Raw genomic sequence first — 60,948 nt, 5'->3', positions numbered from 1 at the left:
GACCATTTTTTTTCTTGTTTGTATTTGGAACCATTAGTTCCGGGACCGTTAGTTCCGGGGCCATATGTTCCGGGACCATTGACTCCGGGATCAATTGTTCCGGGACCATTTGTTCCGTTTCCCCTTCGCCTCCTATTCCTGGGCGATCTTTGACGTGCCGTAGGTCAGATCCTCATAATCTGTCAAGCAAGGAGCGCCATATATCTCTGGAATAGTCTATTGTAGAGTCACTGAACAGGTTCAGTTCAGTGATGCTAATCTATTGCAAGCATAACAACGGGCCACCGCCATATTTCTCTCTGCTCGTGTAGTCAAGTACGTGCCACTGCGAGTCTAGCAAAGTTACTCTTCGGTGCACGTGCTCGCACGCATACGGTGTACCGTCTAGGGCATCATGCTTTAGCGAACGCACTGAAACCAAACTACGCGTTTTTCTTCTCTATAAAAATAACGTAGAACAAAAAGAAGCGGCGAGGACCGCTCGAGTGATGGAGGACTCTGTACCACTGTTTCACCCGGGAGATTGACAGATTTGGGATTTCGGTGTGTTCCTGGAATCTTTCCGGAATGTCACCGCCACTGTCCGAAAAGAAAGAACGAGGCACGCGGCTCCGTTCTGCGTGTCACGCGGCGTCGGAGCTCCTATTGTTAACCGAATAACGCACGTTTCGCCATCTTTTTCAGTCGCATCTCATCCCCATGACGAGCTACGCAGGCGGCAGCTGAGGCCATGCCTGGAACGTGGTCGACTAGGATGCTGCTCGTCGTCTTTCAATCCATGCATCTGTGTAAGTTCACCGACTGGTTTATCTTATAGTCAGGTGGCGAGTTAAGAATGCGGCAGGAGCTCCTCTCACGCCCTCATTACCGCCGGCCAGTGTTCATCCGCGGGGCGTAAGTACTCCCCTACCGAGGCGCGCACGTCACGCTGACATCTGTGGGGATCGGTGCATATACTGCTCAATCGCAGGAATCGAGACAAGCTAGACGCAGAAAAATAACAAAAGCACGTATTTCTTAAGTGCATATTTGAGATCTCCTGGGGACCTTGCATGCTCTGGGGTTTTCGTAAACTCGCCGTTTTAGCAGTCACGTTTTTAGCTTTTTTTCCCTTTGTGTGACTACTCTGGGTCCATCCCTGATGTGATACCAAGATTTCATATGACACCGCGCTGCTAACTTGCTTGCGTTTTTTTAAGAGAACAAGAGAGGAAGCACACTGTCGTTGTCATATTGCTTAATTCTCTCGGAAACTAACCAAAATCAACGTGTCTCAAAAAAAAAAAAATCCTTTTTACACGACAGAGTGTCGTTCCTTGACAATTTTTATAGCAGCGTCGTGAGACAGCACTTGCGTTTTAATGGCATTTTTGGTTGCGAGAAATTCCAGCTCCTAGCTTTATCTTCGGAAGTTGTCTTTGTTGAGCGAGAGTTCATGCGGCCGAGGTGCGTCCCAAAGAGCTTGCGCTTGTGGCGTAGAAGTGTGATTGTCGATTGCTAGGTAAGTAACACTAAAGTCATTACTAAAGTCACTGGATCCTGGGAAAGTAGCGCCCAGCTTCTCGTATGGTCGCCACTTTGGTCCGTGATTGGCGACGTGCGCGACCGAAAGCGTCGCTGTGGTCGGCCTTTCACGATTGGCCCAAAAGCTGACTATGACGTCGGAAAGGGTATACCATCGACGCAAATAAGAAGAATGAAGGAACTTTAATTTAGACGGTGTTGGCAGTGTTCCTTTGAGAGCGCAATGATTTCAGGCTTCCACCATGCTATTTACAAACACCATCGAACTTGTTGTTCGCAAGGTAATGACGTCACAAGGGGGAACCATAGGAGGGCGCCACCAAAACATCTCGCCGCTAATATGAGCAATTTCTCCGTGACCTTTCCGTTCTTGGTGAGCCGATCTAAATTCGCTGGTGACGGGTAGCTTTAAGGAGACATTTCTTGTATACTGAGATTTTTCGATCCACACACCGGCGAAACAAGCGTACATATTCGTACTACCACCAAATGCTGTGTCGGTGCTTGGAGGCACTGAAAAATAAGTTTACTGTGTTAAAATACGCAAGAAAAGCAATATAATTTTAAGAGATTCGTGGAGATGGGCATGATTGCTAAGTTGATTGTATACCCTGCCAAAGACGCTTATATTGGCGGGGTACGCTTCCAGTACGATGATGATTCATGGGGATCTTGGCACGACTTGTTTAGAACGGCCGTCGGGAAGCTTCGAAGATTTGAATGGACCAAGATGGCGAATTCCATGGCAACGCAGAACGATGAGCCAATCGCCTTGCGAGGTTTCGGTCGTCTGTATGTTAGTATATGTTTGTGTCGGGATAGCAGGTAGGGAAGGCAACGACGCTACTTTCCCATGATCCAATGACTTTAAACAACACGAGAATGAACTGAGAAGCAAAGATTAAGACGAAATAAGCGTGTTTGCGCTTGGGACAGGTCGGGTATCCAGCAATGATGACTTCATGTGCAGGCCTCGTGTTCTCGGAGGTACATTGCCTCGCCGGACACCTCGTTGTACCTGCTCACGCGCACGACCATCCGAGCAGACGAACATGCATGCCGTGTGGCCATAAACCTCGAGAAAGTCATTAGAGGGTCTGAAGAATGCGAATTTCAGTTTCATCGTGCCAAGGAGGCTCGTCGTAGACGATGTATACAAATGATGCAGGCCCACGAACGGCATCGAGAGCGGACGCTGAAAATGACGTCAATATCCTCAAACTCCTACACAGGGCAGACATGACAACGGCGTCACAATTAAAGTGAATTAATTATACGTACGCAGGCGTCAACCTGGCTGTCGCTGTGACACGCGTCACGCTGTAGCGTTAAATGTTCTCGGATTTTTTTTTCTTCCCTCTCATTGACCAACCGTTTCACCCTAAGCCTGACCGCAGGCGACGCTACGATTCGATGTCGTGATGATGATGATAATGAGTTTGCTGTCACAATCTCAACCAATCACGCGCGGAAGAGTGCACAGGATCGCGGCGTGATTGGTTCACTCGGTACAGCAAACCCACTAAAGACTGAACTCCATGGGAAGAATATGCTGCGAAAAATCGACGAATTTTGCGCCTGGCGCCTTTTGCTGTGCGCGTGGAATCACCACAGTGGCTGCTGTGTCGCGCGCAAAGCGAGCGTGCCGTCGGGCGGCGTTCGTCAGTTATTCGTGGCATAATGCGCTCCATGGAGTTCAGCCTTTAGACGATGGACGTCGTGACGATGCACTTCTGGTCCTGATTGATTGGCACCCTCAAGTCGTAGCGTCGGCTCCGTCGGACTGAAGGGAAACAATTACACGGCAATAAATCTCGAAAACGTCATACCAAAAAGAAGCCATTAATTTTTTTAATGTGTTTTTTTGTGTTGTCTCTTTGTGCAGGTCGTGGGAACTCTTCGGATTGGTCATACGATGGGAAACAAGGTAAGGTAATATAGAACCACCGAGGGTCGAGAACAGTTCGGGGGGGGGGGGGGGGGGTGAGGAGGAGAGTGCCAGATGGCTGCAGATTCAGCGGTGGATTGTAACCACTAACCAGACTTGTGCCCGTTACTTGAAAAATGTAATGGATTACCATTGGAAATAACCGAACCTCAAATGAAATGGATTACCGTTACAAATTATTTTCGCTGAAAAGTAACGGATTACTTATCAGCGAAAGTAAAAGTAAAAGTAAGCTCGCGCTACCGAACCCGGAAATCTTCGGTTCAATCCCCACCCCTGCCCGTTTCGATCTGGATGAGCATCGTACGCGGTGTGTGGTCGTGTATCACTACTGCGTCGTGGTGCACGTTAAAGACCGCAGGCTAGCGGTTGTACTGCACTGGCTGAATTGCTTATCTACAGCTGAGAGACAAGTCGCCCGTTGAGACAGACTAAGTTCTACAGTGTATAAATACGCACACACCCCAATTATTCTTTGTTAGACGCTGGCGCGAGCATGGGCTTTGATCTCGCAGATCGTTTGTACGCGTTCTCGAGCAAACGAAAGCATAGATTATGGTTCCTGTAACGCGTCTTTGACTGGTGTGTTTATCGCGACCAAAAATGTCTCTCGATTTCCGCCTAATGACGTCACAGAAGTGTCACACTGTCGCCGACCGCGATCCTGACGGTATCAGACCAGCGGTGGTGGGTGGGTGGCTGACGCCTGTTCAGCTGCAGGTCGCTCTCTAGCTCGACAGTATAGCAACTAGAAGTTGGGACGCCGCGACGACACATCTCGTATGGGAATCTTATATATGACCCCAGATTCTGGGACATATATGGCCATATCAAACATTATATAATTATATACGGCCTATATACAGCCTTATCTGGTTTATATACAGCCTTATATGGCGAATACAAGCCCTTATCTGGAATATAGACAGCCTAATCTGGCGTATATATAGCCTTATCTGGCATACATAACGCCTTATCTGAGGTATATACTTCGTTATCTGGCGTATATACAGCTTTTTCTGGCTGCCGGTTTTCAATATAAAAAAAAAACAAGTAAAAAAAGTGCCTTGTTAGCAAACTGAGTTAGTCATTGTTCGCAAGATAAATAGTAGCACAAATAATCTCAAACTTTAGCACTGGCAAACTTAAAGTTATAATTATTTGTGCTAACTTTGACGACGATTTTAATGTGGCTTAATTATTTCGAATTGTTAACATTACGTCCGAACAGACCATTTGCTAAATCCCCCAAGCGCCTCGTCCCGTACTCTACTCGAGGAATCATGGGAACGGTATTTTTTCAGCTCCCTAGTGATCGGAAAGTTCGACCAATTCCATGGTTATACACAGTTTTGAGTGTCATTCGGAGTCACCCTGAACAAGCGTTGTATAGAACACAAGTATACCTGTCATATCACTTTTAAAATTTCTCGTCAATGTCCGTACTGTGCTGCTGTCCACCCTTCAATCTGGCTGAGCTGCAGTAATCTCTTACATTATTATCATTCTCCTACAGCTACAAAGACGCTGATATTAAGTTAGAAACGCTAAAAATACTATAAACAGCTCCTCTAACTCCAAGCTAGTTCCCCGCTTTTGTTGTTGTGAGTTCCCGGCTTTTAAAGGGACGATGCAACGATTTTTGTATTTTGCGCAAATACCGCTTAGAACGGATCCCTGACGTTAATGACCTGTGAAATGCCCGTTCGTTTTTCACCACACGCAATCGAAGTCGCAGAAAAAAATTAAGAAAAACGAACAGAGTTCACCCCCTCAACTCGCAGCCAGAACAAGCGGTCAAGTGATCTGGAGCCGATTATATGCCGCCAATGTTGATCATAGCCATGCGCTGGGGTTGGCAGGGCACAGCACACGCGCTGCGTTTCAGACATTGTTATGGTTCGGCTTTTGTCGTCATTGCAGCGATTGGAGACAGGACACTACCTGAACGCTTCTCGAGCTATAAATTATCACGAGCCGAAATCGAGTGCCCACGCAATGCTCGGGTCCAATCTATGAACCGCATTCAAATATCGTCACTGGGCGGTACTGCTACCGCCCAGCTACGTCATCAGGTTTTGCGAAGAGATTGAATGAAAACGCCCGGTTTTGTCCTCGAAATTACAGTGCAACAAAGAAGTTTTTTGGGCAGTGGCGTTGCGTGCGAGCATCCTTGTGTCCCACTAGTGCCAGTAAGCTCGTGTAGAGTGAAAACATTCCAATTGAATATCGTTGCACCGCCCCTTTAAGCAAATCCTGCTTAAACAACAATCACGAGAATGATAATATTGTAAGAGATTTCCGCGGCTCAAAAAGGTTGAAAGGTGGATCGCATGCACAGTATCATAAACGCTGACACTGACGAGAAATTTTAAAAGTGATATGACAGGTTCTTGGGCTCTCTGGGACGCTTGTTCAGGGTGACTCCGAAACTACACTCAAAATCGGAACGTCACTATCTATGCCACCTCCTCTTGGCTCCTTCCTTATGCATGCGGCAAGAAACGGCGAGAACCCCCCCCCCCCCCCCCCCCCATCTTCCCTCGCGGACCGGTTGCTCGGACGCTGCCGGTCGACAAGCCGTTGAGGGCGAAAACTGGTTTTGGACGGCAGCCCGCGGCAGCCGACGGCTTGCGGGAAGCCTCCGCGACGCTAGTGTGCCAGGCCTTAGCTCATGCCGCATTTCCAGCACAACGTAAGGAATAGGGCAGGCTCCGTGATAGTTTCCAAGCAATTTCGCGTTCGCTTCTTTGTCGGCTCCTCCAGTTTGCTTTGACCAGAGCCTATAGACCTCTTTTGCAAAAACCTACATTAGCACTTAACTTACGCACCCTCGTCCCGGTGGATTTTCGGATTGCCCGCTGACACAGGGTATGCCACTGCCAAGGGTATGGAAAAGGCTTTGGAACGGACGTCGTGCTCGAGTTAAGGCCCATACGCACATTCGCGTTTGAGCGCGGTGCGTTCCGTAGCGGCAAGCGGACGCGTTGCGTTGCGAAGACCGCTTGCGCCAAACTAGTACGCACCTGTGCGTTGACACGCAGTCACCCGCAGTCAAGAGCCAATAAGAACGCGCTATCGTCGCTAGTGGCTCACCAATAGTAAGCGAAATCCAAGGCAACATGGCGGCGCACGGCGACAGCGTCGAAGTGTTCGATCTTGGGAGAATCTCGCCGGCTTCCCCGACGTTTTGTCAAGCTTGAAGCATCGCAGCCTTGAAAAATACAGTCCCCACCGCTCCCCAAAACGAAAAAGCAAGCACTGCGACCGGCGAACCGGATACGTCTCGCCGAGTCGGCCGGGTGGGGCGAGCGAACACGTCACCCCCTCTCCTCTTTCGGCTTCTGATTGGTCGAACGCACCCGAACGCACCGCAACGCTTCGGAAAGTTGAGCGAGTCTCTAGTCGCTTGCGTCGCGCTACCGAGCGTTGCGGGAAGGCGCGAGTCGCTCCGCAAGCGACCGCGCCTGGCCGCAAGGACTCCGCAAGGCACTCAAACGCGTTCAAACACGAATGTGCGTATGGCCCTTAAGGTCAGAGACTCGGAGTGCTTTTTTTTTTTCCGGGTTACGATTTCCAAAAACTACGGTTGTATGGTGATCGACGTGTTCAAAAATAATTTTAAGAAGAATAAGAACAATCCCGGAAAATGTGCAATGAGCACAGGAAGCTTGTCGTGTTTCCAATCAGGAATTGAGGAGTTCGAAGGTTGAAGCAGGCTTTTACTCAGCAGCATCACAGATCGTTCCGCCTGGTTCAATCTCCCGCGCTTATGTCTCCCCCGCGTGCCTCGTGTCTCCCGTACGTTGTCGATCGCCCAATAGTTCGCTTTGCGCCATCCGTGAATGAAGCGATACACGACACTTTCCTTTCTTGTGAAATGCGTTTTTTGCTTACAAGTTGAGGCGCTGCGGTGGTCTCCCTGCTCGGCCACTGTGTGTTCGGAAAGCTTCTCCTGAACCGCCTGCTTCTGCATTGCTGGGGATGTTTCCTTTAGTCTGTCTGTAGGTGCGTTCTTGTGCGACGCAAACTTCCAAAAGCTGTCTGCACTATGTAAGATCTCGGATTATGTGCAGGTCCCACAACGGTTCCTTGTTGCTGAGCCCCTGTCTGATGTAAACTATTGCCCCTGGCTGCAAGGATGATCTCTCTCTCACTCGGTGTCGAACATTGTAGTACGCTGCTTCCTTTTCTCGGAGAGCTTTGTTCCGTTGTCGGTACCTGAGTCTGTATCTCAATTTTGGCCCAAGTCTGTCAGGTATGGTCGGAGCATTCGTTTTTTAATCTTCGGCCCATAAGAAGTTCCGCAGTTGAGTAACCGTCGGGACCCTGCGTAGCTCTGTGTGCTAGAAGACCTTCGGCAACGTTGTCGGATTTTTTGAGGTTGTTCTTGGCTGTTTCAACAGCTCTCTCCGCCTCGCCATTGCTTTGTGCATGATGTGGGCCAGATGTCACTTGCTCTACTCCCCAGCCACTCAGAAATCGCTTAAATTCAAGTGAACTGTACTGCGGGCCGTTGTCCGACCGAATCAGATCCGGGACACCGTAACGAACAAACAGGTAATCGAGAAAATGGGTTTTATGCTTCATTAGGGTCCACTGACGTTCTTCGAGTTCCAAAACTTGGAGTAATAGTCAACAGCTATGATGTAACTCCTTCTTTCAAGGTGGAACAGGTCAGTGTCAACTACTTTCCATGGACGTTCCGGTAGAGGAGTCTGCAACAACCCTTCGGTTGGTACTTGGCGGTGTCTCACAGAGGTAGGGCATCTGCTCACAAATACCTCAATATGCTGACTGATTGCGGGTCACCATGCAGACTTTCTCGCCCTTGATCGACACCTGACGGCCCCCTGGTGTCCTTTGTGAAGGCGTTTCAACACTTCCTGGCGTAGTTGGGGGGAAAGACGAGTCTCGTTCCTCTGAGTAGGAGTCCCTTTACTACTGACAGTTCGTTCCGTACTTCTGGCGTTAATGTCTCCGCTTTTGGCCATTTTGTTGCACAGTAGTGCATGACGAGTGAAATCGTTGCGTCCTTTTGCAATTCGGTTTTGGTCCTGTTCGGCATCTCTGTCGAGGCTGGCAGCTACTGGATTGTCAAAAGTTCATACTCTTTGGCGACTGAAACAAGGTTCTCACCAGAACACTCTCTGCAGCGCCGTTTGAGGCAGGGTGATACGGTGGAATAGTTATTTCATGAACTCCAGTTCTTGCCAGGAATTCTTTGAATTCCACACTGACGAACGCCGGGCCGTTATCACTGACGACCCCATCAGGTAGGCCGTGTGCGGCAAAGATTGATCTCAAGCGCTCCAGTGTGGCTTTAGCCGATGGTGAGGGCACCCGGTGCACTTCCGCCCACTTGGAGAATGCATCAACTAGCACCAAGAAATAGATGCCCTGAAACGGCCCCCCAAAGTCAACATGTAGACGTGACCATGCATTTTCCGGGAATGGCCATGGTGTGTGTTGCACCAACCTCGCTGCCCGCCGGTGAACTTGGCATATCGTACAACCATTTACTTTGTTTTCAATAGCCTCGCCTATGCCTGGCTACCAAACATGGCTCCGAGCGACCATTTTTCATTTTCTCAATATCCGGATGTGTCTCGTGTAGCACGTTCAAACCGCTGGCCTTAGTGATGTTGGTACTACTATTCGGCAACCCCACAATACACAACCGTCCTGCACTGAACATTCCTCTAGATGACATGAGAACGTCCTCCAATCAGCAGATTCCGGCAGACGCTTCCCAGACCACAAAGCCTCTCGTACTGTCGACACTATGGGATCCTTATTTGTATCCTGTGCTACCGCTGCTGCCGACAACAACGGCGGAAACGCCTTTTTCAGCATGAACATTTCCCCAGCCACGTGGTCCTTGAACGAGGATCCAGGCAGTGGCAGCCGACTCTGCCCATCGGCATCTCCTAGATTGACCCTTGTTCGATATACCATTCGATAGCAGTAAGCGCTCAACGTTAACGCCCATCGAAGCACTCGAGGAGAGCACTGTTGTGGGATTCCCCGATCATGTCCTAGAAGACCCAGCAATGGCTTGTGTCTGTGCAGATGTCAAATTGTCGACCCCACACGAATTGGTTGAACTTTGTCACTCCGTATATTACGGCCACTGGCCAGGGCTTCTTTATCTAGTCGGCTGTAGTTTTTTTCAGCTGCGGTTAGACGCCTGGATGCAAAAGCAATAGGCCTTTCTTCCCCGGAACTTGTTCTGTGCGCCAATACCGCACCAATACCATATGATGACGCATCGCAGCATAGTACCACCGACTGGCTCGGGTCATAATACACTAGCACTAATGCAGACGTCAACATCGCTTTGCTTGTATTGAACGCCGCTAGTTCCTCAGCACCCCAACTCCAGGCCTCCCCTTTTTTCAGCTGTTTATGGAGGGGATGCAACACCGATGACACGTTTGGCCTAAACTTCCGGTAAAAGTTTAGTAATCCAAGGTAACTCTGTAGTTCTTTGACATTCGAGGGTTGTGGCGCCTCAATTACCGCTTCGATTTTTTTTTTTTTTTTTTTTTGGTGCGGGGTGAATTTCTTTAGCGTCAATGATGTGTCCCAAATATTCCACACTTCTTTTGAAAAGTGAACACTTTGCCAGTTTGAGTTTCAACCCGGCCTCACTTAACTTCTCTAAGACCTCCAGCTTCTGGCAGTGGTCATTTTCTGTTGCCCCTGTGACCAAGATGTCGTCAAAATAGACAATGATGCCGTTACAATCTCGTAAAAGATTTTACATCTCTCTTTGAAATACGGCGGGAGCCGACGCTACTGCGAAAGGCAGCCTGTTTTATTGAAACAGTCCTTTCTGCGCGTTAATTGTGACAAACTTCTTAACTGCCGGCTCCAGTTCAATCTGCTGGTACGCATCGCGGAGATCTAGCTAAAAGAACGTTGTTCCCCCCGCAAGCTTCGCCCACATCTCTTCCAGTCTCGGTACCGGATACACTTCTATAATAGCCACTTGGTTGACTGTGAGTTTAAAGTCGCCACAAATTCGTATCCTACCATCCTTCTTTAGTACAGGTACGATAGGCGCCGCCCACTCTGACGTTCGTACGGGGGTCAAAATCCCGTCGCGCTGTAAGCGTTGCAACTCTTGCGCTACCAGGTCCTGCAACGCAAAAGGTACAACTTCGAGGTCGGAAAACTCTGGGTCTCGTTCCCTCCGGTACGCTGATAGCCGCTTTCATTCCTTTCAACGTCCCTAACCCTTCAGAAAACACTGACTGAAATCTGCTTGCCAACTCTTCAGTGCTGCTCACCTGATGCACATTGACGAGCTGATCTAGAAACATGTTGAAAGCCCTTGCCTAGTTCCGTCCCAGAAGAGCCCGGGAACCACCTCGTACAACAAACAAAGGTAGTGTCTCAGCTTTCCCGCCAAACTCCGCCGTGACCGTTGCCTTTCCGACTACGGCAGCCAGCTGACCGAAGTAGCCCCGCAGTTTAACAGTTGATGGTTCGATGATTTGGAAACCATCTTTCGAACGCAGTCTCATCCATAACCGAAAACACAGCTCCGGTGTCCAGCTCCATTTGTACAGTTTTTCCTTGTATATCGTCACTGCTGCAAAAATTGGCGGGTCCTTGAACTGTGGTGCTCTTTTCGGCCGTTTCCTAGTAGCGCTATTTTTTCGCTTGGGTTTAACGGCCAGAGGTCCCCCACGACGCTCGAATCTGACTCTTCACTGTCTTGAGCTTCCATGACGTGCACCGAACGGTTGGCAAGTGTCTGAGTCGAGTTCAGCGTCTGCTTCATGTTTCCTTCGCGATGTTTGTCGTTGCTGTTGACTCTGCTTTTGTGACTTGTCTCGTTCTGGCACAGTCCTGATATATGACCTCGTTGCTGGCATTTGAAACAAACACTATTTACAAACTTGCACGTTGATTCCCGGTGCTTGCCGCCGGAACGGAAACAGCTGCGTCGCTCTTCCGCTGACTGCGCCGATGTCGACGGTGCTGTCACGCGGTTCACCGCTGTCTCGGCTGTCCCGCTCGCTCGGCCGATGATCTGTTCAGAACCTCTTGCGGCGGCTTCCATGCTTGTGATTAACTCCACCGCCCGATCCAACGTCAAGTTTGGCTCTTCCAGTAGCCTCCTCCGCATCACGTCATTCCTGATGCCGTGCACGATGCGGTCCCGAAGGTTTTTCGCCAACTCCGCCCCGAATTCGCACCGGTCGGCCAATTGGCGCGGGTCGGCGACAAACTCCTTCACGGTTTCCCCGATGTCTTGTGTGCGGCAGTAGAAATCATACCGTTGTACAATCACCGACGGTCGCGGGGAGTAATGCTCTGTCAGCAACTCACGACTTCTGGCGAGAGGGGCCTCCGAAGGTCACATGGGTGCCAGCAGCCTGCGCAGCAGTGAGTACGTTGGGCTGCCACAGCTGCTCAGAAACACGGCTTGTTGCTTGCCTGCGACGATGTTGTTCGCGATAAACTACTGATACACAATCTCGACATACTCTTCCTATTCCTGACCACCTTCTCCCGTGAACGGCTCTAACTTTGGCATGATGTTCGCGGTAGATTTCGCCGGAACCCGGTCAAATACTTGTTATAATTACATGGTTCGTAGCCTTAATCTCGTCGCCAGTTGTTAGGATAACAAATTATGGTTTATAGCTCGCCGGAACAGCAGCACTTGCCAAGCCCTTCGTAGCCCCGTTGTCCTTCTCTTCTTCTGGCTCTACACCAGCTAGTCCCTTTACGTGCGGCTACCCCCCTGTCACCTGAAGCTCCCTTGTTACAACTGTCACACCCTTCACCATCTGTTTGGAGGAGCACGGCACCTAAGCCATACGATGACGCATCCGCTGCTATTGTCAGAGGCTTCCGAGGATCGTAGTAGCAGAGAACGGGAGTTGTCGCAAGCCTCCCTTAATCTCCTCAAACGCTCTCCGTTGAGGTCCATGCCAACACCGACTTGTTTCGTTGAGAAGCAGCTCTCTAAGTGGTTTTGTCTTTCGGGCTATTCTTGGAAGAAACTTTGCCAACTGGTATTCATGTTACAAAGCGCAAAAACACGGACACAAGAGAGAAAGACAAACAGGCGCCACTCACAACTATATTTGAAAAGCACTTTTCAAATATAGTTGTGAGTGGCGCCTGTTTGTCTCTTGCTCTCTTGTGTCCGTGTTTTTGCGCCTTGTAACATGAGTACCAACGTTTACCAACTAGCCCAACTACAAGTTCTTCTACAGTTTACCAACTGATTTACCATACGCAGGAATGATCTGAGCTCAGTCATGTTCTCTGGAGGTGGCATCTTCCTGATGGCTTCCGTCTTCTCAGGATTAGCGGTAATATCATCACTGTTCAAGATGTGCCCAAGAAACTTGACACTTGTCTTCCGAAATTCGCACTTGCGTGGATTGAGAGTCATTCCAGCTTTTTTGAGACGCTGAACACTGTGACGAGCTTAGCGTCGTGATCCGCTTTGTTTTTCCCAAACACGACTATGTTATCTTGGTGGCAAGCTTGTCCAGGAAGTTCCTTCAGGATACGAAGCATTTCTCTCTGCAAGAACTCTGCAGCGCTGTTGTAATGCCACAGGGTAGCTGCAGGAATTGAAAGCTCCCAAACGGTGTGATAAATGCAGTCAGAACTTGGGATTCCTCAGCAAGTGGTTTCTGCTTGCTGTTCAGTAAGCACTCAGCTTACTGAACAGTTAGGCGTCTCCTACCTTTTCCAAGTTTTCTTCAACTGTTGGCATGATGACTCTTCCCCGGATTACCTTCTGGTTTAGTTGTGTATAGTCCACGCAGATTCTGATTTCGTCATCCTTTTTCTTGGCGGTGACCATAAGAGCACACCAAGGCGTTGCATGTTCAACTTACTTGATGGCTCCTAGCTTCTTTATTTTCTGGAGTTCATGCTCCAGTTTAGGCAATAGAGGAGCAGGTTCTCGTCGAGGAACAGCTACTGCATAAGGTGTAGCGTTTGGCTGAAGTGTCACATTGTATATTCTCTTCATGACCCCGAGTCCTGTGAATAATGTACTGAACTCAGGTATCGCCTCTGGAGACTTGACTTTGTTTGCTGGGTCCTGTGTTTGCCTCTCCACTGACTCCAGGTGTGCCAGTACACTAAGAGCCCGTAGGACTGGCCGTCCCAGCAAGGCTGTTCGGAGGTTTTCTGCAACAAAAACCAGCTGGCGAGCAGACTTGTTCTGCCATGAAATAGTTGCGTCGAACATCCCTGTTGTCTTGATAGTTGTTCTGCCAGGTCCAAGAAGTATCTTCTCTGATTTTTTGTATTGCTCCATGTGGTAGCTGTCATATAGTGAAACAGGAATGACGCTCACATTCGCTTCTGTGTCGACCTTGAAATGAACGGGGCGTCTATCCACAGTTGCTGTGATGAACCACGGCTCTGGATTGTCTGCCTTGCGGACTTCCTCGAGAAAGACTTATTCTGTGCTTGCCGTTTCCTTCTTTGAGGTGTACTGTTGACGTGCAGACAAACAAACAGTCGCATAATGACCCGTCTTTCCACAATTACTGCACCGTTTTCCCGACGCTGGACACTGTCTCTTAGAGTGCCGTTGTGGGCTGCCGCACCACTTGCATACGTTCTGCACTGCCGGTTGTCCAACTGGTGGCTTGCCCGTTTTCCGCAGTGTTTTCCCATGGCTCTGACGTCCCCTTTGGCGTCGAAGCTCGTCGACCGTGACACTCTGCTCTGTTTTGTCACGCAGCTCTTTCTGCTTTTGTTTGACAATCTCGGAATTCCGTGCTTTCTTTGTGGCGCAGCCGAGTATAGTGAGCTTGAAATCCAACTGCAACTTCTCGCCGAGTCCCAGGTCGTAGGTTCGAAACATTTCAGCACGATTGTGGCTGCAATATTATTGAGCTTCACACGTTCTGAAAGGATCCTTATTTATAAAGTCAGTCGATAGCGACCATGAATCGCGAGCGCTTTGTATCAGGCTCATCGTCCTGTTTATGCTCAAGGCTACTTCGTCTACTGCAAAAGGACGATTCCAACCCGGTGCAGGTTCTCCGATTATCACTTCAAGATGTGCTATTGCTCCATGGCATGTGGAGGGTGTGAAAATGTCCACGTGCCATTACTCAAGATGCAGCTATAAAATGCCGAGAGCTTACCTGCATGGACTACATTAAACTGCTCATATAAATCTTCGTTGTGGAAACTCAGTCAACGCACCCCACCGTCGTCGTCCTCGTTCTTTCGAGGAGGCATGGTGATGACATGTAATTAGTCAGCTCGATTCAACCGTGCATCGGCGAAACAATGCCGGCCTAATCAGCAAGGCTAAGTCCGCCTAAATATTTTCAATAAACCATCACCTCTCTCTCTCTCGGTTCAACCAGCAAACTTCAGGCCAAGCCATTGCAGCCTGCCATAGCCAAGACTAGCCAAGTACCCCCCCCCCCCCCCCCCCCATAACCACACTACAGAGAAGAAATTGGGGTGCGTGTATGTTTACATAGCCTAAAACGTAGTCCGCCTCAACGGTCGACTTCTCTCCCAGCTGTAGATGAGCAATTTAGCCGGTGCAGTACAACTGCTAGCCTGGGGTCTTTAACGTGCACCACGCAGTAGTGATACATGATCGCACGCGCGGTACGATGCTCATCCAAATCGAAACGGGCAGGTGTGGGGACAGGATCCCTGGGTTCTGCAGCGCGAACTTTCGCTCCACGTGCTCCAAGCTGGTGTGCGTTAGCCCACTTAAAGCCCCTCTATCCTCTGAAAAGTGGCGCCGTTCATTGTTGTTTTGGAAATGCTCAAGACACGTGTCGTGCGCCAGGTCTGAGAACATGGCGTCTGAAATCTAGCTCAATTCTGTATCAATGCTGCGCTGTGCCGCCATCATCTTCCCAGGGGCTGAACGATGCACGTGCCTCTTGCATCGACGTCTCTTGCGCTACTTTTAAAAACATGAAGGGGCTTTAGAGGACCCTTGAAACAAATATTGCGCTGAGATCAATAATCTTAAATTAGGACTTTACTAATCGCATATCGTTTAGTGGACCAAAAGAAAGAGGTTAGAAAGTCAAAAGCCAGCTTTTCGGTACGAACATTTGAAGCTATAAAGGATTTCTTCTTTCCTTCGAAAGCTCTGCGCCTTTTCACTATGATACGTCCGCGGTACCCAAAGCGCTTCAGCGGTGCCAAAATGACGCCACCGAACGTATGCGCCCGTCAACAATCAATCCGTCGACGAACACTTGGATTCGCGTTCGTGGTCAGTGAGTGCCTTGACGGAACTTATCGTCACTTGCGAATGACAAGTTCTATGGTGTGCTTAAAAAGCACGGTGAAAGCTTGAAGTCATCGCACCGGTGCCCAAGAATGTCACGACGACGTGATTTCACAATTTGCTTTTGAGTTAAGGTAGTGCCACTAAATAAGCTAGGCTTCAGAGTAACAACACTTGACCATATTGTGGCTTTATCTGAAATCAAGCTTTATCTGAAATCATAGGAAACTATTTTCCGTCCTCCACAAATGTTTAAACAGTTCGCGACAAAGCAAAGCAATATTACATAAACTTCCTAACACCGAATATAATGCTGAGGAAGTCGCACTTTTGAATAATGACGACCGGCAGCTGCGTTTGCTCTGCACAAGCCCTAAAATAGCGGCGACCATCAGTGTTCGGGAACGGGGTGCCGATACTCTAAGCGCAGCTCATTAGTGGCTCTAAGTTGAGGATTAAAGCTAAGGAGGAAGAAGTAGAAAAACCGTTTCATGGCCCCTTTGAACCCACTCGGCCACCAATCCCCCCTACCCACAGTACAGTGTACCAGAATACAGGGTAATGTTGGGACCAACGTTACTAATCGGCTCAGTTGACGAGCTCCACATTAGTCTCGCTTCAAAAAGCCGGCCTCCTCCGTTCATAGAGCGTGGTGGCGCTGTCGTCGCAGCCCACCCGATCTGCAAGACCGGGCAAGCTCTAGGCAAGCTCGGGCTGGTCGGGGCGCTGGCTTTTCATTGCGAAATCAGGCTGTCGGCGGCACGTCGGCGGCCCTTAAGAAATTGACTCTGCTATTAGATTCTGCTGCAGCTACCTGGTTGTAAATATGCACGCTTACGATTTCGATTTTTAGACGGTATATAATGCAGCAGATAGGAACGTAGGTGCCTCTAGCTTGGGGTCGGGCTTCCGAGTGCAATTTCCTGCTCGTGTAATCTTAAAATAAAGTACCGGATTTAGGTCATAGTTGATGTCTCTCGTATTCGTCCCTGACCAGCATCCACAAACAGGAGCTCGCACGCGCTGTCGGCGCCATACCCCCATATCGATAAACGCTCCCACATATTTGTCTCAGCACAACTAGCAAGCTACGTTTTATACCTTTTGTTTTTCGCCACAACAAATCTTGGGCAAGGCAAAAATTGTAGATGAATACTGTGCAACGTTTATTTCTTGTTCCATTAAAACAAAACTGCAACCAGAATGCCAAAAAAGCATCGATGCTTTTTTGACAACGGAATAGTTAAGCATTTGGTATAAGATGTGAATGCGAAAGCATGAATGTCGTTCTTACGCTCTCTTAGTTTGCCTGCGGTGTACTGGCGTGGATGGCCACGTTTCGCTACTGCCGAAGTTGCGGCCGCCGACGACACAGATGCCTCAGGCGCCACTGCACCCGACGCCATCTTCATACGCGCGCCAAACGCACCCCGCAACTCGACTTGGTCGTCTGCGTCGCCGCCCGCCGTTGACCCTGGCACGTTTCTAGGCCCTATTTTACAGAGAAAGGAACCAACGTTTTCTAATTTTACATGAACAAACCGACCTGTGAAATACACCTTTGACGAAAAGTTTAGATTTCTACGTGCAGGCGTCGATTTTTACGATCCTTTTTAGATCCAGTCAGGTGACTTCGGACACCCTATATATGGCGCAGAAAGTACGGGCACAGGAGCATTGCACGGAGCAATGGCGGCTGATGAGACGTCAGTGCAAGCCACGTATAAGGAAACCGATCACCGCGAATTTGAATCGGCTCACCAAGAGTGGAGAGATCAAGAAGAAACTGCTCATTCCACGAACCAAAATGGCGACCATATGCGGAGGTTGTCGCTACTTTCCCATATATCAGTTGTTGTTTTTTGTCGGGATGACAGCCACATTTTATGGTGGGGAAATGAACCTAGGAACCGTGGGTGTTCTGCAGCGCGAACTTCCGTTTCGCGCCTGCTTTAACACACTCGGTCACTAGTTCGCCTGTTTTTTTTTTCTTCTATATTTCACGGTTTCTTCGAGTATCTAGAGACCACAAAACATCGAGTTGAACAAAATCGGCTACCTGTCTCGCTTACTTTTGAAACAGGTGTCGGTTCCTGGTCCAAACTGAGCGTGGGTCCATCTGAAAACAAATGCGCCAGCTACAGCCAGTCGCCGATCCACATCAAAGTGAGGAGCACGATATGTGCCGACTCTCTGGGACCGATGCGGTACATCAACTACGACGAACCGCTGTACAGCCCCGACATCGTCAACAACGGCCATACCGGTAAGCGACATTGAAAGGGATCAGTTGGTGGCGCATGACGCAATAATTTTCCACCTCACTTCTTCCTAAAACTTAAAGGGACAGAAACAGAAATATTGCATGAAACCAATGTATAAGCTTAGTGTTCGTTCGAGAGCCCCCCATTGCTGTCGTGAATAACGAATATTTGAATGAATTGACTCTTTTTTTTTTGTTTATGTTGTTTAATTAAAGAGGCACTAAAGTCGATTTTGAGACTGTTATTTTGTGGTGAGAACTTAATCTAGACGTTTTAAGCATCCCAAAAAAACCCGAAATCAGAATGGTGCGTAGCTTATTCCCTCGTTAAAAGCGTCTTCAAAAATCGCGACACGCCCTTTTTGGAATGAAGTTTCTTTCGAGTGAAGTGGTCGACGAAGGGCGCTTGTCGGCGAGTTGCAAGCGATGGCTTCCCCCGCGGATAAAAACAGAAGTCTTATCCGAATGCGTACCTATCAGACTCCCTTCGAAACGAGTTATAATAAAATCGTTCGGAATCTGCGCGTACTAGGGTGCCTCAATGTCCTTCTGTTTAGGGTGATGCCACCCTTTGTAGTAGCAGATGCCGACAGCACGCGCTCACGGGCAAAATACAAAGAAATCGACGAAAACAAAATGTCGCCATAGCACAGTCAGCGCCACAAGCGCGTGCAGGGACACGCTCTTTCACGCGCTTCTGAACAAAAAATAAAAATAAACGTGTGTGACAAAATGGCGAGATGCCACCACCCTAAGCAAAGCGCGCATGAAGGCACCCTAGCGCGTACTATAGGGCTTTCATTGGTCCACACAGTGTAGTCCGCGAAAAAGAAAAGAGTCCACATGTTTTTCTCTTGCCCTGAGATGAGACTTGGGTAAGTTACTTTTTAAAAGTATTTAGTTATATTTACAGTTACTTTCCTAACATTAAATTTAAGTTACAGTTACAGCTACCTAAAAACAAAAGTAACGCGTTACAGTTACAGTTACTTCGGCAGAGTAAATTAGTTACTTTCAAGATACTCATATGTGTAAGAAACTATTAAGACATAGATGACAGAACAAATGGAGCAACATTTACATTAATTTGGGAATTTTTGAAAACTCTAAACTTTTCAAGATATATTTAATAACGCCGTGTTATTATTTACTCCATGTTGTATCGAAGCAGCAACTGATTTTCGAAGTTCTTGTCGCTTAGCTTTCCGCCTTTGATGTTAAAAACGTCCCGCCCCTTGCCTAAAGGGCGTTCAACAGGTGCGCTAGAAGGAAGTGGGGCATTAAGGCATAAAAAAATATTCTTAATGCTGGGGAAGGTCGTTGAGGCTGAATAACGCTGTTGATGAGGTGGCAGTCTTCTATCTCTGTTCTTCGCTGGTCAACTCAGTTCTAGGACGCGGTCGCAAGGAGGAGTCGTCGTCGTCATCATCATCATCGCATGTTGGCTCCCGTGTAACTTCCTCGGAAGGGTAGAGTGCGCTACATTCCTCTTCAAGAAGCAGCAGAGAACGCTATTTTAGCGCGTCATCCATCCATGAAATTTTAAATTTTGGAGGCCCCGCTGTACCCAGAAGGAGATCGTCAGACCTGAGGACGTTTAACAAACGTTTAACGAGCGGGTCGCAGTACAAGTGCATTAGCTGTTACGTCCACGTTATTCGCCATATGATGCCTGCCTTAATAAAAAAAGATTGTAGGAATATTGTGGCGAATTAAGGCCCTTTAGGACTCATATGTAATGAAAATGTGTGCATTACTTGTCTTGATAATCGTGAATGAGCCTGCCTGGCAGACGTAACTTTCTACAAAAAGGCGCTAACAAAGAGTTCGTACGTTTTCCAAAGAATGAGAAACGAATGTCGTTGTCACTGCGATCTTCACTGTGTCTGCAAGCGAGCTGCAAAACTTGAGCGTAGGCAGTAAATGTAGCTGCCGCATCAGCGCGCCACCAATGTCGGCACCAAAGCGCTCATGAACATGTACTGTTCAACGGATATCCCGAGCGCCTTGGCAACTCCTGTCGTGGTCTAAGGAATAATAAAAAAAAAAAAAAACACATTAAAAATATCGCAAAAACGTGAGAGAGCTGTTGGGCATACTTGGCAATACTCCTCGATGAACTTCTAATCGTCTTTTTCTAGACTCGGCAGTGCGAGGGCGTCGCAGACACACTCCATCTTGTCCTTCTGGGCCTCGTCAACAAACTTCATTGAATCCTAGAGGTAATTCCAGCGAGTAGTGTTAGGAACCGGGAAGTATCTTCCTAGTTTCTTCTTGATGACTTAGGGTGGACTGGCCCTGATTATTCCAAATAAGTTTCAGTTTTCAATACACGGCCGTTGCCATCTAACGGTACGTGCTGATCGTGCATCCTTTATTTACGTTCACAGTCGCCACTAAGTTCAAAGTATGTGCGGCCCATCTCCTGTGCTTGGGCAGGTGCAGCACTTCGCCTGAGGAGTTGTTTATGACAGGGCGAACATTCAAGAGGCTGGTGAGGCCTTCGAAAGTCGGGGTGCCTGCTTCCTCATCCTCGTGTGCCATCTCTCCAAAGTGGCTAATTATAAGAAAAATGAAACTATTCAAAATAGCGACATCGAAAATTTACCAGAGTCAATTAATAAGAAATCTAGAAGTTTCATTGACGTAACCTACGATTTCGCTGCTTACGATATCAAGGGCAAACCCAACGCTATATTTCTACCGCGTTTTGATGATAATGTACAGGGGAAATATGATATGTCGAGATTAGTGTAAATTAGCCCGTGATGTCACCGCCGCAGCGTCGTGTGCGATATGAAGACGCGGCGCGCTGCTTCTATACGAATAAGCTGCGTGTAGGAATGCTTTCACACTCCTACATGTAAGCAGTCTTGAGTGTCTCTGCCGAATTTTTTCTCCCCAACTTTAGATTTTACTTAACTGGACCTCCCCTCACCTAGAAAGATGACCTCACTTAGAATATGTGCCGATATTTTTTTGTTCTTGTCTTTTTGGAGTTCTGTGTAGAGCGATCATTACACGGTCCCTTTATACACCAACGCGGAACTCGGACGTCACGCCGCTCCAATGTTGCTGCTGTCAACTTGACACATGCGCGGACGCTTAACTTCACGCGAAACTGCCTTCTGCGCACGCGCAGTACCCACAGTGTGGGAAAACGGCGACTTGTTTCTAAACCCCTTGCTGGCCTATAAGCAGCTATGGCCATGCTAGCTTTTGGGCTCTTTAAGTGGGCACGTTCCTCGGACGGTTACTGAACCCTGAGTGGATGTTCGCTTTACAACGCGCATGTTTTGTTCCCATCGACGTCCACAGTGCAGGTGTCCGCACCGCACGACCGGTACCACGGCATACGGCTGCCCCACCCTGCCTCTACGTTCCGGTTCCTGCAGTTTCATTTCCACTGGGGAAACAGTTCGGCCAGGGGATCCGAGCACGTCGTGGACGACAACAGCTACTCCATGGAGGTAAGCACTTCCGGCACCGCCTGGAATGATCCAAGCCCGGGAGCAGCATCCTCTGCCACCTGGCATCATCCCCCACATGCTCACTCGAAAAATCACCACGATTTTATTTTATCTCTACAATACCCTTACATCATTGCTGGACGCGGCGGTGCAGGTATTAGTATGTGGGCGACTTGACCTTTCTGCGGTGCCGCAGCTGTCCTGGGCTGAACTAAATACTAAATAGGATATCGGGTATCAAATATCCCACTCGGATGACGCCAACTCGGCCATAGACATTTTGCGAAGTGTGCAGCGCCGTCCGCGGTACCGAAAGAATGTTGGGAACTCTAGGTACACAAACGGTCCTAGCAGACGACAGAGGCGATCACGGAGGCGACGTCGAGCGGGCCAGGACAGGGGAGCAATTCCGGTACCCTCGCGCTCTCTTCAGTGTCACGCGGTTACGCCGACGCCGCTCAAGCCGGAAACGGGCGCCAAAGAGCTGCCCTCTAAAAAAATGGAAGTTGTATTTATACGACTTCGCAACGTTCAGCTAAACGACACAGTAGATGAGGCTCCACATCTTGCCAAACAGTATGAACAAGCGCACTGGAGTCTTTAATGCCATGTTCTCTGGTAACCTTCAAAAACAAATTGCCAGACCGTACTCGAAGTTGTGTGTACGTGGAACCCAGAAAATCATTCTGGATAATGATTACATATTTGGTTATTGACATTAAGTTTCGTGCATGCAGTGATAAAGGACCCTTGTAATCACATGTGTCGCACCAGATTCTCAGGCATTCTTTTCATATTTTGGGCCGCTTTCACGAGACGTTATTATGAATACGGGTGTGTACGATATAAGCAGAGCAACTCTTAACATCTTACGTGTTCATGTAATTGATTTGCCCTATCTGACTTCGACATGTTCAGTGAGGTCTTACTGCCAATACATTGGGTCAGACTTTTCCACCAGTTGGAGATCTGAAACACAGAGAAGGTAATTTCAGTACAAACTTTAACAGTCACGTAATATTGTCGAAAAACAAAATCAATCAAACGTAAACTTTGCGCTCTCTTCTAATCTTTCAAATGAATACAAAAAATGAATAAACACACACTTTATGAACACTTTCATAAAAACTATTTTTTATTCGGTCCATAACTTTTTAAAAAGGAAACTTCCGTTGAGATTTTTTAGCCCTGAGACCAAGTTCATTGCTATGGCCCCATGTTTAAGCCGAAGCCAAAACCGAAACTAAGCGGGCAGAGAGACGCGCTATCGCAGTCAGCTCTGCTTGCGGAGCAGGCGGAGGGATCGAGAACACGCTACATGGTATTTTTCTCATATCGCGAGCTACAACTGCCTCTGGTATTTTTTTCGCAGATGCACCTGGTACACATGAACACAAAATACACGTCCGTTGAACAGGCCTCGAAGCACGGTGATGGCCTGGCAGTTGTTGCTGTCCTTTTTAAGGTAAATAAACCGCATCTTAATTCCTGCGGGAGAATATTTTGTGCTTGTTGGTTCCGTGTTCTGCTTTCCGTGTTCCTACCACCCCTTACCTGGAACGCGTTTCCTACAGGCGCGCTTTGACCCCTTGATTTCCGCCTGATGACGTCAGAGAAGTGTCACGTTGCCGCTGGCCGCGATCCTAGCGGTGTCACAGCAGCGGTGGCTGATATGGCAGACGCCTGTTCTGCTGCCGGCCGTTCTCCAGCCCGACAGACACGGAGAGTTCCAACAGCCAGCTAGTTGGGACCCCGTGACGACAGCGACACTCGCGTTCGCTCGTCCTTTTCGCCGGGACCTGTAGCACCCGACCGCCAGGATCGCGACATCCGACAATGTGACACGCCGACTCGTTTGACGTCATACGTTGCTACTTCAGGAACACTTTGGATGTATGGGCGGGATGGGACGCGTTCCAGGCCCCGTACTGCTTGCCGCCCGTGGTGAGGGAGATGAAGGGTCGGCAAAGCGTCGTGCTGTTTCCGTTTCCGATAAGAGCATCGGAGAATGAATGGCTAAGCAAGATGCGTAAGCGCAGTAAACCACGAGCTGAGTTCTTTTCCTTTTTTTTTTAAGATAGCATTTTATGCTTGAGATACAGAAGCTATACTCCTAGCATTGCTAACTCGCGAACTCAACGTAGCACCTGCAGAATCATAAGAATATGGGACCACGTGCTCTGGCCATAAGCGTGTACAAAGATAGTAGAGTTTTTAGTAGATATTTCCGACGACTTCGACAACGGCATTCGGAACTCTGCCGCCGCTTATTGCGAGTGCATTGTACCGTCATCGGGTATTCTGTTATCGCAACTATGTACTAAAACTTTCCGATGTAATGCACGCGTAAGCTCGTTTCAGCGGTTATGGATGATCGCAGACATAACTATCGTTCGTATCTTGTTTCCTTTTATTCTGTTCGCTTCACTTCATCATTGTGGTCGCGCAACACCTCTTATGGTCACTGAGAGAATGAGAACGGCAGGGCGTGTCTTTTCAACGCCCTGCCTCCAGCCCGCGTTTTACGCCTTCGGCCGTGCTTAGACTGAGCCATAGCCTCCTACTGACAAAGCCCGGCAGATCGCCATGAGAAGCGGCCGCCGAAATGGAAACGGTGGAGCAGCAGACAATGGATGCAAGGAGAGCCACGGGACTTGCGCTCCACTGCGGCGAGACGCCGAAACACACTTCTCCCTAGTGAACAAGTGTGTTTAGGGTCCTCGCCGCTGCAAAAGTTGTGCGCTGAAGTCCAGGTACCCCTGGGTGCCTCTATTTGCCGGCTGCTCCGCTGATAGGGTGGAGACACCCGCCATTGCTCTCACCAGCGTCATATTGCGTCTATCTTTCCAGAACTTTCGCTAAACACAACGTTTTTGCACCACAACTTTGTCAGACACACTTTATAGGACCCACACCCCATGTGGAGCTAATACTGACCTCAGGCGCCATATTGTGGCGCTCCATTGGCTCTATTTTTGTCTCTACCCTGTCAGCGGAAGCGGCCGGCAGATGGAGGCACCCTAGGTACCCCTAAGGGGCTTTAGGTTCCCCGAAAAATGGCTCTTTGATGCTCTATGCTAACAGATCCCCGCGCTCCAAATGTGCGACCGCGCACTCTCCGTCGTCGAACTGCCAGGCTTTGCAAGTATAGAGGAGGCTATGACTGAGCGCGCGCGCTGGGGGCCCACGAGACGTCCGAGCATTGTCGAGGGTACGAAGCTCACGCTGCAGGCGGGACAACCGAAGCTCCTCCCGGCCGTTCTCGCGGTGTCCTCTCCAGCGCAGGCATGGTGCGAATTCGTCGATACTCATTTCAATGGCTCGTCATACCGGTGAGACAAACTTGAGTTCAGTTAAGGCGACTCGAATCTGGCGTGGGGGAAAAACGTTTATACATATTTTACGAGGGACACAACTTCTACGATTTTTTGAGTAATTGAGGATATTCGCCTTATGTTTTCTGTAATAACTGAATTATAGCGCGATTCTTACACCGGTAAAAGCGGTTCTTGCTACGTCTATGCCAGGGCTAGGCTGTATCGCAATATAAATGTATCGCCATAGTATCTTAGACATACTTTCGAGTATCTGTATCTCTGTATCGAGATACATTTGAAAAATGCATTTGTATCTCATTAGTGAAATACAGTTACAAAGAATCGCTTGTATCGTGATACTTTCTCAGACTTAGGTATCTCGTTACGTTTGTTGCCGTTTTCAAAGTAAATTTAAAAGATATTAAAGACATGTGTTTGGTGCAAGTTTCTTTTTTTTTTTCAGAATTTATAACATGAACTCGCCCTATATTGTAATCCATCACAATCACCAACATAAAAAAACAAACAAACCACATCTGTGGTTTAAAGAAGGTTAATTGCAAGAATAACAGAATAAGCTCCCCTTACAAGGCCCACCACTCTTTCCAATTTAGCATACCGAACGCTGTAGAGGAGTTCAGTGGAGAAAAGGTATACGGCTCTGTTGTCGAATCTCCTCATACTATTGGGTACTCACAAGCATAGAAGACGACAGTTTGAGATGCGCCCTCAAGGCAAAACAAGGTTCATCTAGTGCAAACGCCTATTGTCAAGTATGGCACGCAGTCTTTACTGCTCAGCAACTATGTGGCTCACCGGGCGTGGCATGTTGTTTTAGCGACATTAGTCCGAAGTAAGGGAAAGTGCGTAAAATGACACAGAAAGAGGAGCACAAGCATAAATTGCCATTTGTGTTCGCCACAAACTACGCCCTCCCCACGTAGCACCGTCCGGGAATAAATATATTTCCATAAGTATCTTTGTTCCGGAATACTTTTCCGACGTTTTTTCAGAAGTATCTCGGGGATATCCAGTTGCATAAAAGACATGTATCTTAGTGTCTGTATTTTAGGCCATAAAATACATGTATCTCAGAATTTGTATTCCCGAATACGTTTTGGAATATCTCTGCCCAGCTCTGGTCTATGCTCACCGGCTGGTCTTCATGCTGAATAACTGAGAGCGCAAGAAGTAAAACAAACAAAAAACTGGCAGTTCCCTGTTGTGTCCTGTAAATGAAGTGCGGTGACAACCTAGACGCCGCACTCTGTCGCGCACATGTAGCTACACCGCCCCGATTAAGTTTAGCGGGCTTACGTCCCGCTGCATTTACTGGACGGTGTTAATATGTCACCATGACGTCACGTCCCATTTTAACATCATGTAACATTCTTACATCACTTGACGCTGACGTCACGTGACGTTGTGACAACACGTCACATTTCGACCTCACGTGACGTTCTGATATGACGTAAAACTCTGACGTCACGGGCCGCCATGACGTCACGTTACGCCATGACGTCACGAAAATCATGATGTTACGAAAAAATGATTTTATTTGACACTGACATGCATCACATGACATGCTGACATCACGTGACATAATGAAGTCACGTGACATCGTGGCATTCCGGGACGTAGTCACTAAACACCGTGACGTCTCGTGTCGATAAATTTCCTCTGAATTTAGAGAGAAAATGTTTGTGTTAAATTTGGCGGAAATATTTTCAAGTTTAGTGGTCCACGTCTTACACACACACTCACTCCAAGATCCGCTCAAAACCTCGCCAATAACCGCTATTCCCATAGAAGGGAAGGAAGAAATTGGTACTGCGGAAATATCGTACACTTACTCAGCCTTACCTCCACTATGGATAGAGCTCCTGTATAAATCATAGTAGGCGTGTGGTTTAATTTTCTTGCCTCCTACAGGTAGGACAAGTGGACAACCTTTACTTTGATGTGATCGTGGACGCTGTGAGACAAGTTCAGACCGGAGAGAACGTGCACATGAATGTGACAAAACCGGTCGTTCTGTCTCACCTGCTGCCGAAGAACGGAGTGGATCACTTCCAGTATTTCGGATCGCTCACAACACCGCCTTGCTCGGAAGCCGTCACCTGGATAGTCTTGAGGAAAGCTGTCACCATGAGTGAACGTCAGGTAAGACCATGTCCCTGCGAGGAACTTCTATTCGAGGATAAACCGAATTCTAGCTGGAATGAAGCTTGAATTGCGCCTTATCTAGGCTACATGGTAGAGCGCTCCGCTCGTTTTGAAGAGGTCCCGGTCAGCGGCCATCAGTCACCTGAGAGTGCGAGTGGCCTGTTGCGCTCGATTTCAGATGGAAGTCAATTAACTCTTGCGTAGATGCTCGAGGATTCTCCCAAAATCATTATATCCACAGGTCTCCTGTCCGCTTGTTATCAATTAAAAGTTTTATTATTGTGGGATCTTTGATAATTACAACACAGAAAAGATGACAAGTAAACCTCGTCCTTCGGCAATTTGCCGTAAATAAAATTAATGTAGGGAGGAACTGTGCAGGCTTTCCTTCGGAAGCAAAACAAAATGGTGTTTTCTTGTCCCATTTTTGGTTTCTAGTCTCAAGGTTTGTTTTTCCACTATGATCGTTCCGTTTCAATGATATAACGGAAACGTTAAAAAAAAAAAAGTTCCTCTGGATTAGGAGCAACCGTTTGTGCATTTTAGGCAGAACACTGTCTCAGATTATTCTGAATACTTTGTATTTTATACACAGCGGCGTTTCAAATAATTAATAATTCTATGCTTAAAAAAAAACCAAAAATCTTTCTGGTTGCTTCAACTGGAGCAGATCGGCGCTTCAGTAAAACAGGGTAACCGGAACGGTATGTAGGGGGAGCGACGATCGACGGCACCGGGGTGTTTCAGATAAAGAAAGTTAAACTGAAGCGAAGAAAACTGGCCTGTCATATATAATCCCCGATCCACATAAAAAAGAGTGTCTTGTTCCAGAAAGAATATTTGGAAAATTAATTTAAATTTGAACTATGTGGAACCGTAGTAAGATTTGAGGGAACGGTGAAAAGATGTGCGCTGAGAGCGTTATTGTGCTCTTGAAGGTAGGCGGTCTCTGAACTCGGTCGAGAAGCGACGACAAGATGTTTCTTACGGTACTGTGAGGGCCAATGAGCGCGTTTTCATCATCCTAGATCCGCAGGTCACCGTAATGAAAAAGAGCTGCTCCTGTTAAGCCGTTGAACCCACCGCGACACCGTTAGCCCGAGCGAGTCATCGCCGGTTTTCTCGTTTTTTTTTTCTTAGTATTTAAGGAATATTGTCATCAAAACAATTATAATGGTGGAAGGCACTCGGTTATGGTACAAACCGCAGTGCTGACATTTGATGCCTGCTTGTTGCTTAACGGTGTCGCGCAGCGTGCAGTGCTCAAGGAAACGAAACAGCGAAGCGAGTGGCCTCGCGCATGTACAGTTACTTTAGCGTTGCCTAGAGTAATTAAGAGGCGGGGTCATATGGTTTCTCTATGCTAGACTAACTGTATTGGCTAGCTATATGCGCTAGAGCAGCTGCATATGCTCAAACGGAGCACTTGCAGTTACTCTAGCGAAGCCAAGCGCTTCGCTGGTCCTTTTCGTTCCGCTGAGCACTACGTACAGGGCAGGGCAAGCCAGTGTTGTGCTGAACACATAGCAAAAGTATTTAAAATGATATTCTAAATACCCGTTTAAGATTGTATTTAGAATATAGTATTCAAGCTATTTTTACCACAAACTGTCTTCAGAGAGTACAAATACTACAAAAAAAAAATGAAAGACGTTTACAACTCCCTGTAATGACGAATTTGAGTGCAACTCTTGAGGAGGGGATGGTACGGAGAGGAAGGTATGCCCCTCCCCCTCCTCCCTCTTCCTCCTCCCTTTCTTCTCCCCCTCCTCCTTCCTCGTGACGTCACTCGTGACCCTAGCGACCCTCGAGACGTCACCTGTGAAGGCCTCGGGAAGGTCGTCACCTTCGCTGTGAAGGTCGTGACCTTCACGAGTGATTAGAATGGCAATCTGGGCTAGTTGGTTCATGATAACTTTCAGGGCGCCGAAAATACACAAGGACAAGATACAAGAAAGGAGACGTGAACAAGGCGCACTCGCAACTAGCGTTTATGAAAAAACCACTCTCTTATATACTCATGGAAAACAACACAGTCATACTACACAGTCATACTACACAGTCATACTACACAGTCATACTACACAGTCATACTACACAGTCATACTACACAGTCATACTACACAGTCATACTACACAGTCATACTACGTCCGGTGTAGCCCCCTTCGTAGAAAAGTGTGCTCTTTTGCCGATAGTGACACAGACGTGTCACTAATGCAGTCCTTGCCCTTTTCTTTTATTTCGAAGGCCTCGTGCAGCTCCCTCGATATCCGATCGGCGTATCTGGCCAAAAACCTCGTGTCACTAAATGACGGTGTGCAGGAGCAACGGCTGCAGTGCGTGGCAAGGTGTCCCGACGGGACACCTTGCCACGCACTGCAGCCGTTGCTCCTGCACACCGTCATTTGACGGTGTGACGTCAATGACGTCACACCGTCACACTGTCATGCCACGCACTGCAGCCGTTGCTCCTGCAGCCGTTGCTCCTGCACACCGTCGAAGGTCACTCGTGAAGACGTGCCACGTCTTCACGAGTGACCTTCGTGACGTCACTCGTGACCGTATACTGACCCTCGCGACGTAACTCGTGACGTCATTTTTGAAAACGTCCCATAATGCAACGCGCGGTTAGGAGTGACGTCACTCGTGACCCTAGTGATCCTCGTGACGTCACGTGTGACGTCATTATGGGAAACGCCCCATAATGCAACGCGCGGTTACGCCGACGCCGACAGCGACGCTGCTGAAGCCAGAAACAGGCGCCTGAGAGCTGGGCTGTAAAAAGTAATTGAATTACCTTCGAAGGTACTTGGCAAGTAGGTTGCAAGCTGGAAATATAAGGGGCATCGGTGGCCGACTAGACTAGCGCACACAAGCTCGGAGCACGTGGAGCGAAAGCTCCGGCTGCAGGAACCAGGGATCCTGGACACAATCCCCACTTCTGCACGTTTCGATCTGGATGAACATTGTACCGGCGTGCAGACGTGTATTACATATTTTCCGGACTATATACCGCACCCGGTGTATAGACCGAAAAAGACAAAATTCAGCTGAAAAAAAAAAAATTTAGTTTAGATAGTCTGCTTCCGGTGCATAGTCTACGGGCTGTGCATAGACCGCACCTAGTGCCTAATCCGAACGTAAAAATAATGCACAGCACATCTTTACAAACGCCTGCTGTATTAGCTCACAAAGGAGCTTATATCATACATAACTCACAATTAATAGACTTAGTTATTCATAACATTCTTCACGTCTTGTCGCAGTGAAGTATTTAGAAAAATACAAAACCTTGTACGGTCCACACCGGGTAAAATTACAACTTTTAAACACGTACATTCCGCGGACTATACACCGAGAAATACGATACTACTGCGTGATGCAGATTAATGACCACAGTCTAGCGGCTGTACTGCGCTGGCTAAATTTCTTATCTACAGCTGAGACACCAGACACCCACTGAGGCTAACTTTCTGATGTATAAACCAACACGCATTATTATAATTGGTAATATAAGAATGAAAAAAGTAAAAAACAGGGCGCTCTAATTGTGATGACTTCGCTGAAAATCACAATCTTCTGTGATTTTCATGACTTTCAAGAGCGCCTTAGCTGCTTGACGTTTACATTGAAATAATTTGGGATATGCGACAAAACGCACGCAGAAAGATTTTAGGAACAAACAACACTCACGGATTCTATTGTAGACAAGGCACCTGCCGTGCTTTAGGTTGGCGGCAGGATCGGCTCATGACGCATTTTGCAACGAACTCGTGACATGCCTTTGCGCGTTTCGGGGCACAATTGACACATAGTCCGGCATCGCATATCCCTAACAACTGAACTACAGGATCAGGCAGCCAGACTTGTTAATGAGTACGCGAGTGATCGACAAACGTCCAGGCTCAGGAGGAGTTTCGGCTCGAGGACAGCAGCCTCTCCCGCTGTCCAACAACCAACAACCTCACCTGCGGTGCAGCATGGCGTTCATAGTATGGGCCACTTGCCTTTCTGCGGCACCGTGGCTTTCCTGAGCAACATAAACACAAATATCAATATTTATCAAAGAGCGAGTATTCTGTCTCCCCAGCCAAGAGCGAGGAGGAGCGCCTGTACCTTCAAACTGTAAAAGAAATAATAAAAAAAAAAGATTATGAAGGTTAGGTGGGAAACACGGATAACACAAGAGTGTGTCAACGAAACCGCTTGCAAACCCTATTCCCCTGGCCAACTTCCGCATCAACTCGAACCATATTCGACGCATCAAGCAAGATTCCAAAATCAGATTCCACCTTTTTAGAAATAATTTGCTCCACCTGGCCAAAAAATGGGTTCGAGGATTCTGAGAATGAAACAATGTGCGCATTGGCAACGAGATGAAAGAAACTCTTTTGAACGAGCTTGAGAGCAAAAGTGAAGCCACAATAGACTTTTCTAGCGGCCAACGAAGCTATTTACAGCGCGCGTCTTGGGTTTTGAGTGTTGCTCAATTGCGTTGGACTGTGGGTTTTCTTGTCAGCGGGCTGTGGCAACCTGTATAGGCGCAATGCCGGCCGCTGTTGAAGGCTAAGTTAACGCATCTTATTGTTCCTTTTGTGTTCTATGGCGAATAGCCTTTTTAGAGGTTTTTAAGAATTTTTAGAAACACACAAACAAATGAAAGTTATTTTATTTGTTTAGTTTGTGCACGACAGAACAAAAGCACTTGGAATGTTTATTTCATTTTATGTTGATTTTTACTACGCTATACACTAAGGTCCTATAACTGTCGCAAATATTTGACCAGGTAGGATAGCCGAAATGCATGGGTATTCTCTCTCACAACACGAAACCCAACCAGTATCATCAATCGAGCAACATATTGTACGTACCCCACGGCGCAGCGTTATCCGTGTTCAAAGCTAAAATGCTTTGGGACATAGACAGCGACGCGGCAGCCACGAAGACGAAGCAAACGAGGGGGTCATGACGAACACACAACTTTTATTCCCGAGTGTGAAGAGCCCGAATCCCCCTCTGTCCTATAGCACGCGCTTATCTACATCTTGCTTGATGCACGCTGGCGACATCTCTTGGGCATCTAGAAAACAATATCAGGGTAGTGATTCCTACACCTCCCCCCGGAGCTATAGTTACTGCACACCAGTTACACAGTTCAAAAGAAAGCGTTGTTTACAAGTCCAGCCGTCTTGGCGACTTGATGGCACGTCCATAGCGTGATCTTGAGACACCTTGCGGTGAAGATGCACGACCTAGAGAGAGCGAAGAGCAGCCCGCAGTTGACAACTCCCCAGGCCGATCTTCTTCGGGTAGTTGTCCTGGAGGCTCCTATGCAGAAGGAGGCGCGATAGACTCCCTCGTTGTAATGGGCGTCGAGACGGGCACCAGGTGCCGGCGGTTTCGCTGCATGATTCCCTTGGGAGTCTCTATGACGTACGACCGTGGTCGTTGGGCCGGGCTAAGGAGACGGGTGCTTGACAGCTGGCATCCATGACCCAGACGCTGTCCCCTTGCTTGATAGGACCGAGAGAGCGAGCGTTGTGGCGGCGATTGAGGTCTCTCGCCTGTCGGACCTTATTCCTGGAGTCTTGAGCCCGGAACCTCTCGTGGCTTGGCTGAACTGGTGTAAGATGCTGCGGCTGTGCAGGAAGACGCGTCTTGTAACCGCCGAACCTTCAGCAACATGGCAGGACAAACTCCTGCGACGCCTGGAGTGTCCCGGAAGGTGAAAAGCGCTAAATACGGGTCTTCGGACTTGTACAAAAGATCCATCTCCGTGCGTACCATGCGCTCTACTGCGCCATTACTCTGCGGGTACCGAGGGCTACATGTTTCATGCTCAAAACCGTATGACAGAGCAAAGTTTGCGAATTCCTTTGAAGCAAACTGCGGACTATCGTCTAACCGCACGACGTCCGGCATACCATGGCGGGAAAAGCAGCCCTTGACAGCCGCGATAACCGCTGAGACGGACGTAGAGTTCAAGGAGACGACGTTTGGAAATCGAGAGTAATAGTCCACTGCGAGTACATAATCGCGTCTTTTCAGCTGAAACAAGTCAATGGCTAGACGCTGCCATGGCCGATACGGTGTAGGCGTTGACATCAAGGGTTCCGAGTGTACAACCCTTGTTTCCGCACACTTGTCGCAGCCGGCGACCGAATTTTCGATCTGGCTGTTGCAGTTGGGCCACCAGATGCTTTATCTAGCTCTCTCCTTACAACGGTGAAGTCCCTGATGGCCGTCGTGCAGAAGGGCCAGGGCGTTGCCACGCAGAGCAGCAGGAATTACGAGGCAGCAGTCCAGCAGAAGAAGGCCCTCGGAGATTGTCAACCTTCCTCTCTCTTTCCAATACGGCACCAAGTTGGGAGGCAGCTTCCTCTTGTCTGGCCATCCTTCTTGGCAGTAGCGGACGACGAGAGAACATTCTCCGTCTTCAGCTTGTCGTCGACGAACCTCGTCCAGTCGGTTAGCGAGGGGAGGCGGAAGACCTTTAAATATCTCGCTAGCAAAGTTTTCGATGCAGAACACCGTATAGGAAGATTGGACGTCACAAGGGGCACGTGAAAGCGTGTTCGCGGTGGCAAGAAGTGTACCAGGCACGTGCCAAAGGTCGAATTGGTAGCGCAATAGCTTTATACGCATTCGCTGAATCCATGGTGGTAGAAACTCCAGCTCCTTTTTTCCCCAGCAGGGCGACGAAAGGCAGGTGATCCGAATACACGGTAAAACTGAGCCCACTCAGATACTGATCGAACCGAAGAACGGCCCAGGTCACGTCGAGAGCTTCCTTTTCTGTCTGACTGTAGTGTGCTTCAGTCGGAGTCAAGTACCTTGAAGCGGAGGCTACAGCTCGACGAGCTCCTGACGGCTGATCTTGAAGTAGTACTGCTCCCAAGCCCAAATGAGCTTGCATCTGCGGACACTATCGTAGGATAGCGTGAATGATACTTCGCCACGCAGGATTCTGAGCTCAGCATAGCCTTCAGTTGCATGAACACACCCTCTTGGCTTGCTCCCCAGGACCATGTGCTTGTCTTATTGAGTAGTGAACGGGTGGGGGCGGTTACGTTCGAAAGGTGTGGCAGGAAGTGTTTTATGGGGTTAACCATCCCCAGCAGTCGGCGAACGCCTGCAACGTCCGCTGGCGGTGGTAGCTCCCGAATGGCGCGAAGCTTGTCGGGATCCGGCGAGATACCATCTCCGTCGACGACGACTCCAAGGAACTTGACCGAAGGAACCCGGAATTCGCACTTCTGATCGTTGAGCTTGTTCCCGGCTTGCTCAAGTCGTCGAAGAACTTCAGCAAGGCGTTGATCGTGCTGTTTAAGGTTTTTCCCGACAACAAGAAAAGCACATCGTCGATCATGCTCGCGACGGCAGGCAACCCTTCCAGGACCCGTGACATTTGACGTGAAAATATTCGGGTGCAGACGCCAGACCGAATGGTAGACGACGGTAACAGTGGCGACCAAACGGTGTGATGAATGTCGTTAATTCTTCGCTTCCGTCGCGTCGCTTCTGCAAAAAGGTCTTGCTTTCTACAAAAATTGTAAGTTGCTGTCACGACCGAAAAAACTTCGAGAGAGATTTCTCCGGGTGTGACGTTGGAAAAGGGTGGACCACTGACCGAACGATAGGTCCACGCTCTGGTAGAGAGTCTGACCAATGAAGAGAGATGGGGACGTAGTTTGAGAAGACAAAGAAGCTTTAATTTAGTGGTAGGCAGCGGCTAATTACGATACATACACTCTGCACAAATAGCTTCTGTAACATAGGGAAGGACGCTTACAAAAATAGTTTACAAATCAAAGGCTTATACAGTCACTGATGAAGATGTTACGATTAACCGAATAAATGATGCTAATTCAAGTGACGTCTCCCTGCGCGGTCCGTCCAAGGTGGAGGTGCTCCGGCAGTTGGCTGGCTCACTATGGGCGGGGCCCCCTGACCTCGCACCCACTTTTTCAGCCGACACGCTCACACACAGCGGAACTCCGTCCTGTACTTGGCGCGAGGCCGTCGACAGTGGTCTCGTCGCCCCTCACGACGACGTGATTCGTCCGTTCGCCTCCGAGTCCCTTCTCGCACTGCCCTTTGTTTCTCGCACTCAAACCCAGGTTCGCACAACAAGCGTTACGTTCCTTTCCCAGACGGTCATTGCCTTGCGGATCTGCCCTTTGGCCCTGAAAGCAGCCTGCCCTCTAAACTCAAACATTCCCTGCCGTTTAATGTGACACAACTCCACTAGGTTCAAAGACCTCATGTTATATTGTTGTTTGGTTTGTTTTGGGGCAGAGTTACGAGACAGCGTGCTTCGTAATATTTATGCCTGTGGCCGCCACAGACACGGCTGTCTGCGGCCCATGGCTTCGGGAGTAACCCAAGCCTCCGGCAAGGCAGTCAAGGACCGGGGGCCACACGCGTTAGCCCACTGAGCCTGGGCGGGCAAGGTGAGGGGAAGAGAACCACCGAGGCACCCCCCCCCCCCCCCCTTCCCCCCAAGGTGCTGAGAAACACTCCCCGCACGCGTCGGTGAATTCGAAATTGGCGGAGGATTCCGGGAAACCAGGCGGCCGCTCACGTCGACAGACACTTTATCCCCGACCTTTGTCGTTTTATGTGACAGTTGCCTTCCGAGCTGGACAATCCTTGCGGTCACGCGCCGAATGCCCACAATTGCCACCAACTGCGTTGTCCAAATGCTGCTGCCTGTTACGTGGGCGCGACAGGAGCGGAGGACGCAGTCTTTTATTTTCGTTTCGTGGACGTTCAAGGCTACTGCAGCTTGCGCCGAACGAGAAGCGCGCTCTCTCTCAGCATCCTCGTGCTGGCGAAGTTGTAAAAAAGCTTAGTCAGCGGTGAGTCGTGTGGAATGGCACAGCTGGTCCGATAGCTTCTCGTCCAATAAGCCCACTACGAACTTGTCACGCACTAGGTGGTCTTCTATCTCGGGGCTATTATAGTTGCAGTTGCAACGTCTGATTAAGAGGTTCGAAACTCCGCGAAAAACGCGTCAACTGTTTCTCCAGGCTGCTGAGTCCTGCTGTGAAATCTTCGGCTTTCGTAAGTTTCATTCGCAGGATGAACGAAGTGTTGGGTCAACTTTTCCTTGACGGCGGCAAACGGTTGTGTCTCCGGGGTTGGCACGCCAAGCGAAGCTAGTACAGTACGAGCTTGCGGACCCATACAATAAAGCAACGTTCGTACTTGCATTTCGTCGCTTGCAGAACGTAGACCGGTGGCAAAGGCGTAATCTTCGTAGGTTTGAATCCACGTTGTCCATTCGCCTGGGCTCGTGAAGTCGAACGGCGACGGCGGTTGAAGCCCCGTGGCCCCGAGGTAGACGGTCTTTTTTTCTTCGTCCGGCATAGTGGTCTCAATGACTACAAGCAGGTGGATCCCACTTCTGACACCATGTTCAGAACTAGGGTGCTCTGGGACAGAGTCAGCGACGCGGCAGCCTGGAAGACGAAGCGAACGAGGGTGTCATGACAAACGCATAACTTTCATTCCCGAGCGTCAAGGGCCAAATGGCACGTGACATCATGTTTCGTGACTTATACAGAAATTCAGTTTTGCCGCTAAATTTAGCGGGGAAAATTACGTGACATGCCTTGATGTCACTTGACCCTCGTACAAACTCTGTTGTCCGCCAAATGTAGCGGGAACACGCGGGAAAAGCCTCTCACTTCCCTTAAACAGAACCCCCACTGTTCCCTCCTCATATCTTGCCTACCCTCTCGGGGTAACCACCGCCCCCAAACAGGGCAATCCGGACCCTCCTCCTCCCCTCTTGTTTTTTAGATTTTTTTTGTACCGCAATAAAAACCACTTTAAAAAATCCGAAAAAAAAAAAAAGAGAGCTGGCTAGGTACATTGGGAGCTGAGGCCATCTTTAAAGCATGCTCCCTGTTTGTTTACGTCACCCCAGTACAACCTTCGTGACGTGGTGAGGAGGTCCTGGGTGAAATACAACTGCCCTTTATCACGCGCTAGGAAATTATTATTTTTTTCTATTCGGAGGAAGAACAGGACACTGAGTGGTACCATTATTTATGAGAGTGGATTAGTTCCTTGAACGGTCTTCGCCTGTTTTGGTGGTGCGCTCGCAGCCACCTTGTTGTGAAAGATGTGCTAGTGTTTCTAGCTATGGGGGCTAAACGGCTTGCGGTTGCATAATCCTGTTATTCCAGAGTGTATTTACGATCAGGTGCGAGCTTATGTAGCACGCAGTGCTCCGTTGTCAGCAATCAGGAGACTACAGGTTCATCGATTGCAAGTCGTTGCGCACGCAGAGCTCGCAAGTCCTCTGACTGACAACTAGCTAGCTGGGCCCGTTTGCTCGAAGCGCTAACCGCGGCTTAAGTTAGCCGCAGTACCTAGGAGAGGGATTTTTTTAAATCACGTGACTGGCTCGGTAGGGATGCGGGGAAACATGGCGGTGCCCCAGTGAGTGAGCGCCGCTCGCTTTGGAAATAATATGTCGTTGTATAGCTGCAATATTGGGCGCGTTAGTCAGCAACGAATGGTGCAGGAGGCTTTTGCTTTGCTTTACCTCACTTAAACCGCAAAGCAGGGGCAATGACATCGCCGCATTTTTTAGATAGTCTTTCAATTCTGGGCATTCCTAAGCCTAAATGAACGCGATAATTGTCGGCATGGCAACGTCTTTGGAAAGCGGATAGACCGATCTCACAAGCCAGTTTGACTACGCCACCGCTGCCGCAATGCACGGAGGGAACTTTAGTCTTTCTGCACGTGCGACAACTTCGCTGGAGCTTTGCGCGTGTGGAGCCCGAGACAGCATGAGCCCTCTCGTGCACTGCCGTTTGCCTCCTGTGAACTAAAGTTATGGCGGTGTCACGCATGCGCCGATCGCTTGGTGAGATCGGTCTATTGTTGATAGCACACAAAAGCAGACAGCGTCCCAACAGACTTTTTTTCTAAATTATCCAAGCACCGAGGTGCATGCTCCGACTGTAGCTGCACGCGTCGCACGTGCTGGCGTCGGCAGTAGTAACCGTTCTAAAGCAAAAAGTATAAAACAAATTTTGCCTTGCACGCGCGTTCGTTAAAGCCTTATTATGATTTTTTTACTTGGAATCTTTTATAAAAGGAAGGCCAGCGAGCGTGAACCGTAGAATTACACTTGCAGCGCTCTCTTAGCCCCACCCCTGCCCGTTTCGATCTGGATGAGCATCGTACCGGCGTGCGGTCGTGTATAACTACTGCGTGATGCACGTTAAAGACCCCAGGCTAGCGGTTGTACCTCACTGGCTAAATTTCTCATCTACAGCTGGGAGACTCGTCGCCCCTGTGAGGCAGACCAAGTTCTAGGCTGTATAAACATACACACAACCCAATTTGTTTTTTCGCGATGCTTGCATAATTTAGAAGAAAGTCTGTTGGGACGCTCTTTGCTTTTGTGTGCTATCAATACCCGGCCGATTGGGTCAAGGCAATCATCTTTCCAAAGACGTTGCCATGCCGACAATTATCGCGTTCATTTAGGCTTAGGAATGCCCAGAATCGAAACACTATGTAAAAAATGCGGCGATGTCATTGCCCATGCTTTGTGGCTTAAGTGAGGTAAGGCAAAGCGAAAGCTTCCTGCACCATTCGTTGCTGACTAACGCGCCCGATATTGCAGCTACAACGACATATTATTTCCAAAGCGAGCGGCGCTCACTCACTGGGGCACCGCCATGTTTCCCCGCATCCCTACCGAGCCCAGTCATGCGATTTCAAAATCCCTCTCCTAGGTACTGCGGCTAACTTAAGCCTCGGTTAGTGCTTCGAGCAAACGGGCCCTGGTTGCAAACAGCACGAAAGGCTGGCTTGTGTGGAAGCAGTTTTGCGAAAGCAGTGTGCCTTTCCGTTTGCTTGGATGGCGCTGGTATATCATCTGCGCAGACTGGTGATGTAACAGCCAAATTTTATTATATGGCAATTCTCACTGCGCTGTTTTTAAGTTCTGCCGCAGATTCTAACATTTGCACAGAAAAAATAAAGTATGGGGATGAACAAAAGCCTCACAAACGGCAAAAAGGCCGTTCATATGGCTTTTATTCCCGCAACTTTGCCAACAAGCTCTAAAACGCCGCTCACATACTTGAAACGAAGTAGGACCGAAAGAGAGAAGACCGGTTTTTAAGCCTATTGCTACGGCGTAGGAACGAACGCGCTGCTGCGGAACAGGTCCCACGCCGCCACAAGAGGCTTAAAAACCAGTCTTGTCTCTGTCGGTCCTACTTTGTTTCAAGTGTGTGTCAAGTTGTCAAGACAAATAAAATGCCCACCTGAAATCTGTTGCACGAATTTTTGTTCAATAAGTCGTATTCAAGTCTGAATAATTTTCCCACGCCTTGTCGAACGATCAACCCTTGGGAAACAATTGGTACACGTATTAACTACAAGAATATTGTGATAACGTCACTTTGAAATGTGCGTAGCAGTCTGAATCCTGTAATTAACCCGCTGTTTAAATCTGCCAAACAAGCAGCGAGGCGTAGTTTTACTTATTTTCCGCGTCTACAATTAAGGCCTACACACATTCATAACCGATGGCGGCAAGCGTTTCATGGATCACAATAGTACCTTTATCTGTGGTGTACCAGGATCACTTGCAAATCTCTGCGTCAAACGGGCTTCGCCACGTAGAACGGGCAGTCGCCACTCCGATCGTGGCTTACGTTTAGTCTGGACATCACGGCAGAACAAGACAAATACTGTTTCTTCACTAATTCGTGCAACCTAATCACTTTACATGTGACTTTACAAAACAAAACGCAAAAGTATTGTGATTTCCGATGGTAACAAAGATGTGATAACATATTTACTTAACCAATTTACTTTTTCTTTTGGTGTTATAATTCTGACCCAAACATGGTTTAATAATGATAACAATATGATTAACCTTCGCGGGTACCGAACTTATTTTGATAACCGACCGAATAGGCGAGGCGGCGGCGTTTTCATTTATGTTAAAAATGGTCGCAGCGTGGTAGCCAACGCACGAAAAGGACGAGCGCCGTGACAGTGCACTTTTCGTGCAGTCGGACTTGAAATGAAATGCTTTCTCCGCTCTCTGGACGTGCACATAACACAATCACAGAAGCAGCCACCAGGCATCCCGTGAAACGTGCGAGGTATGCCCTCCCCTAGCTCACTTCTCTTTGTTTACTTGGTTCTTTCTTCCAGCTAAGCGTCTTTCGCAAAGTGCAGGCCAGTGGTCCCGACCACGGGTCGTCCCACGCTCTGATGGACAACTTCAGGCCGCCGATGCCTCTGCACGGCAGATACGTCCTGAGGAACTTCCACTGTCCCCAATGCCAGCAGAGAAAGGAGAAACAGAGACTCAAGATTCAGGAAGAGTACCAGGCCCAGTTGTTTCCTCCATTTCAAGAGTAACGTGCGGCGCTGCGAAAGGCACGGATGCGCGAACCTGTTTTATAAACTGTGTTTTTAGAGTGCTCATTAAAACTCGTACATTTGTCGCAGCTACGCTGTCCACGCATGTTTTTGATATCCTTGCTCAATACTCGTGGGTTGAAGCATAAAGTCTAGGGGTCCCATTTCGGCCTTATTTTGTTCACATAGGAACGCTATCGCCTCTTGCAAATGGCCGATTCACACGACGGACTGATCCGCGGACGGATTGACCACGTGACGACATGTCCGTAGACGATTTGCCTGCTAATGCTATCGAAGGGCGCGGTTAGTCCTGGGAAGTGGCATTCGAAAACGAAAATAGAACGACGAAAGAGCGTACGCCATCGCTAACAAACCGAAAAAAAAAGCCTTTGATTTTTTTTTTTTTTATAAACCACGTTCCAAGGCATGGCCGAGGCAGAGAGATCGGACGCATCTTGAAAGTGTGATAGTCTCATACTTTACGCTGGAGATCATTAAGCCCGAGTCACACTGCTGATACATCATAAAAAAAGCAATCTGATAACACGAGTCACCAGAATATTCGTGGTTCGAATGCCGCGTGCCAAGTTTCTCCTCGAACTCATTGCCGCACGGCATTCGAAACACGGATCTCGTGGTGACTCGCGTTCGAATCTGCTTGCTTTAGGGACTTTTAGCAAGCCTTTACCGTGTTCCGTGTACCGTTCTACTGCAGCCTTTGAAGCGTGCTTTTAAGCGCGCGCTTGGAGTGATACCATGACCTCGGGGAGCGCGCTTGAAAACTTGCCCAGAGATCTGGGATATTTATTTGGGAGTGGCGTAAGCACCTCTTCTGCGAGGACCTTTGAATCAAAATTTTGAACCGCAGTGGTTGGAAGGTATGGTACGCGGAACACGGTAACGGTTTGCTAAAAGTCCCTCTGGACAACACGTGCTTCTGGGATCGATTTAGTGCCGTACAAAAGCTGACATCGACCGGCGGATGGAGTACGGAAGACAAACACGTCAAAGCCCAAGCAGCACATAAACGTGGAGAAAACGTCGAAAGAACGTCGAAGACGTCTGTAACGTGACGTCGTAAAACGTCGAAGGTCCGGACGTTACCTTCCTTCGACATCAATGAAACCTTTAAATGTCCGCGAGAAAAGGTGCACAGGAGGTCGAAGGGACGTTCCAAATGACGTTTGTTGCACGTCACATGCACGTCTCAGTGGGCCGTTGCGTCCTCCCTCGACGTTTATGATACGTGTGTTTACGACATCCGGACTACCAACGACGTTCACAGAACGTCGAGAAACCTTTCCAAATTACGTTCCCTAGCCGTCGTGGGAAAACGTTGTGTCCCCCTCCCCTCCCCTCCCCCCCCCCCCCCCCCCCCCAAGAAAAAAAAAATGTATTTTTTTAGTATTATTGCGAAGGCGAGCTGCTATCATGCAAGTTCGAAGGAAGTAACTAAAACACAGGTTTGGTACGAACTGTTTATTTGAGCATGTTCAGACACGAGATGCAGTACGGAGCGCCTCCAAAAGACGTCCCTGGATGGGCCAGCCTCAAAGATATAAAAGAACAAAATGACGTAAATAAATGAACAAGAGACGATGTCACGCTGCGCGGAATGTTCCACCGCTTACCTCGTTCTGCTTCTGAATAATGCGCTGACGCGCGTGCTTTAGCCGTCCTCGCTGCGTGCACGGGAATGGTTTCAGAAGGGGGATCCCGTCCGCTGGGCGTTCTTGATTGGGATCGTCGGAGGCGTCTGAAGGGTCTTGATTGGAGACTGGACTTGACGCGCCGTTATGTGCACTGCCACTTGTTTTCTGGGGGCTGCCATTCATATCCTCACAGGCACCTTGATCCGAGCAGTAGTACGATTCAACGTGTGAAGCTTTATGGCCTTGAAAACGGTCCCCGAGTCGTGACTGAATACGACGGCGTTTTTGGCGATCACAGACTTTTTCATGGGGGCGACTTGAACGACTCATCCAATCGCAGCACTTATACTATATGCAGACTCGGGAAAAAAAAAAATCACGGCGACATAGCAGCCTGCCTCGTAGACCTGTAGACGTGACGGCCGGTGCTAGTGACTGGCTTTCGGAAAAAGCTGGACCGGGTCCCAGACCTGTTCTCTCTGGGCCAATTCGAAGAACAGAACATTCAGTGAAATAGTTTGGGAACGACTGAGAAAATACGTGCATCCGGAACTTAGGCTTCTGAGACTGCCTACTAGATGGCGCTCTAAATTTCGCATATTTCGCATTTAGTATCGGCCTGCCTTTTTCTTGATGCGGAAGCAGCTCAATGCATGCGGACGAGACCAAGGCTGTTAAGCGAGGCAAAACGATGGCAGTTTTAATAATCTAGGCTACCAACCGTAATTGAAGATGCGTATGGTTTACAGTGGTATGGTTAGGTTCATCGCAGTGGCTAAAACTTCGATGTCGGCGGTGGCAAAAATATTGACGTTGCGGACGTCGAATAAAGCAACACGGGCGGTGCCAACTTTATTTTACAACGTCCTTTTTTGTGTTTTTCTTTTTGTCGCAGCTGGGGTGGAAATTTCGCTTCTGTGCAAAGAAGCTCGGGGGTAGTTTTGAGAAAGTCACTGCAGTTATTCTGTCAGGGTTCAACAGATATTCATTAATAGCGCAATATCCGTCAACTGGGCTTCAGGTCAATGTTATCTGAAACCAATTTTAGCCCTTTCCAGCGCTTGAAAAATATTGCCCAGGGCACAGTTTCTTTAAGAAGAACAAAAAGTATTCCATCAAAAAACCCTCCGCCAGTAGGAACTAAAAAAAACACAAAAAAACAACTAATTTTGAGTCATTATATTTGCGTGGAGCAGTATACGACTTCAAGGGTATTCGCATGGAACAAATAATTAAAAGTGTTCTCAAAGATGAAAGGCATAACGGTCTAGTCCTTTCGGGGGCTTGTGCACACGCTGGCGACAACAAGCTTCCACAGCCAAGGCGTAGGACTTGGTCCGTTGCTTCGACAAGGTTGTCGCCAGCGTGCACAGGCCTCCGAGAGTTTTGTCAGGCAGTTGCGGTAGGTTGTTTAAACTGTCCGTCCACATAATATGGTCAGAAGGCGAAAAGCAGTTGCTGCGCTATCGCACATTGCCCGTACGGCTGGTACGGCAGTCTCAGATGCCTCCACCACAACGCTTGCCAACATTAAAATGGCGACGATCTCAGTGTTGTCAGACCACAAAGCAATTTCGCATAAGGCTCTATTGTTCGTCCGTCGCTATCTGCCCCCACTTTTCTCTCTCGTCCTCTTCTTGCCGAGTTTCCCGACGTATCGCATGGGGCTCTATGGCATCAACTCTGCCTACCTTTCCCCCTCTCTCTGGCGCCGTGCCGGCTGGTTTTTTTTTTTATTTTTTTCTTTCTTTTTTGTTGTGTATTTTTTTTTCGGCACGTAAGTGCGGACTGGGCTTGAACGCTTTCTGGACCGTCATCTGGGCCATTCAGGGGTTGGCATCATGAATGTCAATTTCCACAAACCGTTGACAGTATCTACCGGATTTCGTCATTGCCGGGCATTTTATTTTATTTATTTTTTTGAGTCAACTCCAAAAATGCGCAAGTATACAGTGAAGTTGTGCACTGATAAAGTGTGTGCTGGCATGCGATTTTCGTTTGGGTACGTCACTAGTGGCAACGAAAGCCAGATCTGTACTGACAGTCACGTGACAAGACTGCGCCCCGATCTACCGAAAGCGCCAAGGCGCTGGAAGTTGGTGTTATAGATGAACTGTAATGCTGATGTGAATTTTTTGGATGTGCGCAGGTGAGCATGGGTTACAAAACACGAAAAAAAAAAATTGACGAACCTGAAAACAATCTCGGGTAGTCGCGGAGCAGTATGGATGCTCCTAGGAAAGGATGCAGGCCTGAAATCACCTGGAGAGGGGATAGTGTAGCGGCGCCCCTGAGGCGCGTGCCAGGGCCCAGGACCCATGGAAGACGACAGCGCGCGTGCAAAATGCAAGAATAGTACAATTCGATCCGTTCTAGACGCCATGGGCTTCGCAAATTAAACCCGTAACAATATTTTAAACAAACCAATATTATAACAAGCACATCTAAAAGGAATGATATTTCTAACATGCTTTCATATTATTTTTTTTCTTCCGTGTACATTGAGTTTTGTAAATGCCCTCTTTAGCGTCATCGATGTGCAATTAATAGCATTTTGACACTCTTTCAAAATCTCTCAAAAATTAAGTTTTCTTTGCGGCTCTTGAGCACTGTCACCTTGACCACAGTGATTCTGCGGCTGGAGATTGAGCTGGAAAATCTAAAAACGTCGAACAAAACGTGAGTGGTCGACGTTGCCAGCACGTCTTGTATGACGTTTACGGCATTTAGGTGTGAACGCGACGTCACTGAAACGTCACTGACGGGGCAATAATGTAACGTTACCCAGGACTTTATTTTAACTTTGAAGACATGTGAGTGTTCGACGTTGCTAAAACGTCTTATCGTAGCGTCTTGGTGACGATGACGACGTTAAAGTTGAAACGTGACGTCGCCAGCACGTCACGGACAGGACGATAATGGGACGTCATTTATGAACTTCAGTTCAACGTCAAAGAAACGTGAGCGTTGGACGTTGTGAGAACGTCGTGCTTCGACGTCGCGGGAACGTTGACGACGTTTGAGTTGAAATACAACGTCGTCACAACGTCACTGATTGGACTCTAATGAAACGTTATATAAGGACGTCACCTCAACATCGAAAAAACGTGATCGAAGTCATGCGGGACGTCACGGACGTCCGGGACTTTTTCTCGACGTTTCCACGACGTTTTGTGCTGCCTGGGAGGCAGCGAGACGTTTCTCGCTATTTGTGTTCTACCAAAATATTACCCGATTGTGAACTCAAGAACGGGTAAAATATGTATCATTGGTTGATCACGCGGAAGCTGTGGCAACACGTTCAATCGGCCGCCGAAAGCGCTTTTGCGTTTTCGGCGGCCGATTAAACCTTGAGCAAAACTAGAGCCCAGACCACATTATGTGCCCTCCCACGGCAGCTCAATTGCTGCAGGGGAACGGGCGGGTGAGCTATTTATCCAGATAATGAAATCAGCGTGCAGATTTAGGTATTTATATTAAGGACGTCCTCTTCGAAGAAAGTTGCTGCCTGAGTTACCGCTTGCGGCATGTGGCCAAACGAGAAAAGTAGCCGGAAGACGAGCATTTTTCTCGGGTATCTGCGATGTCGCTTGAGAGTGTTGAGAACCCCTCTGTGATGAGGACGTTTGAATCACAATTTTCTAACAAAAACATGCGTTTGGGTGGTATGTCGCGTAAAAAAAGCACGCCCCTTTATTCCCACGCCTTAAAAACAAGTTGCTGAATTAGCATTTTATTAAAGCAAAGGGTGTGTACGGCGAGCAACGTCATTTGTGAACCAGAGAATACAAGGTACTACCCAACATTTTCTGAATTATTCTGTAGCCTAAAAAGAACCGGCAGCATAGTGTTGTGCCCGCAGCTGTCTAAGGCAGAGACCTTTGTCTGCTTATGCCAAATCGCGTCCTTCTGGGAACATATGAGGCTGCGCTACTCGAGTTTCTCTTCCCACATCTGCAAGACAATGGAAAGACGAACAGAAGTAAAGAACTTTCACCGACCTCTCTTCATATTCCAGAGATGCTCTGCTATTCTCGAAGCCCGAGTGACACTCAAAACACCTGCCACGCCTCACTGCCATTTTTGCACAAGCCTGCACAATAATTTTAAAGGTTCATTTCTTTTTTTTTTTCCGGATTTGCCGAGTTTGGAGTAAAATTGATGTTCGCTGTCACTCTGGTTTGGAGTAGAGTATACGACTAAATTGCCATTGTCCTCAAACATGATGTAAAAAAAAAAAGTGTAGCGTAGCTCCAAATGTTCACAAAGCGATGATCTTTGGCATAACGAGAGATTCAAGTTCCCTGCATTTAACAGCTCCCTGCGTATTACTATGCTGCTTTTTCTTTCTACGTTAAAAAAAAAAAAAAAACTAGTCGTGGAAATTTTATATCGCACCTCGTATTTCTCTTTTTCGTCGTTCCATGGGACATTCATATTTCTAGATAGTTGTATTTAGAATTGACAACTAGTATTTGTTTCACCTATTCCGCTAACGGTCAGGGGCGGCGCTAATTTTTTTTTTATTTCGGGGGGGGGGGGGGGGGGGTGTTGTCTTTTTTAGTTGTTTATGTTTACCTTTATAACAGGCTGTCGCAATAGGTGCCAATCTTTCTGCTGACGAGCGGAAATCTCGCCTAAAGTATACCTACGCAATTGAGGATGGCTTAGCGCTGAATATAGGAATCATCCAATCAAAATATAGATCGAACGTTTTTATTGAATATCATTTAATCCACATTCTTCCTCTTGTACACTTAAAATGCCCTTTTTTTTCTTTCTTCTGTAATTAATCGCATAAAGTATAATAGAAACCTCGTTATTGGGATCGCGTTTTGTTTGTCACAGTGAATCTCAAAATCATTTGAAAAACATTGCGAACTCTTAACGAATGTGTCGTTAAAAAATATAAATATATGTTATCTCGGACGCGCGATAGTTCGTCAGCAGAAAAACTTTGAGGATGATCGCACTGCGTTTTCAAAACTTGTGCACACCAAGCGCCGACGAAATAGCCCTGTACAGCGGTAAATCTAAGGAGATCTGCTACTCTTGCTACATACATCCTATTTTTTTCGCACCTGTCTGCAATGCGCGTGGCTCAAACTTGTTGCGAATAACTCGCCTGGTCCTCTCGACTTCATTTCTACGTAGAAAACCCCGAAGCTTGATATGACTTATGCGTGACTGAGCTTTCATGCTTTCTAAAGCCAAAGTTTGTCCATAGCTTTTTCCAGTTAGTGTATCCACAACTGGACAAAAGTGGATTTCTCATTCACTTTGGTAGAGAACATTCTACAGGGATAGTGAAAAAAGGAATCAGCTTGGGTGCTGTATTCTAGCCAGGGAAATAATCTACGTCAGTCAGATTAAAAGCTTCTTGTCTCCTTTCTGTACTTTTTCGATGGGAAAGAGTTCAGTATCGGCTGCCGCGGCGACTCCGTCTTATACTTGGAAATGTCCAACTGACCTGAAAGATCGTCATTTCCTTCCGATGCGGTGCAAGCGCGTAGCAAAGTTCGTCTCGTCTCACGCACGAAGAAAAAAACTCGTCGCGTTCACTGTTCTGGTCCCCTTGTTCCGACGAAGGATGATGGACGTCGCCAGAAGCGGTCGGAAGGCCATCAGGAGGGCTGGACGGCTGGGGATAATCCTTCCACTGCTGCTCGATCCCCGGGTCTTTCGAACTTAAAGCGGGCGGTTCGGAAAAGTTGCCCTCCTGCTGCTTGACGCGCTTGTTGGAAGACGAAAAAAAAAATTGGCGATTGATCTCTTTTGCGACATTCTGTCTCCTTTGGAGTTTTGAAATCGGGCTCAACTGCACATGTTCGGTTCAGCAGCACAATTATTGGGGCACTTTTTTTGTCTCCGTCATCCTGGTAACATTTGCCACCGAGGCTGAGAACGTAGCAGACCAAGATTGGCCTTTGAAAATGACTTGTTATGTTGAGACCTGCAGGGCCAGTGCGGTCCAGGTGACAGTTTATGCCCCACCCCTGGGACTGCCTCTGTATCCTTCGAAATACTTTCCAATGATTCTACTGGGAAATCCCAACAGACAATTAGACAAACCGGCGTTGTTTCCTACGGCTTCGCTTAGAGTCCCGCTCACCTCTTTCGCCCTTGCTTTTGGCCTTCCGTGTTTTGAGCAGCAAAGCACTCGATGCCGCCGCAGGGCAAGTTGTGAATTCCGTGAGAACTACGGCCACCGTGTCGCCCCAAATAGGTCGCGCGGCAATGACACGCACCCAAAGGAGGAAGAACCTTCACGTTTCCTGGAACAGATTACATACCCCAGGAAGTGAGCAAAACAATCGAGGACCCACTTACACCAAGACAATCTAATTGAAGGAAGGAAATCACGCTGGACGATGGGATGACATCTACAAGCTTGAACGCCTGGATCTCGCAGCCGTACTACTGAGTGTCGAAGCCAAGGCATCAGTAAAATCCCTCCAGACGAACAGCCGAACCGGCATCGTCTACCAAGCGAGGTCCCTCTAACCTCTTTCCACCTTGGTTTCGGCTTTTCCCGTTTGAGCAGTCCTGCACATGGTGCTGCCGCGGGGCGGTGTAATCCGCGATCAACATCAGCACCGTGCCGCTGCTGAAGGCCGAACGGCTATGGCACGCGGCCTGCTTCCACCGAAAGAAGTCACCAAAAGTAAGAAAATTACGCTGGACGGGAGTGATATGTCTCTTCTAAAGCTGTTTCTTCTAAAAATAATGTCGTGCTTCTCTCTTATATTTCATTTGCCTGTTTTGGCTTCCAGGTACAAATGGCTGGTTTCAAAGGACGCATGCTCGGCGTCCATTGCTCAAGTGCCCGTAATGTGCGACGTTAACTTGCCTCTCGGGAAACCACGACCTTTGAGGACCTCCCCCCCCCCCCCCCCCCCCCCGACAACTTTTTTTGGGGGGCAGACAGAAATTTAAGGGGGGCGGCCGCACACCCTTGCCCCCCTGTAGAGCCGCCCCTGCTGATTGTTCGAGACCTATTATTTAGGCGACGACTACATATTTTCTGTTTCCCTGCGATGACGTGACACTATACAAGTCCCCCGGAACATTCGCGGCGAATATGAAGTTTTAACATAGGAGGGCCGTACGCGTAGTCTCCAGACAGCTTGGGGAGTCGCATTGCGCATGCGCGGAACGCCTACGCTTGCGCAGTGTGGCACTCCAAGCTGTTTAGGGGACCCAATGCTTCGGGAAAAATGTTGCGGCTCCACCCACAAGCGTAATGCGCCCGTTTGAAGTGCCTCCGCCGTCGAGAACATAGCCCCCTATAGCAACACCGCTTTTTCCCTCCCCAAAAAAACGTCGTTTAGGCTACCACATTATTCATTCGATCGAATGAACACACCTAAAAGTTATGAAATTCTTTGTTTTCAACAGAGGCGTTTACCATTTATGGACAGAAGTCATGTCTAATAACCCGTCTTTCAAATGACTTCCTCTCCAAAGTGTTGTCTAGAAGTCCTGTCTTCCAGCGCTTCCAGCTGACGAAAAAACAGCATTTTTCCTGAAAAAAGGCAAGACTTTTAGTTTTTGTAATTAATAAAACATTTGTGTTTCTTCTTCGTGTGATAGGCTTTGTTCACGAATTGTGTATGTTTATTTGGTTTATCGAACAGAAAAACACTTTGCTTTTGACGAAACGGTGAGTCGCAAAGTGGTCGATGTCCGTCTCTGTCGTTGTCTTCCGCCATTGATCCCAACGAGGAAGCTGCGGAATGCGATTCTTCGAATTCTTCTTGGTCGAAAGAGACTGGTGCGACCACATTGGCTACACCAAAGTGTTGGTACAAGAAGAATGAGAGTTGCATCTTGGACAGCGGTCGACGGCAGCTGATCCTGAACGCTTATGTTTGGACGCACACACGGAGCCCGATTTCAACGTGAATGAGGTCTGCAAGCCTGTCGGCAGACTGCTTGCTGTCAGCGTATCGAGCGCCCTGGAGATCAGGAAGGAGGCAAAAGCAAATGATAGGAAATTTGCGACACCTGCCCAAAAGCGCCCAGCGAGTGCAGGCAAGAAGCGGAGTACCATCAAGTATGGTGACTTCGTGGTATGTGCGTTGAGATGTTGCGTGCATCGTTTTTTTCGCCGGAACGAGTTTCTCACGGTCAAGAACTTTCAGCCTTTCCACTCTCGTGAAGAAGGAAGACCAGCGGAGCTGTACTCGATGCACTGTGTGCTTCTTCGTCGTTATCTGTTTTTCGCGCTGTTTCCTACGATGAATTCCCACCGACGCGCCCAACTGTCTAGTCTTCTATTATAGCTGGAAAGGTTGCCGCCATCTACGAGCAACGGTGGAAACCATACTGGTTGTGTGCTTTCCGTCGTCGCTTATGGATGGCGGTAGCTGTCCAGGTAGGTTTGTGTCGACATGCACGGACACGATCCTGGGGAACCTAGCCCTTAACAGCTCCGCTTTAAAAGATAACGGCTGAGTTGAGCGCGAACTCTGAACTCCCTTCGCTGAAGAAGTGGACTGTGCGTCGTCTTCTGCGTGACACCGGCTTCAGGCGAGAAAAGAGAGAAAAAAAAAAAAAAGAGAAAAGAGGGATTGAAATACGCGACATCGTCGCGTGGCAGCAGACGTACTTGCGGGACATTGCACGTTACAGGCAAGAGGGTCGCAAGATTTTCTACCTGGACGAGACGTGGGGGACGGCAGGGCACACTGTCTCAATCGTGTGGGCGTACAGCACCGTGACCTCGCCCCACAACGCCTTCATGCGAGGTCTCACGACGGGCCTGAAGCAGCCGTCGGGGAAGGGCCAACGAGTCATCATCACGCACATCGGCAGCGAGGAGGGCTTCTTCGCTGGGTGCTTGGACGTCTTTCGCGGAAAGACAACCAGCGACTACCACGAGGAAGTAGATGGCACCCAGTACGAAAAGTGGTTCAACGCTGTTCTTCAAAAACTGCCGACGGGGAGTGTCGTCGCCGGGACAATACTTCGTACCATTCTCGGCGGTCAAAAGCAGTGCCGACGGCGAATTCCCGCAAGGAGGTCATCAAGGAGTGGCTCACGTCAAAGGCAATTGCGTGGGACCCCAAGATGCTGAAGAAGTAACTTCTCAACATTGTGGCGTCGGTCAAGCCACAGCATGTAAAGTACCTTGTGGACAATGCTGCACAGAGGGCTGGTTGCAAAGTGGTCAGACTTCCACCCTATCACTGCGAATTCAATCCGATTGCAATCATTTTTGCATAAATGAAGAATATTGTTTCAGCCTGGAACACAACATTCAAGATCGGTGACGTAGAGAGGCTCCTCAAAGAAGAAGCTGAAAAGGTCACGGCTGAGAACTGGCACAACGCTGTGAGGCACGTTGTTGAAGTGTAGAAAAACTTCAAACCAGGCGGTGCCACAAGTGCCCACCTTGAGCTCATCGTTATCGCACTGAATGAAGACGACACTTCTTCCGGGAGTGAGCTGTCTAGTCTGGAGCCCTCGACGAACCATGATACCAATGCCAAGGAGAGTCAAACACAAACCGGTCATTCTAAGGACCACTCCTATGCTGTAAAATCGGATACTTGTATTTGTTCGTGCCTCAACGCCCGTGTCTCATTTTGTTGGCGTGGTTTTCTGCTAGCTTCGTTACTTCAAATCCTTGTTCAAGGCTTTTCGAGGTATTTAAAGTCTGTTTGTATTCAACTGCGCCACGAATCACCCGTATAGAGTTTGACTCACCCCCCCCCCCCCCCAAAAAAAAAAAAAAAAAAGTCATTTGCCCAGCACTGGTTAAAGTATCCATCTATACAGCATACATCAGATGCCGTTTTAGTTGCCTGCCCTCTGTAACATCTACGCGTTAAATCGGATTGACGGCAAAAGAAAAGCTTTCATATTCGAGTAAGAAGACATGCTGTCGGGGCCATGCCAAAGGGGGTGTAGTGTTTTTCGTAGTTCCGAATGTTCACTCTTAAGTGTTGCGAAGTTTTGTTATGAAGACAAAAGCTTCGTCTAACAGAATAAAAGAAAAGACTGTTTGTCTTTGTACTTCAACGACTCCTGGCAGGTGATTTCAAAGTTTACCACCTAAACGGGTGTACTCCACTGCGAGCGGCACCAGGAGGCAGCAGAAATGGCGCAGCCGACTTTGACAAGCGACCTCTTCTATACCCGACGTGCCACGGACTACACGGGAGTCAGAGGGACACTATCCTGGACCGGACCTGGCCGGACTCGAGCCTGGTGATCGACTGGTGGTGCGAACCGGACCCTATGGGATCCGACCACCATCCCTCTAGCTGCCGCTTCCGACAGGCAGCAGAGCCGGGAGGACACGCTGAACTCGGGCCATCGACTGGGACGCTTTCTGGAAAGCATGTAGCAGTGTGGAAAGATGCGGTTCCCGTAACCGCGAAACTACAGAGAGTGGACCAAGCGACAGTGCGAAAACGCTGATGCTTCACAACCTTGCACCGTTACCAAAGGGTAAACCCAGAGCGGCCAAGTGCTGATACTCGAAGCCCGCACTGGAGATTCACTTAGGGAGGACGTACTCGCCAGATGGCGTAACCAAGCGGCAGAGAGGCCATTTACTCAATTAAGCGCCGACGGAGGAGGAACAGTCGGGGCACGCTGGTAAACGCTCTGGTGACATCAGTCCAACGATCCAGCACCTATTCTCGGATTGCAAGCCAAAAGGATCGAACAGCTCGATCCACGCGTCCGCAACCTTCAGGACTGGGTTACCCCGAAGAACGGTGCGCGTATTGAAGAGACGCTCTCTTCACTATGGGAGTTTGTGTACTTGACTAGCCTCGACCGACGTATGTGAAAACGTTCCTTCCCTTATTCCCCTTGCCCCACTGAAGCCATAGCGCCATCCCTTTCAGAATAAAAGGAGTCAATCAATCAGTTGTTCATCTGCTTTCCTGCAGAGCATCGAATGATGACGACGAAAATATGTTTTCATAAAAAATGTCTACATAGCGACAAATTTCATATCATTTCACTTAGTACTGCTGTCTCGAAGCATAAACAGGACTTCGGGAGTCATTCACGCGACAGACACATACTGTGCAGCAGCACTGTGGACAACGAGATCTCACTGTCAGTGCTCTGTTTCGAAGCGTAGACAGGATTGTTACTGACATCCACACCTCTTCGACCACTCTGGCTACAAGCACGGGCTGGGATAGCATACTGCAGGGGCGTACCTAACTTCTAGCGTGCTTTCTGGGACCATAATCAGGAGTCCTACCACCATTCACGCACATTACGGCCACTCTGTCAGCGAGGAGGTGCGACAGCACACTGTTTCAGCTGCCCTTCAACTCGTTTGAATTAGTCGTCGACCCTTCTGCAATCATGGTGACCCTGCTCAGTGGCATAGTTTCCATTTTCATCTTCTTGGGGGAGGCCAAACCTTAAATTTTTTTTCTTTTTTTTTTTTTGGGGGGGGGGGGGGGGAGCGGGCATTTTATTGAACGCTGTTTTATCAAATGCCATTTTATCGAATGATTCACTCAAAATAACTTGCACAGCCGCAGTCTTCTATTTTTATCTTTATTTCGGGAATTGTATTTTCATAGATAACGACAAACGTTTGGCGGGAACTATCAACGCGGCGTCTTCGATAATCTAGACACAAAGGGGCTGGTGGTCACTTCCTATTAGGTCGGGGTTAGCTCCGCATTCCTTTCGAAGGCTTGGGGAGGCCCATGTCAAGTCCGGTGTCGTGTCCTTTTGCGAACTTGCGCCACAACACAGGTAGGAATAACCGAGTCATCGAAGAGCTCCATCTTTGCGCCGGCATGGCGTTGAAAATGCTGGTGCTCCTCTGACTGTCTCTGGTACAACTACACAGCGAATGCCAGGCAGTAAGATTACTGCTAATAGCAACAGTTCCCTTGCACGTGGCATCAGTTCGGCAGCTGATCCAGTTCAGTGTCCACATTCTGGCCACCGTGTTGGTCCGGACTCCATTACACCCAGACAAATGTCACAGAGTGCCCTGCCAGCCGGAATTCGAGAGCGGCCACTTCGGGGTTTTGTTGCGCAGACGTTTAGTGCTGAGCTAAGTTAGAGGAACAAAGTTGCAAACAAACGCTGCCGTTTGGCTGTTAATGACAACATTTCTGTGCACTTCAGAGTTTCCATTCATTTTGCGGCCTTTTAACAGTAAGTGTTTGTGTGTAGTGCAACCCCTGTGCTTCGAAACAGTTCGACATTCTGAAACCCGAGACGGAGCCAACAGCAAGGGGGAAAAACATAACGGGCCTTGAACAAAACTCAAACACGTCTCAAATACAGAGCTGTGTTTCACCGTTTTTATTTTGCGTGTCTCTCGGGTTTTAGTATATCGAATAACAACCTACTTACCTGCCCAATAATGTCTTAAACTCAAAACAATGCTGTCTTGTAGCATAAACAGGACCCCTATAATCTTTCACACGATTGAGAAGCAGAATGAGAACAAACACGTTTGAAAGAACTGTGGAAAGCCTAGTCTCACTACCCAAGATTCGCCAAATTATGAAAGTAAATTTTGGCACTCTGTTTGGGTACCTCGTTTTTCTGTCCTCCGTTTTATTGGCGCTGTTAGTGTTTTATAACCTTCTCGGAAGACTATTAAAAAAACGCCGAAGGAAGGTTTGTACCGTAGGTATCACTACTGACTTAATCGTTGCTACATGTATGTAACAGCTCGTCATCCCGACCGAAAATGTATCCGAGGGTATTGCTTACCACGTGACTGATCGCGACGAAAACTTGGAAAAGGGGCCATAATTCACACATGAATGAATAATACTGCTGTGAAGACGTTGTCGCAGTAGGCAGCCCTTATTTATTAATACATTGTAGCGCCACCAAAGCTGCAGACGACTTCTGGTGAAGCAGCTCGGTGCTGACCATGGTGCTGGCAGCACTGGCAGTTCACTCATGCCCATCTCTCGCAGCGTACATACTGCTCTCATCAGTGATTGATTACCGCATCAATTTCACCTCGCCTCACGGCGTCCACAACGAACAAAAGCGGCGATACAGGTGGTATGTCGAGACTCGAGAAGCATCATAAGGCTGCGGGAGCTGGAAAAATCCGACAAAAAGGGTAAAAAAAAAATCGATGGCGATATCATCGCTGGATGCTGACGTCGTCGCGCAGAAACTACTGCAAACGAAAGGCAATACCGTTAATATTTTGCCGTGTAACTCGGGTACATAAAACACCATAATGAAGAGCAGGGTATTCGCTGCGAGAAGTTGGCGTCTGGTTGCTATGTCGACGCAGTTACGTTGAAAGTATTCGTTCGAAGAAAAACAAGATTGGTTTGTAAAATCTCGACGTCACAAAAAAGGCTCGCATAAATATTCCCATGCGAGCCGATTGACTCGCATAGGAATACCTCTCCAACAAGGCGATAAGTTGGGCTAGTTGGTTTAACATCGTCAAACGTGAAAAACAAAAGCAAAAAATTGAACAAAGGACAAGTGAAAGAAGTGGACGGACAAAGCGCTGACTGTCAACTATAGTTTAATTTTCAGGCGAACCAGAAAAATAAACACAGAGCAAAGGAAAGAACCAATAAAGACACAAAAATTATACAACCTCTCCCTCTGTGGGCCATTTGCCGGTTTTTTTCTTAACCTGTCAGCGACTGTTGAACCCTCTAAAGGGGAGCATAAGTATAGCTGGGCAGCGGAAGCTCGCACTGCAGAGGCCATGGATTATGTTTCAGTCTATTCGAACATCGTACCGGCGCGCAGTCGTGTAATCACTACCGTGCGATGCAGGTTAGACTCCGGGCTAGCGGTTGCGTATTACTCTCGTTGAATTTCTCACCTAGAGAGGAAGCGTCAGGCGCCCGCCCCCACTGTTTAAACAATCACCTTTATAAAAAGAGTGTATACGGTGTCACAGGATGAGGCAAAGCGCGATAGGGCCTGCATGTCTGCATCGGTAATCTTTATTGCGCGCTGCGTTCTTTTGAACGTCTGGCGAGATTTCACATGAGCCACTGACGCGTTTATAGAGCGATATGACGCACAACCTCGGACAATGCTCGGCTTGCATGGAAGTCTCCAAACAAACTGTAGTGGCTTAGATATTGAGCAGCTTAAACGCCGAGTTTGTTCCCCGATTTATCATAAATCCCGAGTCTGTAAGAAATGCCCTTTTTTTTTTATTCAGTGCAAAAAAAAAAAAAGAAGAAAAAAAATGAAGGAAAGCATAAAATACTTCCAAATAGCTAATTTGTAAAATAGTAGACTATAAGTGCTTGACAACGTATGGAACACAAGGTGCGGTTCATTAAGTTCACGCCTCTCGCTCCGTGATTTGATCTTCGGTGTTTTTGTCTTCTAAAATTACGGTCGCATTAGCTGCCCTGGTGAAAAATCTTTTTGGTATGAGAAATTTCCTGGTTAAATAAATGCATACAATCAAATAGAATCCTATAAAAAACATATAAAACGCTATAAGAACATATTAGAACAATAAAACTATATGAGAGGTTATGAAAAACTTCTTAACAGTTTCTTGCATCTTCTTATATACTCTTGTGTGGTTCCCTTGTTTGAATATGACCTAATTTGATCATACGGGTTTATTGGAGCGAGAATTATTTCATAGAAATGAAAAATTTTCACTATAGGTGAAGGGCGATAATAAAACCACGCGGCTCGCCACAATCTTCGTTTTTTAAACTGTCAGCGACTATGGTACGTCGCAGCTCCTCCTTATCTCAAGCCTGATGTCTCAAACATTACATTTGCATTCACTTCCGAGAGCCCCTACAACTGGTAAGTGGCGTCCAATTCATCTGGATTCAATTCTCCGTTTTGTCGTATTCAGCACTTTATAGGTATTCGGTATCAAAAGTACGCGTATGTGCTGTCATCCCAAAGCGCCTTTTTATATTGTATTTTGCGCTGGGCTTCGAGCATAACTCTATGAGTTCGTCAGAATTAATTTGTATGGTTATGGTTATGTTTAGATTCTAACGTATACAGGGTGTCTTATTTAGAGCGCAGCACTTAGGCGCCCGTTTCCGGGTTGAGTGACGTATGTATAGTTGGCTCCACGGAGGGGCGGACGCGTCCAATTAAGTATCAAGATACCAAAGGGTGTGCCTGAGGCAGATCACCCGAGAAGGGCAAGGGAGAGCCGTCCACAAAAGAATACGGCCTCGTTTCGCATCCGGGACGCGCCCCACGGCCTACCTGAGCTAGGCCTAGATAGGGATGCGGGGAACATGTGGTTCCCACAGACTTGAGCGCATCGAACCCAATTGTTCCTGGAATGAAGCTGACGCGCGAACAATTACATGAATGTCCATCAAGCCCTAGCTATGCGAAGGAGGCACGATGCCGTATTAGAAGTCTGTACATCTCAAAATTAAAGTTGCGTTTCCGGCACGCGCCGCACCAGATGACCACGTTTACTAGTGGTTGTTTCGTGCGCGAAGGTCTTTTCGGTGCGTAAAGATTTTGCCCGCGATCCTTGACGCTCGGCGAGAAGTCGACGCTCAACGAGAAGTTACAAAAGGCAAAAAAACATAGAAACCTCCGTGCTTTAGACTCCGAGCTGTGCCACTCTGGAACAGAGGCAACGCAGGTTTGCACGTCCTGGCAAACAAGATCGTTGCCGACCGGTCGCTGGACACCGCCACTGCGCCAACCCCAGCCGGAACGTGAGGCCGAGAGGTTCTGCTGCAAGCAGGGACAGCACCGACGTAGGAGCTCCTCGTTTTGCGGTACCAGTGCTCGGAGATCTCGACGTCGTTCCTGCTTGCGTTAGTCTCTGGGGGCTCTCTCTGATGCGCAAGTCGTGATTCGCAAGGCTAGGGCAAGGGCCACCCTCACCAAGCAGCTCAGCTATGTTCAGCTCACCTACAAAGGCAGGAAAAACCTTATGTTACATTTCGCGGGTGAACATATGGGACCAAGCCCATTTTCTACTGCCCTGTGTTCTCAGCTGTTCACCCACACCTACGGCAAGCTCCTTCCCATAATCCTCCCCTCTCCGAGATGCAATGCGACCTCCGTTTACATGGGCTATAGCCTGTATGAATGCCTATTCGCCATCTCGATCCGCTTCCGTCTAGCAGCTTGAACGCGAGGCTCTTCCCTAGCACACTATGCAGTTTACATAACTGCATTGATTGTGACAACTTTAGTCAATGCGATTAAGTTGCATTCATGAAAACGTGGCTATGGGGGAACTCAAATTCCAATAGACGCAAGGCAGAATCCAGATTACGTTTAAATCTATACACCAGTTCGATTCAGTTCATGTCATCCACTGTGGCGAGGTGCATTGCCGCTTAATTGGGAAAACATATTTGTGATCGCGGGGACGAAGACAAAAATGCTGCAATGATGCGACTGTGAACCAGCCACAGCACTAAGAGTGGTGCAGAACAGGGACCCTCAAGCAGACTTTCCAGTTTATCAACAGTCAGCATTTAACATTCTCGTAATGGTGTCGTTGTGACAGTTCCTACCAGTCCTCTGGTGTCTTCACCGTGCCTGTAACACTCGGCGTCTCACCGCCGCTGGACTGGGGCAACATTAGAGGTTGCGGTTGCTGCGTCACCAACCAGGTCCCCGATTCCTCTACCTCTTTAGCCGCCACGTGTGGTCGTCTGAGTGAGGACGACTGGAGGCCGCACCGGCTTTTGAGCAGATGCCTGCTTCCGAGAAGAAGGCCTTTGCGGCCGCCCTCAACAAGGGGGAACAGCGCAAGAAGGAGCTGCACCTGCTGCAGGTGCAGCTATGCCAGTGTCAGGTTGCCTATTAGTAGGCGCAGGCCCAGGTTTTCCACCAGCAGCAGCGTAACAATCTGGTTCGAGCTGGAGCTGCTCTAGCTCGACAAACTAATCAAGCTGCAACAACTGCTTGTTTTCGGGGTTCCAACCACAACAGTATGCTAATTTAATCGACCTTTTTTATTTTCCTTTTTAGTGATTGCAATGTTTTACATTTTCTTTTGTGTTTAAGAATGCTTTTTTAGAGTCCTTAACTTGCTTAATTTTGTCCCTGACCTGAAGTTGTTGCAAGTATTGACCGTATCTCGCTCAGCAAAGCCTAGCCTTTGTTTTAGAGTGCAGCTCTTAGGCGCCCGTTTTAAGCGGCGTTCCCATCGGCGTAACTGCGCGTTGCATTATGGGAAGTTTCACATAATGATGTAACGCCACGAGTGTCACTCGTGACACTCGTGGCGTCACATCATTATACTTAGCGAAAAAAATATCCCACTAAATTTAGCGGTAAAATTTCTCCACTACATTTAGTAGAAAACTTCTCCGCTAAATTTAGCAGAACATTTTCTACGCCAAATTCAGCGGAAAAATTTCCCCCCTAAAATTAGCTGAAAAAATTCCCCGCTAAATTTTGCGGAAAAAAAATTCCCCGCTAAATTTACCGGGAACATATTTTCGCTAAAATTAGCGGAAAACTGTTCCGCTAAATTTAGCGGAAAAGTTTTCCTGCAAATTTTAGCGAAAAAAAAAAAAAAAACTCCCCACCCAATTTAGCGGTAAATGTTTCCGCCATATTTTGCGGGAAATTTTGAAAGTTGCCCGCTAAATGGGAAGGGAGCAGGAAAGGAGGAGGGGAAGATAAGGAGGAGGGGTATACCTTCCTCTCCGTATCTTTTCCTCCTCCTCCTCAAGAGCTGCGCTCTAATTCGGCGTTACACGAGATTGTAAACGTCTCAATTTTTAACTTGACGTTCGAATGACCATTTGTAGTGAGCATTTTATACAAAAGGGCAGTTACATCAAATTTAAATGTATTCTCTCAAAGCGGAGGAAGTAACCGGGTATTTTTCTTTCTAATTACGTTGTTTGTATGTTTAGACACCGCAGCCACAGCATTGGGAAGTTAGCCCCAGTGAGCATCTGTTATCTCCACTGTAGAAGAGATATTTAGCCAGTTTCGAACCAAGGCTAGCCTGGGGTCTTTAACTTACATCACCGTAGTGATATACAACCGCATGCCGGTACAATGATTGTCCACATCGATACGGGCAGGGGCGTGGAATCAACTAGAGATTACTATGTTCAGCTGTGCGATCTTTCACTCCAGGTATTCCAAACTGCAATCCGTTAATGCAATCGACCGCCGATTCCCCTAAAGGAAATATAGAAATCTATGTTTTAATGTGTATAGCCAAGTGCTTCTTAAACCTTGCCACTGTTCTTTATTTAATGTATATTTTATTATTGCTTCGTCCATGTGCTGCCTTGTTCATTAAATGCTGTTGTCACCGAGTTTTGCCATAGTTTTCATTGAGTTCAGACATGTCTCGCTTCCTGTCCCGGGTTTTGTGTCTCGCAATCTTCTATGGACTTGCAGCGCCTCCAAGAATAAAATTAACACCACATTGCCACTAGACGAGGTTTGCCCACTGTTTTTTGTTTTTCATTGCAGAGATGGCGCCGTGTAACCAAACTTTAGATTGCTCGTCAGAAGATCCCCCGGGGGTCAAAATTAAGCCTCTGTTTTCCTGGGGCATGCCAAATGCCTGTTGTTGGTTTGGCACGTAAAAACCCCCAAATTTGACTTTGATTTGACTTTACTGCCTTTTCACGGCACTCTACTACAGTGGCGACGTAGCAATGGAGCCCAAGTTTGCAGCTGACCACACACTGATACAGTAATTGAACAGCGGTTCCAGCTAAACCCTGGCACGGTGCTCAACTCATTCATGCTCGCACACAGTAATAGTGTGATGTGATCAGTTTGAGTGCATGCGCCTTGCGTGCTTGTATTGTTAGGTACTGTTAGGTAGGACACCATTGACCGCCTAACAACCGAAGGTGTCGTCACAAGGAACTGCTTCACTATTGCAATATTTATTCTAACCGAAAGTTCTTCATGCGTGGTCACAGCCGCAATATATGGTTGCAGACATTCTCCAGTACAAGTTTATTTCAAACAAATGTGCACTG

At 48.2% G+C, this 60,948-nt stretch overlaps 1 protein-coding gene across 1 annotated transcript; it reads left to right on the top strand.

Moving 5' to 3' along the window:
- Window positions 1-722: 722 nt before the first annotated feature.
- Window positions 723-40,456, top strand: LOC120846745 (carbonic anhydrase 1). The gene is made up of 7 exons (XM_040218610.1): window positions 723-788; window positions 3,410-3,451; window positions 17,821-18,003; window positions 21,319-21,470; window positions 22,843-22,935; window positions 26,720-26,950; window positions 40,158-40,456. The coding sequence occupies exons 1-7, from the start codon at window positions 731-733 to the stop codon at window positions 40,365-40,367; spliced, it is 969 nt and encodes a 322-aa protein (XP_040074544.1). The 5' UTR covers window positions 723-730; the 3' UTR covers window positions 40,368-40,456.
- Window positions 40,457-60,948: the final 20,492 nt, after the last annotated feature.

The sequence above is a fragment of the Ixodes scapularis genome, unplaced genomic scaffold (assembly GCF_016920785.2).
Source record: "Ixodes scapularis isolate PalLabHiFi unplaced genomic scaffold, ASM1692078v2 PGA_scaffold1__304_contigs__length_218370807, whole genome shotgun sequence".
In the NCBI taxonomy this organism is placed as follows: Eukaryota; Metazoa; Arthropoda; class Arachnida; order Ixodida; family Ixodidae; genus Ixodes; species Ixodes scapularis.
Note: the sequence above shows the minus strand (reverse complement) of the source record. Positions and strands in the feature narration are given on the sequence as shown.

Bases quoted from the DNA above. Each gene is read 5' to 3' on its own strand.
- LOC120846745 (XM_040218610.1), top strand. From the start codon at position 731: ATGCCTGGAACGTGGTCGACTAGGATGCTGCTCGTCGTCTTTCAATCC. The intron at 3,452-17,820 runs GTAAGGTAATAT...CTTTTGAAACAG, and splicing joins GTCATACGATGGGAAACAAG to GTGTCGGTTCCTGGTCCAAA. The intron at 22,936-26,719 runs GTAAATAAACCG...TGCCTCCTACAG, and splicing joins TTGTTGCTGTCCTTTTTAAG to GTAGGACAAGTGGACAACCT.